This window comes from Natrix helvetica (assembly GCF_964273705.1).
Source record: "Natrix helvetica genome assembly, chromosome: 2".
Lineage (NCBI taxonomy): Eukaryota > Metazoa > Chordata > Lepidosauria > Squamata > Natricidae > Natrix > Natrix helvetica.
The window spans coordinates 179,761,616-179,833,704 of NC_138552.1; the positions used below are offsets into that span (position 1 = coordinate 179,761,616).

Here is a 72,089-nt window from a genome sequence, read left to right on the forward strand (position 1 = left end):
TAGATGCTCTCTGTAGAAGGGAAAGAAAAGATGGTTCCCATTTCTTTTTCTTTCTTGAGAAAGAAAGAAAAAAATGCTTTGATTGTGGGTTTTACCAAGTAGATTGATAGATCTTTACAGAAATGGCTTGTTCATACTGTATTATTATGAAAAAGCAAAAAGTTGTGATTTGAAGTTGAGAACAATAATCTAAACTCATCTGTGTAGGGGAGCATTAGACTTATTTTACTGCAACAGAAAGTCAGAATCAATGCTTCTTTTTCTTTCTTTTTCTTATCCTTCCTCATTTCTCTTCCCCCTCTTCCTCCCCACTGTTTTTCTATTTACTTTTGTATTTTGTATCTTATAATATTTTATAATTCAATAAAAATGTTTTAAAAAGAGAGAGAGGAAAGTCTGGGGTAAGATTCTTATTTTAATACAGAAGATTCTTAATATGAATATAAAAATTAAATCAGAGACTTTTCTTTTAAGTTTAATGGACAAACAACTTGGGGGGGGGGAATCTGGAACCTTATTGTTACATATGTTGACAGCAACAAGAATATGCACATAAATGAAAATTCTCACAATGGGTTGAATGGCTGGAAAAACGGAAAGAACTAGCAGAGATAGCTAAATTAATGGCACTAATCAAAGAAAAAAAAAATACATCCAACTTTGTTTCTACTTGCAAACTGCTTCTGGATTTTGTCCTTGAGATGGGGAAAAAATTAAACTTTGACTTTGAGTTTTCCTGATTAGATAAGTTTGTTGGCTAGTACATATTAAGCATGTAAAAGTAAAAAAACTGTGGCTGTCATGTTATGTTATTCTGCTGTGTTAAAAGGAATCAGAAGTCAATATTCCCCCTCCTTTTTTCCCCTTTCTATTTATTTATTGTTATTATTATTTATTTATTTATTATTTATTTATTTCTTAGCGCTTATAGACCGCCCCCTCTCCCAAAAGGGACTCAGGGCGGTGTACAGTCCGTATCGGAAATACATCAAATTAAAATTATTAAATAGATAGATACCTATATACGTATATAAGAGGAGGGTAAAAAGATATACAAAACTGTACAGCTAAGTAAATAATTTAGAATATACAAAATTTAAAACCCCAATATCCTGTAAAATTAATTTTAAAAGAAACAATCCCTCTAAAAACCAGCAAAAATATGTATGCCAGGAGGTAGACGTTGTAATTATGCCAGGCCAGCCAGTCGAAACAGGTGTGTCTTCAATTTCTGTCGGAAGGAGCGGAGGTTAGTGGTGGTTCTAATGTCGGGGGGGGAGGTCATTCCAGAGGGTTGGGCCCATCACAGAGAAGGCCCTACTCCTTGGTGTCGCCCGTTGGCATTGCCTAGTGGACGGCACCAGGAGAAGCCCGTCCCTGTGAGAGCGAATTGGCCGCAGGGATGTGTGTGGGAGGATGCGATCCCGCAGGTAGCTAGGCCCTATGCCATGAGCGCTTTAAAGATGGTGATCAGAACCTTGAAACACACCCGAAAGACCACAGGCAGCCAGTGCAGCTCGCGCAGGAGCGGTGTTACGTGGGAGTACCTGGTACTCCCCATGACTACCCGCGCGGCTGCGTTCTGGACTAGCTGCAGTCTTCGGGCACATCCCAAGGGAAGCCCCATGTAGAGAGCGTTACAGTAGTCCAGGCGAGACGTGCGTGAGTGACCATGCGTAGGGCATCCCAGTCCAGAAGGGGGCGCAATTGGCGCACCAGGCGAACCTGGTGGAATGCCCCCCTTGCCACGGCTGCCACATGGTCATCCATTGACAGCCGGGCATCTAGGAGGACGCCCAAATTGCACGCCCGTTCCACAGGGGGCAGTTGTTCGCCCCCTATGGCCAGTGATGGAGTCAGCTGGCTGAACCGAGGTGCCGGTAGCCACAGCCATTCAGTCTTGGAGTGGTTGAGTTTGAGTCTGTTGTCCCCCATCCAGACCCCGACGGCTTCCAAACACCGGGACATCACTTCGACAGCCTCGTTGGGGTGGCTTGGGGTTGAGATGTACAGCTGAGTATCGTCAGCGTACAGATGGTACTCAACCCCAAAACCACGGATGATCTCGCCCAGCGGCTTCACATATGCATTGAACAAAAGGGGCGAGAGGACCGACCCCTGCGGCACCCCACAAGAGAGTGGCCTCAGGGTCGACCTCTGCCCCCCAGTCAACACACATTGCATCCGGCCGGAGAGGTAGGAGCCGAACCACCATAAAACGGTGCCTCCGACTCCCATCCCCTCCAGCCGGCGCAATAGGATACCATGGTCGATGGTATCAAAAGCCGCTGAGAGGTCTAATAGGACCAGGATAGAGGAACAACCTCTATCTCTGGCCCTCCAGAGATCATCGACCAACGCGACCAAGGCTGTCTCTGTGCTGTGCCTGGGTCGGAAGCCGGACTGGCGTGGGTCTAGATATACGGATTCATCAAGGCGACGTGGAAATTGCTGCGCCACCACATTCTCAACAACCTTCGCTAAGAAGGGGAGGTTGGAGACTGGATGATAATTAGCTAGCTCCGTTGGGTCAAGTGAAGGCCTCTTGAGTAAGGGCCTCACCACCGCCTCTTTCAAGGCAGTTGGTAAGGATCCCTCACCCAATGAGGCATTCACCAGGCCCAGAAGCCAGCCTCGCATCACCTCCCAGGATGCCAGTACCAACCAGGAGGGACACGGGTCCATTGAACATGTGGTGGGTCGCAGCCGTCCACGCAACCCGTCTAAATCCTCGGGGGCAACAGAGTCAAACTCCTCCCAGAGTGGTCTCACAAGACTCACTGTTGACGGCTCGTCCGGTCCACTGGGGGGGGGGCCATCCGCTCCGGATCTGAGCGACTTTTCCTGCAGATATTCCCCAAACTCCTCTGCTCTTCCCTGCAAGGGTGCCCCCCGCGTCTCTTGCGACAAGAGGGAGCGGGTCACCCTAAACAGGGCGGCAGGGCGGTTATCCACAGACGCAATAAGAGCGGCACAATGTCTACGTTTGGCCGTTCTCAATGCCACAAGGTAGGTCCGTAAATAGGCTACATTGTTTTCTTTCTCTTTTCCTTACCCTATTTTCCCACAATTTTCATTTGTATTTGTATTGCAGACTTTGATATATTTAATAAAATTAAAAAAAAATTAAAGAGAGAGAAAGAAAAAAGTCTGTGCCATATTGAAGCTTCCCTCCCCCCCCCCCAATTTTTTTTGAAGCAGAGCATTCTCTCTCTTCTATTTGAGTGGTTTCCTAGGGAACTTGAGCTACCAAGCAGTGGGAGAAAGCTGCATGTATTTAATTAAACTGCATTTTCCAAGAACATGGTGTGGACCCAAACTCTCTCACACTCGCAAGCATGCCCATTGCAACGCTGGGGTTCAATGAGCACTTCCAATACTGTCAGCACAGAAGGAGTGACCCTACTGGAGAAGCAGAATAAACGGTGTCCCTGGTACTTCATAATTAAAACAAATTCACACAGCAGCCCCTTGCTGTCAGAACAATGCTGCTTCAAGGCAGCCTCTTACAATTTATTTACTCGCTTTTTGTATGTTAGTGTTGCAAAGGTTTGGTTGCATCTGTCAAGCAAAATCTGTGGGCCCCTTAGCAAGAAGTTGATGAATTGACAGTTTGTTGTTCGTGCTATGCTGCCTTATCATGGACATCCCTGCTTGTTTATTTAAACCAATCTTTATCCCAGCTGTCAAAGGCACTGGAGGCAGCTGACAACAAGTCGTAAACAATTAAAAAAAAACAAGATCCACTGAAATCAAACAGAAACGTATAGCTTTGTTGAAGAACAGCTATATTTGTTCAGCTTTTTACTTCAATTTCCCCCTCTTTTCCCTTCTTTTTTTTTTCTATGGAAGGGATTTCAGATTACAGGATAGCCTTAAACTGAGAGCAGCCCAGTAATTGAAAAAGGAAAGCCGCCATCTGGTTTTGCTTCCAATGTTATCTGAGTTGCAGATAATTGGATGCAAAGGTCCCAGATGTTGCAATTAACAGTTGCAGAGAAGTATGAATTTCAGCAGATACAGTTTAGGGTTTCTTTGTCTTGCTGGACACAGTATACTTATTTGAATTTCTTCTTTTCCCCAGCTTTTGAAGATTAGTTCTTTTCTTCTCCAATAAGACATTAAGAGGATGTGTCATCTTTCTCTCCAGTCCAGTATTTAAGACTATTCGCATTAATACTTAGAGGTTTTAAACATGGCAACTCTTCAAATAACACTGAAAATATACCAACATCAACATTCATGTAGTGTATTTTCAGATGCCCAGAAATTATTTCTAATTAAAGGAGGGCTGAGTCTAGTGGTCTGTTATATATTTTGCATTTTTAATTATAACTTCAGGAGGGTAAAGGGAGATGAACAGAAGACATGTGTTGGGTTAAGCTACTTAAAATCCAAGGCACTGTAATATTTCCCTCTTAAATGCCTAAGGCTTGATGGAGGCCTTTCTGAACCAATTCTTATGACACGCTGGCATAGTATTGATTTAAAATTGATTTCTATTTATTTGAACCATCCATACGAGATGGCTTTTCAGTTTCACACTGCCCAGGAATGGTGCATTACAATGAAACCCACTGTAAAAATGCTAGCAAATACTCACTGGATTCATATGCTATGTTAAGTAATGGATGCTTCTTAACTAAGTCTCAGTAATTGGTTGGGGGGGGGGGGTTGCAGGTGACCCAAGACATTGAGTCACGTTCAGACAAGTCACATTATACGAATGAAGGTATACATGTCCCAGGAATATAGGTGTCCCATTTTGTAGCTACTAAGATTGTTGGACAGGCAGGCACAAAAACAGCCTGGGAAATGATTGAAGCCTGGAAATGGTCCCTCATCAGTTAACAGAAGTGCTGATTTACCACCAGCTTATCAAGGAGGAGAGGGATTGGCAGCACAAACTGTCAGGCCAGCAGCTGGTTCCTTTTGGGATCTTTGGCATGCCACACTAATATTCTATTTTACTATGCTGCTTCATTAGTGGGGAATTGGGAGGGGGAATAGTAAGGAACAGAATGTGATGTTGCCAAAATAAAATTCCTTTCTAGAATCCAAGGTCATCCTTTGTTTCTACACCTCTGCACCTGACCGGAACTGGATGGGTGAAACTGCCAGTATGGCAGTGGAAGATTGGACCATGTGATGGACTTGTGGGTGTGGGGGAAAGATCATGAACTTTCAACTGGGTGGGGAAACCCCAGGAAGCTCAGATTATGGTTTCCACAGATGTGCCAACATGACTCTCTTAATAAATTGGAACTTAGAGCAATACTTTGCCTTGGACTCTGATTTAACTTTGGATGTTATTTGGAATGCTGACACAAACAACAGTCAATGACTTAAAATGAACATATAAAAAGCTTCATACAACAGGCATCATTAAAAAAAAACCACATAGAGAACATCCCAAAGCACACACTCTGCTAGAGAGTCTGAAAGCTCAGAAGACAAAACCTCTGGTCCCAGTGACCGATCCAGATTGTATCCTGTCACATTATAATTAAACATTCTGGTAATCCAGCCACCATTTGCTAATTGAGGAATAAGTTTATATAAAAATTAGGGTAAGCCTCCATAGAACATCTGAGAAATGATAACCTGTATTATCATTAAACATCCTTGCCAAATGAGAGTCAGTGGGCCATGAATGAATGGTTCTTGTCTTCTCACTTCAATAAAGCTTCCCTGATTTGATACCTTTAACTTTCCAGAGCCCTGTGGGAAGAAAACAAAAAAAAATAAAAATAGCCCAAAGAATCTTTTCTTCTTGGCAATCAGAAATGTGCTACCTTTAGATTTAGCATTGCGTTTGAGTTGTATGCTGGAGGCCACACTCAAAAAGTAGCACATAAGGAGACGACAAAAATAAATTTTTCATTTTTTAAAAAAATTGAATTCAGTTAAATATATTTTAAATACACAGTTGCTTTCCAGGCATGTATTTCAGAATTTTACTCTTCTGAAAACATTAAAAATTGATAACAATATTGAGATTGTGTGCTGATGGTACCCAAGCTTTCAGCTGAGCAATGAACTTTGCTTTAGTAGGGTGGAGGGAGTTGTGTGTGTGTGTCTTCAAGTCAGTAAAGGACTTCCTGACAACTGCCTGAACTAGACCCTACAGTTTTTTGGCAAGATTTTTCAGTTTGGCATTGCCTAATTCCTAGGGCTGAAAGAAAATGACTGGCCCAAGGTTGCTAAGTGGTTTTGTGCCTCAGGCAAGACTGAAATTCACAGTGTCTCTAGTGTGGTGCCTTAACCATGACAACAAATTGACTCTGATTTAGATCCTAGAAGGACTTTAATGGCTAATTTATTGGCTATTAATTTTTTCCTTTTCACATACTGATGATTGTTCTTGGATTTTGGTTGTTCTTGGATCTGTCCAAAAAAGTTTAGCGAGACGTACTTAGGGTATAGTACATAATAATATTTAAATGAGCTTCCAAATACAAAAAAATATGCACCATAGTAACTCAGTATTTTAAAGAACCTGTCCATATAGGAAACTACAGGTCCATAAAAGTATATTCTGTAGACTCATTCTAATTATTTTTCTGATTGTTGTAAAACATTTGCTTCCTAGCGTGCTTTGGAAATTTTATTGCTGTACCCAGAGAATTATTTAAAGAACATAAAGGGACAAAATGACCACTGATTGTTCTGAAGAAAAGTAATCTTAATATGGCAGATTGCTTACATGCTATCATCCATAACTAAATGAACAAAGCAAAAGAGGGGGAGGGATAATGAAAGCTTCTTTTTATCTTTTCCTTCTGAGGGTTCTAGAGAAGTCTTTTGGATTGTTTTTTTTTCCAGACTTAACCATCTGCGTGTACTGAGCTTCTTCATTATTTCATTCTCAGTGCTTTTACTCAGCTAGATTTTTTTATCTTGGTTTTCATTTTTATTTCAACAATATGCCCGGATTCTCATGAGATAAAATAATTTAATTTCAGTTTAACCAACATACAAGTTCTAAAGCCTTATGGTTGGGCATTAGATTGCTGCCATAATTAGAACCACACAAGGCAGATGACACATACTGTATATAGCATCTATATAAGGAGAGTTACATAGACAAGAAGACCTTCATGGTAAATCAGGAAATAGATTGCATAAATACGCAGATGGAACCAAGCTCTGTATTATTTATACCTCATCCCCTAATCATAAAATGAACTCAGGTTCTGAAAGTCACAGCTAGAAAGCTTGCATAATTGAGAGAGAGCACATCTTTCTCCTTCTTTCCTGGCCATTTTTTTTCCGAAGCACAATTGAGAGCATTTTCACAAACTGCTTCACTGTTTGGTTTGGTGGCAGCAGTGCTTCAGATAGAAAATCCATACAGAGAGTGATAAGGACAGCTGAGAAGATTATAGGAAATTCGCTTCCTGCTATTCAGGATACTGCTTATAAGCGATATATCAAAGGTGTCAAACTCACTGCATCATGTTGCTGGCACTTGACATATTACAACTTTTTTTCCCTTCATGGAGCTGGGATGGGTGTGGCCTGCGCATGACACATCCGGCCTGTGGGCCACCAGTTTGACGCCCCCGCTCCATTTGCTTAGAGCTCAAAGCATTGTTACAATCCGTTTCTGTTGCTCGCCTCTGGGAGGAGGTTTCATAGTATTTCTAGCGGGACTATCAGATTCTGTAACAGCTTTGTTCCCTATGCCATCTGTCTGCTAAACTTGCAAGATTCGTTTTTCTCACCATGTACATGTATAGATCCAAACTAAATTGTGTCGTTACTCCATGTCATGAAATATATGTGGGCATATGGGTATCTGCAAAATTTTGTATTTATTTATTTTTTCATGTTTATGTAGTATATATTGGAGGTGGTAGCCCTTTGAGAGCTGTATGCCACAAAATTACATTTTAATGTATGCCGATTAGTTTACATTTAAAGTGACAATTAAGTATTCTAAGTATTCTATTCTAAGTGCAATACTATTGACTGGACTATAACAAAAGCATTGGTGGAGTCTGATGGCTGTTCAAGACATGGGCAGTATCCTTATTAGAAATTTCATGGGCTAATTGCTGTAAAAAATAGAGACAATGATCCAACGACTAAGGAAACAGAAGGACCACACTGAATCAAATTAACATTCATCTTGCCCAGCCTTTTATTCCCATTCAGATGCTTTGGGAAAGTCACAAACAGGACACAAACAGTCTGATACTTTCCTGTTTCTGTTCGTCAGCAATTGGATTCAAACCAAATTTGATATAGGAGATAGTAGCTTCCAGGAAAGCTAATCATGGTGCAATTGTACTATGTGAATCTAACCCCCCCCCCAAGCTAGTAGACCAGGGATGTGCGGTCAGGGGAGGCAGGGGAGGCAGAGCCTCACTGCTCTCATCATGAAAATTTAAAAAAAGGGAAAAGGCGCTGAGGAGCTTTCTGCACATGTGGTCCGGGAATGGGACCACGTGTGCAGGAGGCTCCTCTAGCCTCAGCCTCCCTCCTGCACATGTGGTTCCATTCCCCGGCTTCCTGAGTCAACATGAAGGGGACTGCGGAGCGTGAGCTGCTGTCCCGCGGAGCGCGCTCCGTGGTCCCCTTCATGTTGACTCAGGAGTCAGGAAGGAGGGGAATGGGACCACGTGTGCAGGAGGCTGAGGCAGCTTCAGCCTCCTGCACACATGGTCCCATTCCCCGCCTTCCTGAGTCAACATGAAGAGACCACGGCTCGCGCTGATGATGTCACCAGCCTCACCAGCCATAAACCTCACCGCACGTCACTGTAGTAGACATATTTTGTAGCATGCTCTATAATTTGATTACCTGCTGTGGGAATAGATACTTCCTTTTATTTGAAAAACCATATTTTCCTGGTCACCAGAGCGGAAAGGCAGGCAATGCTACAGGTCCCCTGTACTAAGGAGGTCCACCTAGCAGCATCAAGAAGGACTTCCTCTGTCATGGCTCCTTCCTGGTGGAACACTATTTCTCTACGGAGATAAGTTTCCCGCCCCATCCTGCTTTGACACTCTTTCACAAGGATTTATAGACCTGTTTTGCCAACAGGCCCCCAGAGTGGGATGAAGGCCATCAAATGGCTTATTTGATTGTTGTTGCCAGGAATTGAGGGGGGTGGGTGGGCTTAGTGCTTTTTATTGTTTTTATATTGGGTTTTTATCTTTGTAAACTGCCTGGAGTTGTTGAGAGAGAGTCGGGCAGCCACATATTTTTCTTAAATAAATACATATACATAAATCTGTCTTAAATTACACGCTATTCAGTTTCCCTGAATGATCACTATTACGAGACTGATAGGAGTGAATCTTTGTAGCTCAGGGCTGAACTGTGGTTGTTCTTGGTACTCTCTGAGCTTGGCCATTTTCTTTCTCACATTTCATTACCAAACTAGGTAACTCAATAATGAAATGTATGCAAAAAAAATGACCAAGCTCAAAGACCCCACATTTTAGGACAGAAAAATAAAATGTCACCAAGTCTAAATGTGAAGAAATAGTAGGATCTGATTCTAGATGACATTAGAACAGGCAGAGAATAAAATGGCTGATGGGTTACTGTTTTTAAAGCTCTGCCCACACTATCTAAGATAGTGTAGGAAGTTATCACCCAGCCCTCTCCCAGAAAAAATGAAATATCCTAGGAAATATTGAAAAGGCAGAATATTTCTCTGGATGTGAAAAGAAACATGTTTCAAAAAGACAAGGTAACTCTCCCTGCAGCTTCCTGCCCCCACCTTTTGTCCATGAGCCATTAAAGCCCGAGCTAGTCCACTTTACATAATAAAAGACTTCTCCCCTTCAGCTCCAGGGGGATGGGAATTAAGGCATGGTAATATAAGCCTTTACTCAACTGACCACATGGCATCTGAACTCAACCAAACCTGGATTCAAAACTCAGCCTAAAGGGTTGCCCTTGCATGGGCCCATGTGAGTCTGAAACCAATCAGAATACATTTCTTACACAGGAACAGGAAACAGATAGGTGGGGCCGAACAGATTATAAAAAGCCCTGCAAGCCCTTCTTCGACCCTTCTTCTTCCCTTTTCTTCTTCATCACCCAACACCTGGAAGCATGTGGTCACCTTTTTCCCCAGGACCTCCAGCCATGCTGTCCTGTCCTCCATTAAAACATTAAACCATCTTTGTAAGCAGCCTCCATGCCTCCAGTGTATTTTTCCCCACTTGGGGGCGAACCCAGAAGGACATTTTCTTCCAACAATAGTTTGCTATTTGCTTTGCTTCCCTATTTACTCTCCAACACTAAAACAGTTCAAGGTTAGAAAGCAGAATGGTGGATATATCCCCTGCCCCATCTCTCTTGAGATGCTTGGTTTTGGGGGAGGGCTTCATCTTGTCAGTAAGAATTCTAAGAGGACTATGTAAACCTAGCATCCCATGTGGGATCAACATTTTCATGTTTGCTCTAGCCTTTCAAGATAGTAGTTTGAATAGCTTGGAACTGCACTGAAATATCTCAAAGAACGGATGTACATATTCCCACTAAATAGATAATAGGGATATAAAAACAAAACATTGTATTTATTTGCAAGAAAAGTAAACAGAAGAACTGTTCAAATAAAAGTTAAATCTATGATTTTGTCTTTGGTAGGGGAAAGCTGCTGTTCACACTGCAGCATTTTCTATCCATATATTTGTCTGGTGAAGCAATTTACCCTTCTTTTCTAGGTAGACATGTTTGCTGAAATTATGGGCCTGATTTTTTTAGGAAATGCTTTTAAGATTGAGACATAAAATTCAGACCAGAATCCTAACTACTTGCTTGTATTATTATACAATACAATACAATACAATACTAGAGTTGGAAGGGACCTTGGAGGTCTTCTAGTCCAACCCCCTGCCTAGGCAGGAAGCCCTATACCGTTTCAGACAGATGGCTATCCAACATCTTCTTAAAGACTTCCAGTGTTGGGGCATTCACAACTTCTGGAAGCAAGCTGTTCCACTGATTAACTGTTCTAACTGTCAGGAAATTTCTCCTCAGTTCTAAGTTGCTTCTCTCCTTGATTAGTTTCCACCCATTGCTTCTTGTTCTACCCTCAGGTGCCTTGGAGAATAGTTTGACTCCCTCTTCTTGTGGCAACCCCTGAGATATTAGAACACTGCTATCATGTCTCCCCTAGTCCTTCTTTCTCTTAAGCTAAACATACCCAGTTCCTGCAACCGTTCTTCATATGTTTTAGTCTCCAGTACCCTAATCATCTTTGTTGCTCTTCTCTGCACTCTTTCTAGAGTCTCCACATCTTTTTTACATTGTGGCGACCAGAACTGAATGCAGTATTCCAAGTGTGGCCTTACCAAGGCATTATAAAGTGGTATTAACACTTCACGTGATCTTGATTCTATCCCTCTATTTATGCAGCCTAGAACTGTGTTGGCTTTTTTGGCAGCTGCTGCACACTGCTGGCTCACATTTAAATGGTTGTCCACTAGGACTCCAAGATCCCTTTCACAGTTACTATTACTGAGCAAGGTATCATCTATACTGTACCTGTGCATTCCGTTTTTGTTGCCTAAATGTAGAACCTTACTCTTTTCACCATTGAATTTCATTTTAATAGATAGTGCCCAATGTTCAAGTTTGTCAAGATACTTCTGTATCGTAAGCCTATCTTCTGGAGTGTTGGGTATTCCTGCCAGCTTGGTGTCATCTGCAAATTTGATGAGTTCCCCATTTATTCCCTCATCCAAATGATTGATGAAGATGTTGAAGAGTACTGGGCCTAAAACAGAGCCTTGGGGTACTCCACTGCATACTTCCCTCCATGTAGATGCAGTTCCATTGAGGACTACATGTTGAGTGCGGTTGGTCAGCCAGTTACGAATCCATCTGGTAGTGATGCTGTCTAACCCACATTCTTCTACTTTATCTAGTAGTAGGTTATGGTCTACCTTATCAAAAGCCTTACTGAAGTCCAAGTAAACTATATCAATGGCATTCCTCTGGTCCACTAATTTTGTCACATTATCAAAGAATGCAATAAGATTAGTCTGGCATGATCTGTTTTTGACAAATCCATGTTGGCTTTTGGCTATTACTTTGTTTGCTTCTAGGTGTTTGCAAATTCGTTGCTTGATTATTTTTTCCAGAATCTTTCCTGGTATTGAGGTCAGGCTGATAGGTCTGTAGTTTCCTGGATCTATTTTTTTCCCTTTTTTGAAGATGGGAACCACATCAGCTCTTTTCCAGTCGTCTGGTAGTTCCTCGGTGTTCCAGGATCTCTGAAAGATATAGTTCAGTGGTTCTGAGATCTCGTCTGCTAGTTCCTTCAGAACCTGGGGTGTAATCCATCCGGTCCTGGTGATTTGAACTCATCTAGGGTAGACAGATGCTCACTTACCATTTTCTTCCCTATTTCAATTTGTGTTCCTAATCTGATTTTTGTGGTGCTGCTTTTGATAAGTTGGACTGTTTTATCCCTTTGTGTAAAGACACCATTGATTTTGTGATAAAGGCTCTTTCATTGTCATGAGAGTAGAATGTTAGAACTGTTAGTCAGAGGTGGGTTGCTCCCGGTTTTACTACCGGTTCGCTTCGCGCATGCGAAACTGAGGAAAGAGACACCAGCTTTTCATTGCAAGGGAATTTACTGTTGTGACTGTGGAGGTAAGTCAGTAAAAATTGTTATTATTTGGAGAATGTGTTGAACTCAGTAGCTAAAACAAATATAGAAACAGTTTCTCTTTCTACAAAGTAATGCACTTCAATAAAACACAAGGGTTTGTTATGAGAGAACACAAACAAAAGGCTCTTGGGATCAGTCCAATATCTGAACTGTTTAGCTAAATCCATGTGCCACTGCAATTTAAATAACACTCTACTAGCGCATTGGGGTCCAGTGACTTGGCTTTATAGAGGTTTAGAAAGGTTTTCACATGGAGACTATAAAAACCAGGCTCATACCACCCCATATCATGTAAATATGTCCAGTAAGAAAAAAAAACATACTCCTTCAAACATCCAACAATTCCACTAATCCCTCTATCAAAGATACTTTATAATTGTTCTTGTTTAATCGCTAGATTACTATAGCTCAGTTCAGACATTATGATGAATTATAACATTGTTTGCTTTTGACATTATGTAAAGTATAAAATCCAGCCACTGGGTTGAAAAAATATAGAATATAGCTTGGTATTATATGAATCAGACTACTATATTTGTTCAATATATGATTCAGAACCTAAGCCAGGAGTAGTTTTCATATGGCCAAAAATAGTCCGCAATAAAGACTACTTGAAGTAATACATTATTTTGTTTCTCTTCAGTCTTGACTACCACAAACAGCTTAAGAGACAAATATATAATATTAAAACAACAGCAAAGACCATTGTGATTGAAATTTGTGACTGAAAATTAATTGTGCATAAATCGCAAGACCTGCGTTTAGCTCTCATCCCTTGCATAGAACAAGAAATGTTTGTTTGTTTTTTCAGTCAAGTTTCCACCTCACCGCACAGCAGCTGCATCCTTCAGATCTTGCTTTTCTTCCAGCTGCCTCATCGCGAAGACGCCGCGGCGCCTCCCCTCTTGCCTCCTGGTGCCTAGGGCGATGCGGGGAGCCCTTCCCGGCCGCCACCGACACAGGGGGTCCCCCGCTATGCCGCCCCCTCGGCAGGAGCCCCTCCAGGGCGTCCTGTGCCCCCCGGATCAAAGGGGACCCCACCAGGAGTGCGTGGGGCGAGCAGAGCCTGCCCGTCGCGATCCACAGCCGGAACCTTCTCCCAAAGGACTCAGGGCGGCGTACAACATTAAAAAACACATAGCATAAAAGTTAAAAGGAAATTAGATAAATATCCAAAAAAACAAACCCAATTAATATGACAATAACATTTTAAAAATTAGATAAAATTAACAGGCCAGGCCGGCTTGCTGGAAAAGCCAACTTTTTAGGGTGCGTCGGAAGGACCGGAGCTCAGGGATTATGCGAAGCTCCGGGGGCAGCTCATTCCAGACCATATCCAAATAACTTTGTTCATGCATAGACAGAATTACATTGTTCTTCGTGTTGAAGAATTATAATAGCAATGGCAAATATATCTATAATGTTCAAAAACAGGTGTTTATAGATAAGGGAAAGTAAGGGTCTATCATCTATCTAAATGGATAGTCACTGGCATACCTATTGGCAGCTTATCATGGTTGCAGACTTATTTTGAGCTGGAGATACGATGTTCAGTGATACTGTAGGTAGCAACTTTAATAGACAGCGCTAGTAAAAATAATGGTTTTCTTCAAGCACCAGCTTTTTCACTGCAAGGCAACTTAGTGTTGTGACTGTGGAGATAACTCAATGTAAGCATCAGCAATAAGTTGTCTTTGAAAATATCCTCAGACAAATATCCTCAGGCTCCCTTGGATAAGAAACAGAGATGAGCATCGTCTCCTAAAGTCTGAAATAGCAAAAGTACTTAGACTTATATATTGCTTCATGGTGCTTTACAGACCTCTTTAAGCAGTTTATAGAATCAGCATATTACCTCAAAAATCTGGATCCTTATTTTACCGACCTTGGAAGGATGAAAGGATGAGTCAACCTTGAGCCAGTCAGAATCAAACTCCTGGCAGTGAAATGCAGAATTAGCCTGCAATACTGCATTCTAACCACTATGCCACCATGCCACCACAGACAGGGGACGCCCTTACTTTTAATTTTAGGGACAGATTTTTTTTAAAAAATTGTATTTTTTCCAATACCAGATGAGATAATGGAGTATATAATTCCTAAAATAGCCCACCATCTCTGTATCAGTCGATGACATAGCCTTAAGACATGAAAAGGATGCTTTAGCTCTTTGATACATGGCAACAGGGAATCCTTTTGCACTAAGATGATACCTTTGAGATGTAAATGAGAGTAAGTTTAAGAAAGAAATAAGGATGGAAGGCATTTCCTCCTTTTTTTTATTTCATGCATATAGACGCAAAGTACATGATACAGGTATTTTTATTTTACCAGTTTGATTACAAAGGACGCAAAAAATATTTGAGGAAAAGCAAAGTTTTAGAAGTAGATGCAAGCAGCAGCAACACAAAAAACAGACTCCTCATGAGAATTAAATATACTTAAATATAAACCCCATTTTGCCTGTTCTGAAATGAAAAATGCTCCTAGCCATTAATACCTCATAATACCTCATATGTAGGCAGCTGAAGAATTCATAAATAACTGGGATTTAGGGTGTTTGGGGGGGGGGGGGTCTGCTGGATACGTTCTGCCAGTTTGAACTACATGAACAATAGAGTGTACAAGATTTTCTGCAGAACATCTTGACCTTGTCATTTTATTCCTAAATTGTCATTTCAATCCTATGCTGTCTTTAAGCTAGGCAGTCTTCATTTTTAACCATTCCTAATCAGCAGAGATATTTCTGTACTAGTACTGCTGAGATCCAGTGGTTCATCAGTGCTCCAAGATCTTCAGGAGATCTTTCTAGAGACATTTAATTTCTCTTAACAATTTTTTTTCTTATGGTTGGCTGATTTCATAAACAATACAAAGATGCTGAATTACAAATGGATGTTTTGAAGCAGCTACTCATTTACTCAGGATACAGTCAAGTCCCCACTAATGTCATTCTAGTTTGGGATTTAATAGGATGGGGAATAGGGGGGGACGGGGGACGGAGGTTATCTTCTCTAATATAGCACAAGCTTACCAATTACTTCTGATGAGCATGTCTCAGTGTTGCTAAGCAACCAGTACAGGTTTCTTGCATCAAAATGCCTGTCTGGTATCAGGTTGATGGTAGAATTGACTCATTTAAAATTATTAACACAATCTGCATGAAGCATTGTTCCATGTTTTTAAAAGATCATGTATAGTTTTGCAGTCCTAACATCAGATATGGGTGGTTGATAGTAATCAATCAATCAATGAATCAATCAGAATGGAGCTGGAAGGGACCTTGGAGGTCTTCTAGTCCAACCCCCTGCTCAAGCTTGACCATTACCATCCTATACTATTTCAGATATTTCAAATAATCTCCATTTCAGATAACTTCCAGTGAGGAAGCATCTACAACTTTTGAAGGCACACTGTTCTACTGGTTAATTGTCCTCACTGTTAGGAAGTTACTTTAATTCCAGGTCGCTTCTCTCCTTGATTAGTTTCCATCCATTGTTTTTTGTCTTACCTTCTGGCACTTCGAAAAATAAGTTGACCCCCTCTTCTTTGTGGCAGCCCTTCAAATACTGCTATCATGTCACCCCTCGTCTTTCTTTTCCCTAAACTGACCATATCCAATTCTTGTAACTTTCTTCATATGTTTTTGTATCCAGGCCCTTGATCATCGTAGTTGCTCCTTTTTTTTCTTAGTTTGCACTTCCCCCCCCCCCCAAAGTCTCAATAACTTTTTTGTAACATGGTGACCAAAACTGGATGCATAGTCCAGATGTAATCTTATTAAGGCTTTATAAAGTGGTACTAATACTTCACGTACTTTTGATTCTATGCCTCTGTTTTTACAACCCAGGATTGGATTAGCTTTTTTTGCCAGCTGTCAAGCACTGCTGACTCATATTCAAGTGAGTCAGGGCCCATTGTTCAAGTCTTTTAAGATTTCTTTGGTTCCTGAGCTTGTCTCCTGGGGTGTTGGCTATTCCTGCCAGCTTAGTGTCATCTGCAAATTTGATTACTTCCCCTTCTATTCCCTCACCCAAGTCATTTATGAAGATATTGAAGAGTACTGGACCTAAGACAGAACCTTGTGGGCACCCCACTGCTTACTTCCTTATATGTAGATATAGTGCCATTAAGGACTATTCATTGAGTGTGGTTTATCAGCCAATTACAAATCCATCTGGTATGATGCTGTCTATCCCACATTTTTCTAGTTTACCAAGAAGTAGGTTGTGGTCTACTTTTTTGAATGCTTTGCTGAAGTCTACGTATACTACATGTCCCCAGCATTTTGCTGGTCTACTAATTTAGTCACTCTGTCAAAGAATGAAATAAGATTGGTTTGACATGATCTGTTTTTAACAAACCTGACTACTAGTTATAACTTTATTTGCTTCTAAATGTTCACAGATCTGTTTTTTGATTATCTTTTCCAGGATCTTCCCAGGTATTGATGTTAGGCTGATTGGTCTATAGTTTCCTGGATCTTGTTTCTTTTTTCCTTTTTTGAAGATGGGAACCACATCAGTTCTTTTCCAATCCTCTGGTAGTTCCCCAGTGCTCCAGGATTTTTTAAAGATATGGTACAGTGATTCTGAGATGACATCGTCCAGCTCATTCAGAATTCTGAAATGTAATCCATCAGATGTTCTCTTACTATTTTCTTCATTATTTTAAATTTTATTTCTATTCTGTCTTTTATAGATATGTATTCGGTAGGTTGGGCTGTGGTTTCTTTTTGCATGACGACTGATGCAAAGAATGAGTTAAGCAACTCTGCTTTCTCTATGTTACTTCTTTGCCATCTTCTCTCTTTAATGGACCGACTGTTTCCTTGACCTTTTTCTTGTTATTTATATGTTGAAAGAACCTTTTTATTATCTTTGACTTTTGTTGCAAGTTATTCATTCTGAGTCTTTGCTTTCCTGACTTCATCTTTGCAGATTTGGGCTATCTGCTGATATCCTGCCTTAATTATGTGTCCTTCTTTCCATTTTTTGTACTTATCCTCTTTGTCTTTCAGTTTATCAGAGAGATAAACTTTATGCAGCCATGCTAGTTTCTTCTTGGATTTCTTGTTTTCTTTTTCAGTGGTATTGTGCTAGTTTGGGCTTTTATGATAATACTTTTCAGAGTTTTCCACACTTTAGGGTTTTTATCCATGGAATATTTCCTAGGCTCTGTCTGAGTTTGTTAAAATCAGCTCTGTTAAAGTTTAAGACACTAGTTGGATTATATTCTATTATAAGCTGTTCAGCCTGTTTTGTGACAGGCTGGCAAATTGCTCCTGCTGAGTTGATGGATGGATGCGGGTTGCTAACCTCACCTCTATTCTAGCTGTATAATATATAAATCCAACCTACTCTACATCAGTACAATTGTTTCACCAGTATAGTACAACTGTTCCACACCAGTACAACCTTGTTTTTTGAAAGTAACACATTAGACAATAGGATATGCAAACTATTTTTCCATTTGTTGATGGACATGCCAAGAAATAGTCAACTCTTAACAGGTTGGAATGAGCTTGTAAAATGTTGTTAACTTTGTAGTGATTAAAATGTTAACTATATAAGAACACAGATTACTAAAATGCATTTTATTTGTCCTATGGTTTATACACTATTGTTTTCTTGTAGCCAGAGACAAGTTACACTAACTTTTTGTTAACCTTCTATAACAGCATGAGAGCCATATTTCCAAGCCTTATACAGTGTGACAGTTGTATGTTTTCCAAAGATACGGCATCCCACAGCATCAAAAATAACAGTATGTAATCCTTATTATAGCACACATCTTCCCCAACATTATACTGTTGCCCTGACTACTTGACATCCTCCAAGGCTTTACAAGTTGACATAACCAAATAAAGAAGCTGTTGGATGGAGGTGGTGGGTGCATGAATAAAGAAGGCACACCCACCTCTTCCCTCAAACCCATGTGTTTTTTTAGTTTATTTTAATTTTTGTAATTTTAATCTGTTTTTATATTTATGATGGTCAGATATTTGTTTTTATCTTACTATAAGCCACTCAGAGTTGCCTTGAAGCGTGAGAGGGGCTGCACATAAATTTGATAACAATAATAATAAATAGATTTTTGATGCTCAGTCCTTGTAATACGTTAAAGTCTTAAAGTTTGTAAAGTGTGATACAGCCTTTGCTTAACTCTAAAGGTTCTGGCATTTGGGGGGATTAAGTGTCTCAGCATGGCTGCTTTTTTTTTCCTGATTGCTGCTGAGCTGCAAAATCTGCTTTTAAGCAGTGCTTCTACTGAACATTCCAGTTGAAATATCAAGTCACGCTCCTAGCAGGAATCATACCAAGATATGCTGCTCACTGTATCTTGTGGTCCTGCCTGCCTTTTTGCTGCCTGTCATGGTTGTAATTGGCCAAACATTGCTTCCTTGTCTGCTAGTTGTTTTCTCCTCATCTCCTACTGTTAGATCAGGTAATGGAAAGGCACATTCAGGCTAAAGGCAACAACAGCTCTTTATTGTAACAGAACAAGTATGTACAATCCAGCGAAGGTTGAGTCTGACAGCAGCCCTTTTATAGGGAGCTGTCAGACCCTTTGACCAATGAGATTAAACCTCTGTTCCCACCAGAACAGAGGACCTTGGTGGAAAACATTATAACTGTAGCTAGTATCTAACACCCCTCCCCTCTTAGATGGAATCATCCTGCTGGTAACATAGACACGCAGGTAGGCGGGTATTTTGGTAGCTCTGCCAGACCTGCGCAGTTCAGTCAGAGGGTGTTCTTTGGACAGGTCAGATGAACCTGTTTGCTCTGCAGCTTTGCGTGGTGGAAGCTCCTGGAACCTTTCACAGGCCGTGGCTGGAGCTTCTAGAGCCAGTTCACTCAGAGCTCACTGCAGGCCTGCAACACAAGTACCTAAGTATCCCAATGTCTTCGGGTTTGAGTTGGCTGTGGAAGGAGTGACTTCGTGCTCCTTTTGGGTAGGGCTTTGGCTAACTCGTGCAGAAGTTAACCTCTGGCTGCTTAAGAGTGGAGTTGGAGAGGGGGCCACGGAGTTGGTCAACATGCCTTCTCCAATTCTGACCGTCCTCAAGCTCTATGAGATAAGAACGAGGCCCAGTGATGCCTATCACTGTGGCAGGAATCCACAGAGTTCCCCCGACGTAGTTGTGGGCGTAAATTGAATCTCCTATGCTAAAATTCTGAATTTTGCTTGTGGAGTCTGGGGGCAATGCGGCAGAATAGTTTGGGTGTAGCCGGTCTAAGTGGGCCCTTAGACGGTGACCCATGAAAAGCTCAGAGGGGCTTTTCCCTGTCTTGGCACTTGGCATGATGTGTTGAATTAGAAGATAATGGTCAACCCGTGTTTGACAATCTCCTGGGCCCATCGTAGATAGGGCCTCTTTTGCAAATCTCACTATTCTCTCCACCTGACCATTGGAGGCTGGATGGAATGGCGCGACCAGGGCATGTCTGATTCCCTGTGCTGCTAGGTAGGTCTCGAATTGTATGGCCATGAATTGGGGCCATTGTCAGAGACCAGGACATCGGGCAGGCCATGTGTGGAGAAAAGTTTACCGCTTCTGCTGTAGTGGAGGTCATCAGGACTACCTCTAGCCATTTCGAGTAGGTGTCCACAACTACTAGGAATGTCTAGCCATGAACTTGGCCAGCAAAATCAATGTGCACTCTAAACCACGGTGCTTGAGGTCGCTCCCACTCCTTAGCGGGCACCTCTGGGGGAGCTAGTCTGGACTCCTGGCATGGTGTGCAGGTAGCCATCCATTCTTTGATCTCCCTGTCCATGTTAGGCCACCACATGTAACTCCTAGCCAAAGACTTCATCCTGACAATTCCAGGATGCCCTATGTGTAAAGCCTCTAATACTGCAACTTGCAGTTTGGGTGGAACAACAACCCAGTCCCCCCACAGCAAACAACCATTAATAACAGACAATTCATCTCTCTTACAATAGTACATTTTGAAATCAGACTCAACAGGCCCCTTGGGCCACCCCCACCACACCAATTCAAAATTTGTTTGATGGTGGAGTCTTTTGCAGAGTGGCGGGAAACGTCACTAGATGAGAGAGGACCAGTCTCTAAGCAGTCAATAAGAAGGGCTGGTGTCTCGGGGGTAGGATCTGCAAGAAGTTCTGGCAGCGGCCAGCAACTCAAAGCGTCGGCAGCCCCAAAGTGGAGCCTGGTCAGTGGACAAGATGATAGGTGTAGGCCGCTAGGAAAATAGTCCATCTGGTCACCCGTGGTGATAATGACACAGGAGTAGGTCGGTCCCCAGCCAGCAAGCCCAGTAGCGGTTTGTGCTTCGTAATTAGTTCGAAATCATTGCCACAGAGGTACTCATGGAACCTTTTTACACCGGCCACTGCAGCCAAAGCTTCACAGTCCAGCTGGCTGTAGTTCCGCTCGGCAGCAGACAAGGTCCTTGAGTAATAGGCTATGGGAGCCTCAGTTCCATTGGGCATGCGGTGGCTGAGGACGGCTCCAATGCCAAACGGGGAAGCGTCACAAGTCAACACCAGTGGCAGAGTCTGGTTGCACTGCACCAGGAACGTGTCTGCTGACAGTCTTTTTACCGCGGCAAATGCGGTTGCCTCGGCTCTGCCCCAGGACCACTTCGCGTTCTTCACCAGGAGATGATGTAAGGGCTCAGCAATGGTGGCTTTCTGTTTAAGAAAGACGCTGTAGAAATTAAGGAGCCCGAGGAACGCCTGCAGCTCGGTTTGATTGCGAGATGTAGGGGCGTCCTGGATTGCTTTAATTTTTTTAGTGGTCGGGTGAATCCCAGAGCCATTGATTAGGTACCCTAAGAATTCAAGCCTTGGTACGGTAATTTGGCATTTTTTCTTTTTTGAGATGGAGGCCTTTGCCTCTAATTCTGGTCAAAACAGTTTGTAAACGTTTGAAAAGTTGCACCTCATTTGCAGCCGATACCAAGATGTCGTCAAAATAGGGGATGACTCCTAGAATCCCTTGCAAAAGCCATTCCATGACACTTTGGAACAGTCCACGGGCAATGCTAACTCCAAATTGCAAGCGGTTACATTTGAATGCACCCCTGTGCGTCACAATGGTTTGGGCCTCTGCCATAGCGCCATCTACAGGCAATTGTTGGTATGCCTGCGCCATGTCCAATTTATCAAATACTTTGCTGGGGTTTAAAGAATGTAATAAATGCTGTACAATGGGTACAGGGTAAGCGCTTTGTTGTAATGCTTTATTGATTGTGCATTTGTATCCGCGCAGATGCGGACAGAGCCATCAGATTTGACAGGTGTCACTATAGGGGTCTCCCAGCGTGCGTGATCAACTGGCTCTAGGATTCCCTGGCCTACAAGCTTGTCAATGATCAATTTTGGGGCTGAGAGCAAAAGGTACTCTCCTGGGTTTTAGCCTTATAGGGCTATGTTGGGGTCCAAATTAAAAGAGATTGGAGTCCCCACATACTTACCCAGACCAGTGATGAAGGCGTCCTAGAACTCCTTCAAAATTGCTTCAGCGCTCTCGTCTTTCAAGGCCCAGGGCTTCGAACCAGTCAAGTTCCAGGAGGCTCTGCAGGTTGTTGCTGACCACCATCACTGGGAGCTGGCCGCTGTAGTTTTTGAATTGCACCTGGAAGGTGCCCTGGCCCACGATGGGGACTCGGTTCCCCTGGTAATCATGAATGTGGATGTCAGGGACGCGTAGATGCTGCTTCTTCAGGCTAGGGATAGCCCGCTTGAGTGTAGACCATGGCATGATGGTCAGTGATGATCTCGTGTCGATCTCCATTTCACATAGAGAGCCCTCAATGAGGACTGTGACCTTCAGCTTTTTTGGTCGCCTAGTGCGGACTTGGCCAATTGAGGTGTGGTAGGTGACTCGGGTGTCGCCCTCTAAGCGCCATGGTGGCGGCTGCCATGCCCCTTGGTTGGGCCTCTGCTGGCGGTTAGGTCGGCTTCTGGGCTGCCAGGTCGTCGTGGGGTGCTCGCTTCTGCAAACCTTGGTGATGTGCCCCTTTAGTTCGCAGTGCTGGCAGATAGTATCACGGAAACAGCAAGATGATCTGGCATGGTCTCCTCCGCAGCTTGCACAAGGTGGGAAACATGGTTTGAATTTGTGCATCGGCTTGGCGCGGCTACTGCGCATGCGGCAACTGTCATCTTCATCTTCTGAGCTCTCAGCCTCTGCAGCCTCGCGATGTACATGTGCGCTCTTTCGCACGTCTTGTGGAGTGCTTTGGGGCTGCAGGGTTTCTGTAGACTTAACGGCCGATTCGGAGGTTAGATTTGGCAAGTAACCTCTGTAAATTAATGTCCCGCACACCGCATATGATGCCGTCTAGTATAAGTTCGTCTAGGTCTCGGAACTCAAAGTATGCTGTGGCCTTCTGTAGCGCCGCAACGTACTTGTTGATTTATTCATCTTCCTTCTGATTACAAATATTAAATTCGTGCTGGTGGACGTGTTTAGACAGTTTGGGAGCGTAGTGTGTCCTCAGTGTCTGTTGGAGCACTGACCAAGCGACCGATTGTAGTGGCATTGGCTCAGATAAGTCTTTGACCGTTTGGAACACTTCCCGTCCACAGTAACCCAGGAATATGTTCTTCTTAAGGCCTTCAGAAAGGCCCATGAGGTCGTTGGCTTTGAGGAAGCAGTCGAACCTCAGCATATACGATTCCCAGTGTTCGGTGACTGGGTCATACAGAATTGATTGGGCCTGCATGGTCATTTTGTGTTCTGAGGGCATTGCTGCTTCAATTGCTGCTTGAAGACATGCTGAGCTGGATTTACTTGCTGGATTGCTATGCTCTTTTTTGGTTCACCTAGTTGCCTTCCAATCCCACCCTGGTCGCCAGTGTTAGATTGGGTAATGGAAAGGCACACTCAGGCTAAAGGCAACAACAGCTCTTTATTGTAACAGAACAAGTATGTACGATCCAGCGAAGGTTGAGTCTGATAGCAGCCCTTTTATAGGGAGCTATAAAAGTAAGTAAGTCTAACTCTTCTATCACTGGAGCCAAAGGTCTGACAAATATTATTTTCGTCTGTCTCAGAATCAATATCATTCCAATGAGACTCTTTTAATATTAATAAATAGTTATATTTAAATAATGGAAAGTAAGGTCCCTATTTTACTCTGTCAAGATAAAGCCAAAGTGATGAGTAAGCAGAGCATCACAGAGCATCACTTCACCATGAAGTGCATGAAACTATAAGACTATCATATTCTATAAGAGCAAATCAAAGTAAGTGTCCTGCAGACTGTCTAAGTTAATTTATGTATCCAAGATATTGACATACATTTTCCTGAGACCACTTTGACACTCTCACATCAGCAGGCTTTGAGGGCAAAATTTAAAGAGGACAAATCAATCAAATGCATTATCTTAAGACACAAAATTTATAGCAAAAATGGAAAGCTTTATACAAGGTGATTATTGATGTTACTTACAGAAGGACAGGCTGTTCGGGTGACTTTGTGATGTCTGAAACAAACACAAGAGTGATTTATTCAATTGCTAAATTCTTTAATCTAGCAATATGAACTTCTAGCAGCACAGTATTTATTAAAGGCATGAACTAAAACAGTGATTCCTAAACTAGGGCTAATTACCCACAAGGGGGTAATTTAGACCTGCCCTGGGGATAATGGAGCAATTTGTAATTGCTTGTTTGTGTGTTGAGGATCCAGTGTGGGACTGCAACTGCCAGGATTCTTGTATAAAAGAACAGAATCTGGGTTGGTTGGTTTGTTGACAAGATTATGATTATCAAGTTCTGGAAAAGAGGTCACTGGGTTAAATAGTTTAAGAATCCCTGGACTAAAGTAATCAACAAATATTGCCTATTGTGGAGTTATTGGTCATTAGCTGTTATGTTTTGTGGATAACTATATTTATAGAAATTCTGTACTTTGATCATAATAAATATCAATTCAGTTGTTCAATTCAACTTGAGTCACACAGTTTGAGAAGGATTTTTTTTTCAGGGTTATTTTGAATAGCCCTTATTACAGTCTTTAACATCACCATGCTTTCTGATACTCCTGTTATGTAGTTTATTTTTAATTTTTACCTGCAAGTGATGCGACTTCCTTTAGGATGATATTTTATGTCTAAAACTTAGTCCATGTGCAGTGATAGCCAGAGTTGAGATATAAAGGCAAACTAAGAATACTGAAATACGGATTGATTAAGCAGTTGTTTATTTGCATTTCCTAAACGGAAATCATGCTTTGGCAGGTTTATAATTAAATGGATTTTTAAATGCCCTTAAAAAATAATTACTTGGTATGTATTAGCAACCACACTGAATTTGGCAGTGACAAACCTATTTGCATTGGACGCCCACACAGAGTGGCATATTAATTCCTGGCCTTCAAGTTTGCCATGCTTTTGGATCAGCCTGTTCTCTGGGGAAAACAGTTGTCCTAATTTATTGGGGTGGATTTCATCTTTGCAAATACGAATATTTGAAACCCTAAATAAAATTCCACTAACAAATGTGCTAACTTAGTTTCTGGTTATGAATTTATATCAGAGGTTATACACTTTTTTTCAATATATTACCAGATTTCACAGTGTGGATATAATAGAAGAGTATCATCATCATCATCATCAATCATCATCATAGCCATTGTCTATCCACTGCAGAATGAAGACCTCTTCCGCATGTTTCCAGCAAATTCAATCCTGAGCTTTCTTTTGCCAATTTGGCTCTCAATACTTGCTGACGTCATCAATCCATCTTGTTTTAGATCTCTTTCATGGATGCTTTTTTTATCAAATGCTTTTTTATCATTCTATGACTGCCTTGGTCCATCTGCCATCAGTTCTTCTTGCTATGTGACCCATCCATTTCCATTTCAATCATGTTATTGTCTTGATGATATGGTATACTTTTGTTTGTTCTTTAATCCATGTGCAGATCTTTCTAATTTGTCTTGTAATGATGAGCATGTATCTTTCTGGCATAAAAACCAGTGGTGAAATTCATTTTTTTTTACTACTGGTTCTGTGGGTGTGGCTTGGTGAGCGTGGCAAGCAGAAGGATACTGCAAAATCCCATTCCCTCCTCATTCCAGGGGAAGGATACTGCAAAATCCCCATTGCCTTCCCACTCTGGAGCCAGCCAGAGGTAGTATTTGCCGGTTCTCCGAACTACTCAAAATTTCTGCTACTGGTTCTCCAGAATCTATCAGAACCTGCTGAATTTCAGCCCTGATAAAAATTTATAAAATGGCTGTACATTTTAAGTGATAGACAATAGAAGCCTCTTGCCCTTTTTTATGTTTGCATGAAATATGTTTTAGTAGACTGGCAATAAGTTGTGGAAAATGTTGTTATAAAACAATGAAGAGTCAATAATATATAGAAAAATGAATAGCCAGAGCTGCACAGAGAACATAGAAAATATTGTACAAATGAATTAATCATCCCCAATTGTTGTAATGTAAGTACATCAAAAATACTGTGTGGGCTGTTTTACAAATCAATAAATGTAATTGAATATTTTTTAATATTTAAGTTGCTTTCTTCAGTGGCATATTAGCAATTGCAAATCAAGTTCCTCCTGGTGACTTTGAAGAAATGATAAAAACCTGCCCACCGAATAACTAATGCCAGAAACCATGATCTCTTCAAATTATCCTTCTTCCTTCATGAAAGTGTGGATTCCACATGAAATGAGAAAAAGCACCAGCTTGTGATAAATATTCATACACATACATCCTTTCCTTCAGAAATGCTTAGAGTCTAATTGATGCAGATCTTCAACATATCTATATCACTCCATACAATCAAGCTTCATCTTCCCACATTAGTGCACCAGTTTTCTCAAGCAAAAACCTTAGAGGTAATGAAAGCACGGGGGAAATGAGACACTTCTGAAAATTCAGATTAACTTTTGGGGTTTCAACTAGACATAGTCTTGGAAATGAGTCCCCAAAAACAGAATGCTTAGTTGTTCTTCCTCACAAGGAATATATTTTCTGATGCTAAGAATCCTGTCTTAATTGTAGATATTTGAATACTGGAAACAGACTAGAACCTGAGCAGGAATTTTCATGTATTGTTTTGCACAGGAGACAAATACAGTACCCAATTAGGTATAAATAATTTCACAGGTTGACAAAATGAATGTCCTGCTTTTTTATGTGTAGTTGATTTTGTGCCTTTATGATAGGCGTCCATATCCTACATTTGTCTACACAGCACATGCGGACAGTCCACCACCCTTTGTTGAATAGATTTATATGAATAGTATATGACTTAAATTTTAAAAAAACAAAAACTATGGAGCACTCTGGGTATCAATACACGCACAGATATCTCTTTTAGTGCCCTCTATTAGTAAATCTACTTTCATGAGATGTCCCCCTTAGATTTTCAATAAAACTCAGGTCTATGGATTGTGTGTAGACTATTCCAGAATCTTTATCTTTGTGTGTATGTGTATGTGCACTTCATGATTAACTTCAAGGTATGTGTTGGATCTTGTTAAAAGAGTCACATCTTTTCAACTTGTTTCTTCAGTGACTGTGGGACATACGTTGAAGTTTATTTGAATCCATCCCTGCATTTGCCCAATATTTCCTGTCACCACACAACCACAAAATATAAGGTGGTTAATGACTGACAAGTACTCTTTTCTCCACACACACTGCACTTCTCTTTCTCCAAATGTTTCTTTTGTGGCTGTAACTGAATAAGCAAAGGCAAGAGACGAAGATTCAATAAAAATCCTTATCGTGTCCATATCAGCATACTTTTATGTTGCTTTGTGATTTCAGCTAATCAGATTGTTGCATCCTGATCTCAGATAGGTTGGCCTGATACGAATGTCAATTAGTGCCTGTTTTGATCATGGTGTGTTATATTGATAAAAGGTCATGCATTCATTCATCTTTCCTGTTCTCCATTGGAATCAGCTGGATATAAATAATTCTTCACTTAGATTTGTCAGCATTGCTTCTACCTTATTTAGCACAGCACTAGGTACAAATAGCTGATATGAGAGCATTTCGGGCGCACAGCGTTGTACAGCATGGGTTATATTTAGTTCCCTTATGTACAATGTCTGATTGCGGAAGGTTCATTCATACGGCCACCAGAGTGTGGGAACAAGTCTCTGTGTGACTGGTTTGCTGATTCCATCAGGAAAAAGAAAAACCATGATTGGTCATAATTTGGAATGTGAAATTCACAATAACGCTGAGTGAATGTTACATTTGGGCCTATCTTTTGTTGATTTGTTACCTCTAGATTAAATGCTTAACTATACTCCTTTGGCAGATTACTATTTGATGGATGAAGTTTCTTGGATGAGATGCAAAATATCTTCTTTCTCAGGGAAAGAAATAGCCCAGTTCAGGGGTGGGATTGATAAAGTTTAGCAGCCGGTTCTCTGCCCAGTTGCTGGGTAGGTATGTCAATGGGAGGCGTGGCCTCCTCATGGTGGTGGTGGTGGGCATTTTCACCCTCCCCAGGCTCTGGAGGCTTTCTCCCAAATTTCCAGAATTTCCGGTATGCCCATTTTTTGCCTTCCCAGAGCCTCCATGCGGGCCCTGTACTTACCTGGCATGATAAAAGGGACATGTGGAGATTCCTGGGATGGGCAGGGTGGAAGCGGCCAGCTGGTCCTTGCAACAACCAGTTCAGTGAACCGGATGTAAAATTAGTCCAAACCTGCTGAATTCCACCCCTGGTCCAGTTGCCTTTTGAAAATCACCTTTGAGACTATTTGGTGGATAGTGCATACATATGAAAGAGAGTGATTATTCATTTTGTGATTTAGTATGTACTATTCTATAAATCATCATGTGTGATTTACCTGACTTTAGCACTGCAGTTATGTGCAATCACCAAGCTTATAAGCCATGGTTTGTGGCTTAATGCATGATGTGAATCTATCCCAGGGGTGTCAAACTCAAGGCCCGCGGGCCAGATTCAGCTCGCTGGGCGCTTAGATCTGGCCCATGGGGCCACCCTGGAAACAGTGAAGGACTGGCCTGTGATGTCTCTGCTAGTGAAAACAGAGCTCAGAAGGGCTGCACATGGCCCTCCCGAGCTCCATTTTCAGCTGCGACGACCTCCTGCAACCCTCTGCCAGCAAAAATGCAGCTTGGGAGGGTTGCACGCAGCCCTCTTGAGCTCCATTTTTTTTCTGGCAGAGTGCTTGGGCCACCACAGGTGTCCCTGACACAAGTGACATTGAGCTGGCCACGCCCACCCTGGCCACGCCCACCCAGCCCCAGAATTCAAACACAAGCCTGATGTGGCCCTCAATGAAATTGAGTTTTGACACCCTTGATCTATTCTGTAAACACATTTTGCCTTGGCTTTGCTTTTTCTGAAACATCATCATAAACTCAAAATTCCTTGTCCAGAGCAAGATGAAAGGAAAGGGAAATAGTAAAGCAATATGCCCTAAGGTGGGGTTTCTCTGCACCACTACATTCCTGTCAAATTTGAGAGAATGGCCTTGGGAGAAGGGATGCAGCCAAAAGACTAGTCAGATAAAAAGCAACTTAGCAGGCAGCAGGAATGTGGGTGGGGAAGCAATGCAGAAAGAACCCTCTCTAGTTTCTTGGGCTGTAAAGGGGATGGGAGGAGAAATGTGTTTTCAGACCAGCGGGATTCTGCTAATATAACTTTACAGTAAAGCAGAATTAGGCCACCTGACTATGTCTCCTGTCTGGTCCACTTCGCAAAGCTGACAGTCAATTAGCTGGTCTGCAGTTGCTTAGCAGCCCTGCTGTTATAGCCAGATGTTTCTCATTCCCAGAAGGTCGTGAACCATTTGGGAATCTGCTTGCTACTTGCTCCCAAATACAACACCTGCTTACCTCTCTCTTAGGATATTCAGTGGATGAAAAGTAGTTCATGTTGCACCTACTAGCTCTCATTGTGCAAGCATAACCTCTTTTGTACGAGATAAAGAGCTACTACTGTAAGCATTCCATGATGTTTCACTTTAAATAAATATATATTGCTTAAAGGGACACTAAGATGCTGCTTGTTGTCACAAAGGTTGGCAGTTCGATGGTTCAAATCCCTAGCACCAATAACGGAGTGAGCTCCCGTTACTTGTCCCAGCTTCTGCCAACCTAGCAGTTTGAAAGCATGTAAAAATGCAAGTAGAAAAATAGGGACCATCTTGGTGGGAAGGTAACAGCGTTCTGTGCGCCTTCGGCATTTAGTCATGTGGGCCACATGAGCACGGTGACGTCTTCAGGCAGCACTGGCTCTTCGCACAGCGCTGGCTCTGTGAAACAGAGATGAGCACCACCCCCTAGAGTCAAGAACGATTAGCACACTGGGGAAACTTTACCTTTACCTATATTGCTTATGCCATGTAAGGTGTTTAGGGTGGGGCAGTTTTAGGCAGAAATCAGGTAACAATCACATATGATTTTTAGAACTCTAGTTGAATATGAAACAGAGTTCCATCCACAAGATCATCTTATCTTGGCAGAACACACACACACACACATACACCACCTCCAGTCCTTACTGACATTATACCTAATTTTTCCTCTTTTACTTGGAGGGTCAGCTGACAAGATAATAGTCTGATAGAAAATTTCTCAGTATTTCAAACATTTCATAAACCTTTATTTAATATTATTTGCTTTTATTATTTTATCTTACCTTATTTCAACCTGCAGTTAAATAGTTTTTGTTTTAAGCAAAGGTAGTAAGGTTTCTAGCTACTTGAATAAGGCTGCTATTAACCAATGAGATTGGACTGGAGTGGAAAATAGGGGAAAAAGGAAGAAGAGTCAGCATGCACACTTTGGGTCTCAGACCACATATCTAATGAGCAAGCAGCCAACTCATTAATATAAGGCCCCTTTATTCCTCAGATAGAAACAATTCTCTGGAGCAGGATTTACTAGCAGAGTGAAAGCCAACAATTCACAGAACTTTATTCTCCCTCCAGGGCATTCAGTTATCCCAGTGCCCTTTAGTTCAGACTGTTGTTTCAGCAGCTACATTCCTTGTGCCGAATGAAGTTGATGTATACCTTAAAAAGGGAGGATGCAATCGATTTAATAACTCAGCAAAGCTTGCCGGTAGTGCCAACAGGGTTTTTGTTTGTTTGTTTGTTTTAGTTTTTGAGCTGTTGAATGTAATCAAGCACACAAAGTGGACACTCTAAAAAAGTCGTTGGTAAAATACACTAGAAGTCTATTAAATGGATTGAATGGATTTGAAGCCTTTTTTTACGTGGAATGAAGATGTTGCTGCTATCATCAAAGCTTTGCTCTACCACCATATTCCATTTTTTCTGTGATTGCTCACGGTTGTTTTATTATATAGCTGCTGCTTCATTCCTTTACTGGAAGTCTCCTAAATCAACTTGTTTTATATGGCATGTTAAACCGACACCAATTTCCCTTCACTCTGCACTGAGTAACTGCCAGACTGGCTTTGCATTAAACTTAGCACTTAGAACTTATCTATTGGTTCACAGTGCTTTTACACAGTGCTCGCTAAATGGTTTACAGAGTCAGCATATTGCCCCCAACAATCTGGATCCTCATTTTACCAACCTCAGAAGGATAGAAGGCTGTGTCAACCTTGAGGCTGGTGAGAATCGAACTGCTGGCAGTCGGCACAATTAACCTGCAATATTGCAGTCCACCCATTGTACCACCACAGCTCAAATCCACATTGGCTGCCATATACATAGGATGATTTCATGGTGGCATGCAGTTTGTTTGTTTTTAATAGACCAAAATTCTATTGATGTCCTCTCCCATGCATAATACCAGCTTGAGGTTCACACATCATTCTAAAAGATTATGATTTCTTCCTTCCTCAGATCAAGTTTTTACAATGGCAAAAATCATCTCCTTTATGGGTATCATATCAAGGTCACACTAAGGTAAATGGTACTAACTTGTCCCCTCCATCCACCTGAGGAGAGACTGATCATTGTATCAGTCAACTTGTAGTAGCTTTCGTTTATTCAAACACTACAGGGTATATTTTGGCCCGAGAATTGTTGCCTAAATCAAATTGCACTGTTGAAATTACAACTCCCAATAATCAAGAGTGTGCACCTCCAATTATTTAATGCTTATCTGGCCACAGCAAGGCATTATTGGATGTGTGGTTCAAGGGTCTCTAAAATACCACGTAGAAAATGTAGGGACAGTTGCTCCCTTGTATATAACAATATTTTTTCCTGCTGTTTTTATATGTACCTCTTATAAACACCACTTTACACATAGAACAAACCCTTAGTCAAATAAATTCTTTAATGCAACCTATTAGCAGAATAAGAGGCTTTCTACATCTGCTGATGCTCTACGTACATATATGATGCGGAAGGCATTGGTCCCACTAGCCTCAATAATGGCCTAGCCTCAGATTACCTCATGGCTTGCAAATTGGTTAACTCTGCCTACTGAGGGTGAAAACAGATGCTGTTGTTTTTCACCAATGAAATATTTTTCACCCTCCAGCATCCAATTCAAAAAGAAGCAGACATTGGTTATTCTCAGAGTTGGGTTCAGTTATTTTTACCTGAACTTTCTTGATGATCTCAGCTACAGAAAAAAAGGTTATTTTCTTTATATTTGTTCCTGTACAAAGAGTTTTGATCTTTCTGCATGTTTTATTTATTGCTCATCCTATTTAGGTTAGTCTCTTCTCTTCCTCATAGCTAGTCTGTACTTGTAGTAGAAGATAAAGCAGCAGACTCTCCTGGCATTATCCAACTCTTCCTCCATATGAAGTTGAGGGTACAAATATAAACAGAATATGGAGGGATGGAATAAAAAGAAAACATTAGTTATACTTGCTTTAAAGCTAACTTTGTGTGTAACCACAGTGCTATACGTTCTTTAATTTTTCTATTAATTTTATCACTATTTATATAGTTGTGCTAATGTACTGCCAAGAACTCCAAATACCTACAAAATGTGTAGATTCAAGGATGTGTATGGATTGTCTCCTTATGTCTGCTCTTTCCTCAGTACAGGGAAGTAAGGTAACAATTAGGGTCTTTGCACGTCTCATACATCAAAGCATTTGATATATTGATGTCACATTTCAAATAATGTTACTGGAGACATGTTTTCACACTTTGAATGATATCTATTCCTTCTTGAAATCATGCATTCTTATCCCTTATAAAGTGATTTTCCTGTATCCTTTGTATTTGAGATCTCTATATAATGTGTGTATCCTTGAACTGTCTTTGATCAATGTTTTATAGATCTATGTAACTCCGAGACTCTAGATCAGGGGTGTCAAAATCGTGTCAAGTTGTCATCACATGACATATTGGGCCTTTCCCCCCCCTTTTCTAAAATGGGGTGGTCATGTGACAAATCCGGCCATGGGCCAGGAGTTTGACAGCCTGCTCTAGATCTTGGCTTCTAGCTGCAAGAGACCAGTGATTCACTGTAACTTATTAGCTCTAGTTAGAAGAAAAAAATTGGGGCAGATCTTCCCCAGTTGTTGATTATTTTGAGTTTTCCACCATGTTCTTTCACATTCTTTCATCATTTCTGTTTTGTTCCATTGCCTTTCATCTAGCATCCAAACATTTCATTTTGCTCTGAAATCTATTTCCAGTTTGGTCAGAGAATATGTGCACATTATTTCCCATGATTTGTCGCTGGCCTTTCCAACTGAAGAATTGTTTTTAAAAATCTACCTGTTGCACAGGGATTGTCCAATGGCAGTTTTAAAAGAAAGTCTTGTTTTTAAATTGTCTCACTGTGGGTCTTGGCTGTTCTGCATGTCACAGGAGAAAAAAAAAGATTACAAAAATGGTTAACTGTTAAAAGTAGAGAACATTCTCGAATGTTTAATTGCATTGGAGAGGGATAATATATATTTCTTTTAGCTTTAATTAAGATATAGGTAGTATAGCCTTTGCCCTCCAGAGATAACAGAATCTGTTGCTTAGCAATGGAAGCCTTTGTGGAAATTAGCATGAACTTCAAATGCACAAAACATCTCATATTAGGAATGGGTTTCAAAATAATGAATTCCTCCGAGAATGCTTATTAGGATCAGTGTAGAATCGACCTTCTAGGAGCAATACCAATCAGACATCCTTAGATTCTCTTTACCAATAAATTTATTGTAATGCTTTCCATGCATGATGTGGTATGCCCGATTCATATAAAGGAAACATGAAATGATTCGTATAAATTAACAAGATAATTTTAAAAAGGACTTATAAATACAGGTAGTCCTCAACTTATGGCCACAATTGAGCCCATAATTTATGTTATTAGGTGAGAAAGTAAGCGAGTCCTGCCCCATTTTACATCTTTTCTTGCCGCATTTTTTAAGTGAATCACTGCGGTTGTTAAATTAAGTCATCCAGATCTTAAGTGAATCTGGTTTTCCCATTGGCTTTGCTTGTCAGAAGGTCGCAGGTGGTGATTACATAACCCTGGGACACATCAACAGTCCTAAATATAAACCAGTTGCCAAGCATCTGAATTTTGATCACATGACCATGGGATGCTGCAACAGTTATAAGTGTGAAAAATGATCCTAAGTATTTTTTTTACAGTGCCGTTGTAGCTTTGAATAAGTGAAGTGTTGTAAGTGGAGGAATACCCGTAGAAGTATGTGATGCCCTGGATATTGATGAACATCTTTGAGCCACTCTCTGCTAGTGTATTAAGAAACATGGTGGGGACTGGCAGTTCAGCATTATCTGGAAAACCCTATAGGTCAGTGGCTCTCAATCTTTTTTTCACCAGGGCCCCCATTTAAGTACCCTTTGTGGCCATGAATCATTGTTACCAATCAGTAATTTTAATGAGAGGTGAAAATAATGAATAAGGACAGGAGAACAATCAGATTAATTACAATTAATTTTAATTAAACTTAAATGCAAATGATGACATATTTGATTTTTGTTGTGGCCTCTCCCACCGCTTCTTGGAATGCAGCCTTTGCGTACCACGTCACTCAAAGACCACTTGATTGAGCCTTCAATCAAGAAAAAGTTGCATGCCCTCTTTTCAACAAAAGTGCCCAACTGAACAACCTGGGCAACTCCACATTGTCAGTCTAGTGTAAACATAGTGTAGACATTTCATTAATTATTTGCACAGAAATTCACATTAGAAATGAAAACTGGAATGAGTCATTCACTGTTCTTTTAAATATCTTGCTGCCTTTATCAGAAATTCTGGATGCACTCGCATTCTTCCACCCATCTGACATAACATGATCTTATCTGAAGCTTTTAATTGCTATTTTTGAACGACTCCAAAAAGAATTCTCAAGTCTGAGGATTTGTTTTCATAATATGAAGAGACTTTAAAATGGTGCTTCAACCAATATACCAAAACTAATTTTAGAACATTTTAATTGATAGTTCCAATAGCAAGCTTAGCTAGTTAATAATAGCCATTTTCCTACAAACTGTTACAGAAAAAGTTCATCTTAATAATTGTTTACTGTAATTATTCCCATGGAAATATATATATACATTACATACAGGTCAAGTTTAACTTTAAAATTTAAAAACTGAGGTCTGTTTTTAAGAAAAGAAACATTTCATCAATGGCTAATAATATCTCTAGAAAGAAATAAAGAGTTAAGGAAGTCATCACTTTTTCTTTTGCAACCACAATACATTGTGGTGCTTTGTTTTTATATGGCAAAAATAAATGAATACATTTTTTACAATGATAAGGTTGCACAATGGCATGAGAGAAAGAGAACTAAACTGATAGCAACTTATATAAAGCTCATTAAAAACAATCTTATAAAAATACCACACCGAAGAAAAGGGAGAGGGAGACACTACTCTGTTATTCAGTATACAAACATAAATGCTTCCATAAAATAAAAACATCCCTTCAAAGAGTATAAAACATCTCATGAAACTCCTTTTAGCAACAGATTTTTATATCAAATGTGACTGTTTGACAAATCTGCTTAAATAACTACAAATATAAAATATATCTTACTTCAGCACCCTGCCTTTCCTTTCCGAGTCTGAGCAAAAATATATATTTTAAAAGGAGGAACAAAAGAATGTTTTTACCTAGAATGTTTTAATAAATCATTTGAGATATATTTGAAGGTATCATTGCCTTCCGAAAGCTTTGTCCATATGTGTTTTCTTTAACCATGGGTGTAATCTCAGTAGAAGAACATATGGGCACATGAAGAGGCTGATTACCAGCTGAACTGAAGGATTTTCAAGTTTAGGAGGATATAAAAATCAATATCAAACGAAAAGGCACTGTTCTAAAACAACAGTATATTAAAAGAGCCAATGGTGTTAAGAGTGTAAGCTGAAATGATTTAAAATGTAAACATTATAGATGATTAAACTTCCTTCTCTGTTAAGTGTTTCTTGACAACAGTACTTCTTAGATTCTTATATTTGGCCATTCCGATGACAAAACGGAAAGAACAAAGACCAGAAGCAACAGAGGAAACAGATGATGAGGTATTGTGAGAAATTTGGAAATTTTGCCTCGGCTCTTCTGATTTTTGACATGTTAATAGGAGCAAACATTTCCTCCTTGTCAAGCTATTAAAAATGAAAGCTGAATTTTCTCAATAAGCATATTTGCATCAGATATAAATCCAGAGGTGTAAGCAACACAACTGATTGATCATCCAAAGAATCCAGTAGTGGCTTACTATTCACAAGACCTGCACCGTGGGCACACTTACTTTACACACTTACACACTGCAGTGGGATTTATTTTCAAGTTAACATTGTCCTTTTAGGTCTACACAGCTGTTTAAAGTCCAAGGAGATATCGTGTATTTTTAGGAATAGGATCAACGTTTCTTTGTCATCCAGACTGCTTTAGCTCAATTGATCAATTAGTAATGAATTGTAGTAAGCAAAGTAACAATTTGGTTAACTATTATAACCAATGTTTTTCATTTCGCTATAAGATAAGAGAAGTAACCATTTATAGTAGAAATATACTGTGAGTTGCCATTTAAGGTTAAGAATCTTTCCATAGATTAAGGAATAAGCTGTTTCAAACTTCTCTGGGTATGAAAATTTTATTGATCTACTAAAAGTAGCACTTCTAAAATGCACCTTATAATGGAAGGGATGGCCAATTGACATGATACAGTAGCCAAACAGATTAAATTGGGATCTGTTTTCTATAGTAGCCAAACAGATGAAATTGGGATCTGTTTTCTATAGAGCTGGAATAATCAGGATTATTCCAGCTCTATAGAAAACAGATCCCAATTTCTATATACTTGAAATATTAATAGCAAATATTTTTTTCTTTGTCTCTTCCAGTTTTAATTTCCAGAAAAGCAAGAATGCCCAGAGTTCTAAATATAATTTTATCTGAAGTTGTTCCTGATTGTGTCTATCAGTGCGTAATCTCATCTTGCAACTATTTCCCTTGCGTGCTTTATTTACCTGAAGAGGGTCCACAGTTGTAAGGCCAATTGGACCATGCCATCTGACCTCTTTAGTCCTACCAATGTTAAATTGGTGTCAAACTTGTATCGTCATGGTGTCGTCGCCACGTGTCGTATCGGGACTTTTTTCCGCTTTGCTAAACTGGGCATGGGCGTGGACAGCACATGACGCATCTGGGCCGCAGGCCGCGAATTTGATCATGGGTTATATTATGGGTATGAGAGGAGAGGGAATATTACAAATGTGAAGAGTAAGGCCCATGGTGTGTTCCCACCCCCACTCCTTCTACCCTGGGAATTTTGGCATGTGTTTCAGGTATTCAAGAAATGCTTTCCTTGGGAAGACAAAACAATGTTCCTGGTTGCTGACAGCAATAGTGTTTCCTCAAGCTGGATAAGAAACTAGATTATCTTTTAGACATGAAATAAATCTAGTGTGCTATAAAGGTAAGTTCTGAATTAACAAATCTGCTTCTAAAAAAAATCTTTAAAAAAAAAACACTTCATCAAAATAATTGTATACTATGTATGGCAGTAATGGTTTCCTCTTACCTTTGCTACTGGTTTGGAAGTGGGAGCTTGCACATGGCACTTCTGCACATGTGCAGAACCTTTTGTGCATGTGCAGTGTCCGTAATGGCGTTTGGGTGGGTGGGCGGAGGCTCCCGCGACTGCCGCTATCGGTTTACCTGAATGGAGGTGAACCAGCTGAATACCACCTCTGATGTACAGGTCCAATGTACAAATTGAAATATATATTTGAACATTAACTAAATTTTGAGTGTATCTTCTAATTGAATTTTAATTCAACAGAGTTCACAGTAAGAGTTTAATATTCAAAGGGAATTCATATTTCCATGATATGCTTACATATAATTAATGACTATATGCTTTTTTAATGAAGGATCTGTTATTTTTTCATGGGGCTAAAATCATGACATTGAATATGAATAACCATATACATCCCATTGAAATAATAATGAAAGACAAATCTCATGTGTTTTTAAGTAACTGGAATTTAGTTTAATTCCTTTTGACTTTAGTAGGATTTAAAGCACTTTAAATTGTAATTTAATGGATTGTAATAAGTGTTACTTAAGTGAATCTAAATGAATTTACACTACATACTTCTGACATTCAAGTAAACTCAAAAAGGACTATCAAATAGTTCTGAAAACAAAGTATGTTATAGCATCATTCCGAAACACTGCAAAACTGGTGGAAGATTTAAAAACCTTGCAGAAAGAAATAAAAATGTAAAAGGTCACTGAATCTTCCTTCACCCCCACTCACTCCCCTCCACCCAGTTCTGTTTAAAGTGCATGAACGTGTGTGCTTTCCTCCCCTTAATGTCACTGCAACTCTTGCAAATAATTAATTAAATCCAAACATTTTGGCTCATCTATGCAGCAACATCATTTGAAAAAAAAAAACCTATTAAGTATTCATCTAAATGTACCATAAAATAGCAGCATTAACAACATCTACAATGAAATGAAATGGTTAGCAGTGCTTAAGATCACCTGACGTACATCCAAAATGAGTTTTCCTTTCTACCACAGAACTGGGGAGGCAGTAGCATACAATCCATAAATAGCTGCATATGCATGGAAGGAATAACTGTGCAAACGGTACAGGGATTCTTTGAAGCTTACGTTTTGCAGCTCTGTCTGTGGAAGAGAAAAATGGCCTTTCAACTGGTCTCTTTCAGCAGCAAAAGCCATTGCAATAGAAAGCTCTGCCCTGTACACACAATTCCTCCCCCATGGATACAGAACAACTTTAGTAGGTGGTCAACAACGTAATATAGGTATATCCTGGTAGGAAAGCTCAACAAATATCTCCTCCTTAAAGCTGAATGTGAATTCCAAAAATTATAAATCTGACAGCTAAAGAAGCCATTTAAAAAAAAAAAACAAATCCCACTAAAACAGGCATGTATCAGAAAAAGAGCAAATGTCCATTTGTGCAAGGCTTACACTACTGACCGGTGCTCCCCGCACACATAAACAGCACTAGGTCGGATACGTCTTCTAGCTTGACCAGGTAGCTGTGGCAAAAACTTGAAGTACTTGGGCACCAAGTCTAAACACGCATCGTGAAATTTCTTGATTCTCCAGTAGTAGATGAGTGGGTTCAGAGCAGACTTGAGGTAGCAGAGCCAAAGGAGCCAGGTGCTTATCTCAAAAAAGTTGTGCTTGTGATAAAAGTGGCTGTTAAATGTGGCAATAAGGCTGTAGGTGGTGAAGGGGGCCCAGCAAATGATGAAGACAATGAACAAAATCAATATGGTGGTGAAGGCACGAGTTTTAAAGCTCATATCAATGTTCATTTGAAAAGGTCTCTGGAGGCTCATGAGACCAAGTTTACTAGCTTGACTGAGGCATATGCTATCTGGGTGGCTGTGGATACGAACCGCATTGTGCCGTACGGTATTGAGAATGCCCATAAAAGAATATAACATTACGAGGAATGGAATGAAAAAGGAGACCAAAACCACCACTATTACATAGGCGCGGTAACCTGGGTTTGTTGTGTAGCCAAATACACACTGAGGTGCTTTAGAAGGTATCTGTAGGCTGGGGTTCCCCACAGAGAGGGGAAAAGCCACAACAAAGGCTACGAGCCACGAAGCAGCGATGAGGACTTTTGCGCGGTAAGGGTTCAGCTTGTCCTGCCTTTGAACTATTATGAGGAACCTGTCAATGCTGATGATGAGTAGTATGGCAACTCCTTCGATGACAAACAGCCAGAAGAACATGGCAGAGACTCTGCAGAAGACATCCCCGAAAATCCACTGGGTAGTGATGATGGTTATCAGAGCAAAAGGCATGTTCAGCACAGCAAGCAGCATGTCTGCAAAAGCCAAACTAGCTAGAAGAATGTTAATGGCAGATCGCATCGCAGTCTTCTGATAAACCATAAGGCAGACGACCAGGTTACCCACAAAAGAAACAAGGAAAATAAATATCATGGCAGCAGAAAGAACGATCTGGAGTGGTAGACTCAAGCTTGTGAAGCCTTGTAACAGGAGGGCAGGTGTACTATTGATTGTCAAAGGAGCTATCTCAGTAGTAACCATGGCACCCAAATGGTATTTCAGTAGCTGAGCTGTGCCCTTATGGACCAAGATCAACGGAGTGGTAATATTGGCATGGGCATGTTCATAGACAATAAAAGTTGCGTTTAATGACACAGGATGAGCTGATGTCAGCGTTGCGGGAAAAACCATCACTTCAGCAGAGGGAGAAAGCAACTTCAAGGCATTTTAATAAATAAGATGGTGTCATGATGCAGGGCCCTTGGCAAAATTATAGTGACATATCCAGAAGAAGGAAGGTTGACTGGTACCCTTCATGGCAGTGTTTTGGTCTGAAAAATCAAATAGGAATCAAAATGTTAAAACAAAATATCATACTACTGAATGTACCAATACTGCTGTGGACAAAAACTATGCTCCTCAACATTTCCTGCGTTATCCAGCACTATCAAATATTTAAATTGGATGTACAGGTACGCTTTAACGTATGGCCCCAATGGAGCCCAAAATTTCTCTTGCTAAGTGAGACATTTGTTAAGTGAGTTTTTACCCATTTTGCTATCTTTCTTGCCACAGTTGTTAAATGAATCCATGTGGTTGTTAAGTAACACGGATGTTAAGTAAATCTGGCTTCCCCATTGACTTTTCTTGTCAGAAGGTCCCCAAAGGGGATCACATGATCCCAGGACACAGCAACTGTCACACATCTGAGTCATTTGACAAACATCTGAATTTTGATCACGTGACCGTAGGGATGCTGCAACTGTCGTTAAGTGTGGAAAACGGTCATAAGTCACTTTCTCCAGTGCTATTGTAACTTTGAACAGTCACCAAATGAACTGTGGTAAGGTGAGGAGTACCTGTATATAATTTTAAAGAAAAACTGGATTATATAGCAGCTTGCCACCATACTTTTCTCTAAATGTCTCTAGGCATTAGAAACTAATGACCATCAAACCTTTTTCTTATCAGTCTCCGCCAGCCTGTGGGAAGCAACTATGGCCGAATCTGGGTGGGGCATTCAAAGGGCTGAGGAAGAAGGTGATGAAGAGAAGGCCCTTTATGTGAAAGATAACAGCATATGCATGTTTGTGTGTTGCATTTGTCAATGGATATGTATATAAATATGTGTTGTTATTGTTATTGTTTTTGGCAGGGAGATGAATTTAGGCTGTGATCCAGAGACAGGCTCATGTGATGAGGATAGGTCTAAAAGGAATACTGTGCATTCTGTGAACTCAAACTTATTCCTATTAATTTATTTTCTTTATTTTTGTCCGTTCCCAGTCCATTGTATTCATGTAGCTCTCATAACATATGATTTTTTTGTGTATCTTAACCTGCCTTAATCTGATCAGGTACAAAATTCACAAAATCATTTTATTGATTTAAAACATTTTGATAGCTGCCCATCTTAACTCTATGCAGCTTCTAGTTATACTGCTAGAGTCAAACCTCTTTTTCATGTACATGTCTAAGAGGACAACTGCAAGTCTGCCTGCCTGCTTCCCTGTCTGTCTAACTGTGTTTCATATATTTGAATAGACGCATTTCAGAAAAAAGCATCATCACTCATTATACAAAAAATAGAGAAGATCAGATCTAAACTTCATTGGTTTGTTTACAGAGCAGGAGTGTCGAATTCGATTTCATTGAGAGCCACATCAGGGTTGTGTTTCATCTCAGGGGGCTGGGGGGGGGGGCATGGCCAGGATGGGTGTGGCCAGGTCAATGTCATTTATCGAGGCTCCGTTTTTGGCCTCGTGCAACCCTCTGCCAGCAAAATCAGAATTCGGGGAGGCCGCATGCGGAAGCCCGAATCCCGGGCTTCATTTTTGGCTGTGATGGCTTCCTTCAACCCTCTGCCAGTGAAAATGGAGCTCAGGGATGACGCGCACAGCGCTCTTCAGCTCCATTTTTGCTGGCAGAGGCACTGTGTGCCGGTCTTTCACTGTTTCCAGGGTGGGGCAGATCTAAGTACCCCATGAGCCAGATTCGGCCTGCGGACCTTGAATTTGACACCCCTGAACTAGAGGATGCAATGGAAGAAAGTACTTCTGCTTTCATGAGAACAAGCATATGGGTCATACACACAATATGTGCATACAGTCTTAGAGAATAAGGAATTATATGATACAGTACCCATAATTCTTAGAGCATCAGTGCAGGAAACCACATGATACAGCTGACTTTCCAAATGCATACAAAGAAATCAGCAGGGCAGGTTACAGATGATGCTGGATGTAGGAGCTGGATTGAAATTCACCTGGACGAAAGAGGAAGAATCTCTTGGATTGCAGGAAGCTTGGGAGGGTAGAGTGAGAATATTGGAGAAATAAAGCAGTTGTTGAGGATCAAGATTATGATAGAACTTTTACATATTATATTATACATTATTTCAGATAATCAAGTTGTGAGGTGGTTGTCAGCATTGGTCCCCCTTTTAGCTTCATTTGTCTGCTATTCCCTGCTTTTTAGAAGTGGACCCACATGTTAAAAACTATTCAATACCCATCCAGAAAGGAAATCAATTAGTACAACAGAATTTTGGTAGCATTCTTAAGGCTACCTAATATAGGTAAAGATAAAGGTTCCCTTCTCACATATGTGCTAGTTGTTCTCGACTCTAGGGGTTGGTGCTCCTCTCCGTTTCAAAGCCGAAGAGCCAGCGCTGTCCAAAGATGTCTCCATGGTCATATGGCTGGCATGACTATTTTTCTACTTGCATTTTTACATGCTTTAGGATTGCTATGTTGGCAAAATCTGGGACAAGTAATGGGAGCTCACTCCGTTACGCGGCGCTAGGGATTTGAACCACCAAACTGGCAACCTTTCTGATCGACAAGCTCAGCGTCTTACTCACTGAGCCACCACGTCCCACTCTACCTAATATAAATAATACTAAAATAAAAGTAGACATGTATACATTCTGCATATGTATGTATGTATGTATGTATGTATGTATGTATGTATGTATGTATGTATCTTATGCCACAGTAAGCCACACAGAAAGTACACAGGACTGTCAAATAAAAACTATATAAATTATTCTGAATATGTTTGGGGGAAAGATACTCATTCCACATGTTTATTAAGATTAGCAATACTTGTTCTTTCTTACAATTAAGTATACTTACATTTACAAATATAATGGAATATAAATGGTAGCAGAAGAGCACCCAATATATATAAATAATCAAATACTAAATAATTATCTTGATAGTCAATATTATTTCATTCACAATCTGAATAATTTTATCTTTCATTTTCTTATGGAACTATTATGTTCAAGTACATATAGAAATATATAGAACTATTATTGATCACTCCGATCAAAGGCTATCCATTTCATTATATAAAGAATATTTTTCATGCCATATTCTCTTACAGTTCAAAATTCAGTTTTAGTAACATCCATTGCAGTTAAAATCACTCTGCTGTAAGTATTGCTTCTCCTCGTATGCATTTTTTCTCAGTTCTCAATTTTACAGCTCAGTTTATTTGAATATTAATGCTAATATAACATGAGCTAAAGTTAATAATTAACAGCATATATGACCCCAGCAAAGAAACATTATGAAATTTGACTGAGATGAAAGGAATTGTTTTAGATGTATTTCAGCCAAGGTTTGCTTTAGACCAAGTTCCAAAACCAGTGGTGAAAAAATACATATTACCACAATTTTCATTACATTTTCATTTCATTCATGGTGGAATAAATCAGCATAGAAATTTCTGGCAAGAAGCCCACAAAAGGCATAGGATGAAATAATTCAGCAAGCAGTGACAAAAGTACATAGTAACAGCAATTGTCCACAGGGGACTACTGTCGGAGTAACAAAGATTTCAGGTAAAGAATTGCAAGTATAAAAATAAATAAAGTCCACATGTTCATATCAGAGGTGGTATGCAGCTAGTTCTGACAGGTTCTGGAGAACCGGTAGCTGAAATTTTGAGTAGTTCAGAGAACTGGAAAATAGGCTGGCCCCGGCCCTGCTGCCTCCCAGCTGATATTCTTTTGTTGCCCTGAACAGGAGACTGGAACTGGAAAGCAGTTTAGTGGGCTGGGGAGGGAATGGGGATTTTGAAGTATCCTCCCCCTGCCACACCCACAAAGCCACGCCCACAGAACGGTAGTAAAAAAAAATGAATCCCACCACTGGTTCATATGCTTTAATTCTAACATATGAGCTAGGACACTGATGACGAACATATGCATATCCAAGTGGACACATCAAAAGTGCCAACAACCGACAATTATTATCAAAAGCATGCCCTTTGTGGAGGCCATGCGAGAATGGGGTATGCTCTTGTGTAGCCTCCAGAGCCTTTGAAAATCATGTGGAGAATGGGGCGTGGCTTTAAGCAGTTTTTGGAGGCTGCAGGAATCGCGGAAAGGCATTCTCAGAAACTGCTTCAAGAAATAAGGCCTCTTGGTGCCTTATAAACCTGGTGCAGCCTTAGGTAGGTCTCTTTCCAAGAACATGGTTTGAAGGTACACATTGGACCAGAGGGCAATTGCACTGTTCGCCAAGGCTTGTGGCCTTTTTGTAAAGCAGGGATAATGCCGAATTCGAGTCAAGGCGTGGGCTTCTTCTACTTCAGGTTCAGCCTCAGCACTGACAGAGAATAAGGGTAAATAGAGAATTATTTTTCTTTGTTCAGAGATGTATGACATGCCAACAGAGTTAAGTTAGGTACTCTCCACATTTTTGACACACCAAGCCTGAACGGTTCATCGTCAATGATCTAGGATAACTCAGTCAAAAGTATATGGAGTAAACAGAGACATAGAATGCACTGCTAAGATTATTCTTCATTAGCGATTAATTTAAGATCCATTTTAAAGAAGTGCTCTGTCAGTTGAACTAAACAAGATGGCATAGGAATTAATTAAATATTATCAGGAGGAAAATATCAAGAAATCTGTTTTCTCTTGCAAAATTAAGAACAGCATCTGTGTAATTAGATGGACAAACACATTAAGTTGCTTCATGGAGTTCATGCATTAGCAATATGTGTGACAATATATGACTATGCCAGTGAGGTAAGTTGAAACATTCTCCTGATTGCCAAGAGAGAGGGGGCCAGAGTATTAATCAATTCCAGGAAAAAAACCCACACAACTGTCTCCATCTGTATTAAATGGCTGCATTATGCACAGAGATACTTAGCTGCAGCAATTCTGTATGGCCAATAAGCAAGATGGGTCACCAGAACAACTGCTTTTGGGAGGATTGTTTGCTATGTATGTTTTTTTTAAACCTAAAACTAAACATACCCTTAAGCACCGAAGACTCATTTCAGCAAATATGTTGTCTCCTCTGCTAACTTGAATATTTATATGTACCATAATGTGCTAGGGATCTTGCTGGCTAAAAGCAAAAATATGCCAGCAAAATTGTCATACTAACTAATATGAAATAGCAAAGGAATAGAAAAGGTGATGAAGAAGGCATTATTTTTCTCTTATCTTTTCTATTTACAATATACCTGGTATACAATTTATATATACATATACATGAATACAAAATATGAATGGAAACCTTTGAGGAATGATTTGAAGGAATGATTTGATTCAAAACATATTAGATTGAATCAATCTTATTAGTTTAATCATGCACTTTATACCCTTGTGTTTTGCAGGGATTCAAGGGTGATTCAGATATTCAATCATTGTTTTGGTTTTGCAAATTTTAATCCTGTTGCAGCTTTCCCTCCATAGAGAGATGAGCAGCAATTAAATATGTGGCGAACATAGTTAGATCCTGGCATGAGTAGTAGGATAATCGATTTGGTCAGCAAGCTCTTGAGTTTTACTGGTTCTATTTCAGAGAAAATATGATAAAGTCGCATATAAAATCAGCCAATTAAACTTCACTGACTTACTTGAATTTTAACTGAATCTTAAAGGTTTCATATATCTCTAATAAATCCATAACTATGTTCAATATTTCTACATAGAAAAACAAGAAGCTAATCAATTGAAAAGGACTCTCTTAAAAATTTTTAAAGCTACATTCATAAACTCTGTTCAAAATATGTGGGGGGGGGGGATTAATTGTAAGGTTTTTTGAAATTCTTTATTGTTGTATTATTATTAAGCGAATGCTTTATCCCACATTTTTAAATGCTACAGATCAATTGCATGATATATTTTAAATTTTTGGTGTTTTGTAATAATCTAACAGCTCATAGTAGGAACTGAATTAATTTTTGTACTGTTCCAGCCATTATCAAAAACCACACAAACAAGCAAAAAGCCCCATCCACGGGATGCAGGCAGTATATGAAACCACATGCCTCCTGATCCACAGAAAAACCTTTCTCCGTGGAACCAGGCCCTGGTGCCCAAAATGTTGGGGGCCATTGCTTTACAGCACTCCTTGAGCGGTTATCAATGTCAGCAATTGCCCCCCAATAATCTGGGTCCTCATTTTACCGACCTTGGAATGATGGAAGACTGAGTCAATCTTGAGCCCATCAGGATCAAAGTCCAGGCTGTGGTCCGAATTAGCCAGCAATATTGCATTCTAACCACTATGCTATGAAATCTAATGAAAAGGCCAGACTATTGGGTCAGACTAAAAGGCCCTCCTTACCATTCTTAAAGAAAGTTTCAAAAACTATTGTAGAATTTTAAATTCAGAGGTATACTTAATTAATCTATCTATAGAGGATCAAATCACAAAAAGACAGTAATAAGCACAGGATATAATATTGACCCTGTTTAATTCTCATTGTTAATCCATGAGTAATTAAGAGAAAAGAAACTAGAAATATGTAAAACTAGAAACTTTTTTCTAATTTATTGCCCATTATAAGGAATGTTAAAAATAGAAGTGATAGTTTTAAAGGAGAAAAAAAATTACTTTTTCTTGTTATTACCAGACTGTTCGTTTGTTTGTTTCCAAAAACAAATGACATGGAAAAAATTGTAAAAATACAGAGGACAAAACTTCCAGAGAAACATTTATTTTAAAACAATGATTGCAAAATGTTCATATGGTACTGTATTTACCCTTTATACCTCTTGTAGCAAGAAGACTAGAATCAATTGCTGAACTTCCCTGTACATAAACGATAAACATTATAGTTACTATTACTGACTTTTTATCTAGAGATCTTGCCTAAACCTTAAAAAATGTAAATCTATTTTATTATATTGTTGGTAGGTTTTTTTTGTCTAAAACTTTAGTTATGCCAAGTTGCCAAATTGGCAAATCTATTAAGTCCTAAGTCTCTTACAAAAAATAAGAATGATTTACATACTAAACATGAGGAGTGTGTAAGAATTCTGACATTACATCTTGATAATACCGTTTCCTGGAAAATAAGGCCTCCCTGGATAGTAAGCCTAATTGGTCTTTCAAGTGCATGCACTAAAATAAGCCCTCCCCAAAAAATAAGCCCTCCCCCAAAATATTGCAACACAGCAGCAGCCATGAGGTGACTATACTCGCCACCTCCTGCTAGCAGCAAAAGTGAAGTTCTAAGAAAATCAATGTTGGAGGGGAATGGACACCATACTAGGTAATAATATGTACAAAGGAATCTGGGTGTCTTGAAGGATTACGGACTAAATATGAGCTTGTAATAGGAAGTTGCTGCAAAAAAAAAGCAAATGCAATTCTAGGTTGCATCAACAGAAGTGCACTATTAAGATCAAGATAAGTCATTGTCCCTCTCTATTCTGCATTGGTAAAATAAGACCTAGAATATTGTATCCATATTTGAGCACTGCATGTTAGAAAGGACATTGGTAAACTGGAACAGGTTTACCTGAACATTTGAAGGCGCCGAGTATGTTGAGCCCGAAGAAGAAAGCATAATATTTGGGTTAGGTATCATTTGTCAGGATTGCTGTAATAGTGGATTTTGGCATTCCTTCATATCTCTTTCATGTTATAGTTCTGAATTTTGCATAATTATACAATTGTAAAAAGTAAAAAATGCTTACAAACTCAGCTATTTTCCAATTTTGATTTATCTGTCTACATGGATTTAAAATACCAGCTCCAAGCAGCATGATATTCTGTGGACAGTCTCCTAACACTTCTTTTCCAAGTCTGTTTCCTTAGCAACACTTTAATCCATCTGGCTGCGGGCTTTTAAATTTTACTACTACCTTCCTATCTATATTAGAAGTCAACTAAAAATAATATATACTAAAATAATTAATTGTGCTAATAAAATAAATAGGGAGATCATTTCTCCATAATCTGAGAGTTCATAGCCGGTCTGACTAACGCTTTAGGATGATTTGAGATGTTACACATATATCCCTGCCAAACACATAACACTATAAGGTACACATTGTAATCAACAAAAGTGAATTCCTTGCTCTTTATGAAATAAAAGCTTAGAGGAATATGACTTTATAGAGCAAAACTGATTGTGAATCCACAAACCTGCATTAGCAGGTTTGATGTGACAGCTTTCTAAGCATAAAAAGATCATTTTCAAAGTCAGCTCCACATAAATTATTATAGCTAGAACAGAAATAACTATTCATCTCACTGCAAAGGGTTGTCTTTCAACAACTTCCTCTTCACAGCTTTTTAAAAGAAAAACCTCTCAGTTTCAAAAGCACTCGCTAAGCCGCTCTTTACAATAGTTTCTATTTTACAGTTCTCTGGTTCCTAGTTTATAGAGTTCTTCTATGAACCTCATCCTATTTTTATTGCCCATTTATTTGCTCCAACTTCTTTGTCACATTCCTTCTTTATGTTGTCTGTAAATCTGTTCTGCATGTTCAAAGCAGATGCTACTGCATATCAAAATATTGTCTAGCCAACCTTAAATCCAGTTCCTGAATTAATTTCAGTAACAGCTTTGGGGGGTCTTAGCTAATTTTTAACTTTTCCTTTCTCTAGTTCACCTATATTTTTGACTTAAATTTGTCCCATCCAACTAAGATTTTAAACTTTTTACCAGCAGAAATTTCAGCACTTAAAATCATAGTCAGGGAGATGAAGCAATCAAGTATCTTCATCTTTTCATTTTTTGGTTCAACTGCTATGCGCCAAAGCTATTATATTATTTTATAGTGTCCATAACTTGCACTTAAATCACCTGCACTTCATATTTTCCTATCAGTAATCTACTTTCTGAATTTAGGCTTGAATTTTGTTTGATAAATTGTCCTTTTGAAATATATAACATTCATATGAATGGAACTTAAGAGTAATGGATCCATAATATTGTACATGTTAGAATACCAAATAATCACACATCAAAACAGCCTTCTCAGCTATTGTACCCTCTAACATTATTGAAGATTAATTGAAATATTAATAGTTAGAAACATCTACATTATCTTTGAATGGAAGTCAGAAAGTTAGAGAGGATCATACAGTCTGACTTTTTAAAGTGCTATACAAGGAAATGCTTTATTCTGTGACACTATTTTTACCTTTTACTGTACAGTCTGCTAGACTCTGTCTTTACAAATTTTTTCTTTCTTCTCCATGATGTTAATGATATTGCACAAGGAATATAAGCTCTGAAAAAAGAAATTTCTATTCTTATGTACTTTTGGTTATACAAACATGAGATGCCAATATAAAAATATTTTCCCCGGAAATGAGATTTCAAGCACTTAACTGCAATTACCGTGTTTCCCCGAAATTACGACATGTCCTGATAATAAAGCCATGCCACATTTTTCTGGTGGGCAAAAATATAAGCCCTCTCCCGCAAATAAGCCCCCTGGACAACCCCCCACCTCCAGCCAGGCAGAGCGCCGCTCACCAACCTAGTGGTATCCCAAAAATGCCAAGCTGCGGGAACCGGGGGGAGGCAAAGGTGATCATGTTGGTTAGCGCCTTCAGAATACCGCTAGGTTGGTGTGCGGCTCTGTGCCCAGCTGAAGAGGGGGTTTGCCGGGCGGCTGCTCTCTTGCGAGCGGGCTCCCAAAGAGCCAGGCACAGCCTTGTGGGCGAATGGCTGTGTTGCACTGTCGTAGCAGCGCAGCACAGCAGCCATGAAGTGACCACACTCATGAGCAGCCACTCGGCAAACCCCTTTTCCAGCCGGGCACAGCGCCATTCACTGATCTAGGAATATCGCCAAGCCGCGTGGACCTGTTCGCCGCCGCCTGGCTCCAGCGGCTGGGCACCTTCCAAATGGCAGTGAATGGCGCTCTGCACGGCTGGAGGGGGGGTTGCATGAGCGGCTGTCCCATTCTCGCTCACGCACCTGCCAGCCTCACAATGCCGTGGCCCAGCTCTCTCTGCAGAGCCAGAGCATTTCCGCCGCCGCCACATGGCTTTTTCTGCGGCTTCCAAACCAAGTCATCTGGCAGTGTGGGCATACGCTCTATGGTTGTATACTCTGTCAGCAGCTGGCCCACAACCATAGAGCGTACGCCCAGAGCGGCCACTGCCGGAAGACTTGGGTTGGAAGCTGCAGAAAAAGCCATGCGGCGGCAGCAGCAGAGGTCCCCTGGCTCTGCGGAGAGAGCTGGGCCAGGGCATCGTGTGCCTGGCAGGCGCATGAGCAAGAGCGGAACAGCCGCTCGCACAACCCCCCCTCCAACAGTGCAGAGTGCCATTCACTGCCATTTCGAAGGCGCCAAACCATGGGAGCTGGGCAGCGGCGAACAGGCGCTCACGCGGTTTGGCAATAGCCCTAAGTCAGTGAATGGTGCTGTGCCTGGCTGGAAAGGGGTTTGCCAGATGGCTGCTCAGGAGTGTGGTCGCTTCATGGCTGCTGTTCACAGGCTCTTTGGGAGCCCACTTGCAAGAGAGCAGCCACCCGGCAACCCCAAAACAATAAACCCTCACCCCATAATAAGGCCCAAGCCATATTTTGTGTGTAAAAAGAAAATAAGACCCTGTCTCAATTTCGGGGAAACACGGTAATGCCAACCAGCTGGTCTTCGGGTGTCTGTCACACATGTGTGAGGGCGGGGTGCATGCAGGAGATGCACGGGCACATGCGTGGGGAACAGGGTGTATGCATGGCCATGGGGCGCATGCACAGAGGGACTCGCATTACATTTTGGGGGTTCGCCTTTGTTGGTGCAGCTGGCCACAACTTCACCCCGAGACACTGGCTTGCCACTGCTGCCTCTTTGCCAGCACGAAAGGCCTGCTGCCGCAGCCTCTTTGCAGGTGCTCTCTGCTCTTTGGTGGTGGCCACATTTCCAGGCCAGAAATGGGGCACAGCAGCAAAGAGCCTGCGGTGGCAAGCCGTTCATGCTGGCAGAAGCTGCAGCAGCAGGCTGTTCACATCAGCAAAGAGGCTGAAGCTGCAGGCCATTCGTGCCAGCAAAGAGGCTGAAGCTGCAGGCTGGTTGCACCACCAAAAAGGAGTGGTAGGCCAGTGTTTTGGGTGGAGTCATGCCCAGCTGCACCAACAAAAGCTGGAAGTAGCCGCCCATCGTGTTTTGCTTTCCAGAATGGTGCAGGAAGCTTTCCAGGCCCAAAATGGGGCGAAATGCCCCATTTTGGACCTGGAAAACCTCCAGCACCAACCTAGAAGCTAAAACAGGATGCGATGGGAGGGCGGGGTGCATGCCCAGGAGACGCAAGTGTATATGTGGGGCAGGGCACCTGCATGGGGGGCATGCATTGCATTTTGAGGATTTGTGCATGTGCTTTGGGTACTCGGCACTGAAAAGGTTAACCATCACTGGGTTAAATATCTCTTTTAAAAAAGAAAGCCTACTGTCACAGAATGTCTGACAGTATTATACTATACCAGGCTTTTTTGATTGGTGTCCTTCAGATGTATTGGTGCAGCGGTTACAATCAAGGATGGGTTAGGGAATTTACATGATTTTCTGATCTAGGGATGGTCAAAACCTGGACATATTGTGGCTGTGAATATTATCTGTAATACTTATTTTGTGTCTCCAAATCATACCTCAAAATTTCCAAATGCAACTAATCTTGAGATTTAATACACGTACTATACTTTGCATTCTACCTCTCAGAAAGCAAATAAGAAAAAAGAAAAGAACATGCATATCAAAACTTTCAATCTGAACCCAAAAGCAGGTCACATTTTAACATGCTACAGAAATCTATTTTTATTAAAAAGAAACGCCAAAAAAGCTGGTAATCTCTGAGCAATGAAGAACAAGCCTCTTGGAGGCTGTGTCTTTTCTTTTATTATTCACTTTTTAATTCATTTTGTGATTTATTTTAGTGGGTGTTTAAAAACACTATCAAAAAGACATACAGAAAAATATATTTACAAGCAATATAAAATAAATTTTCAAGGGAACAATACCATATATTAAGATCTTGTAGCATTAATTTAAAATGTTAAAACTATTATTAAAATAAAGTCAATACTCAATAATTAACCCAAGAACCAATATGAAAATGAACTATTAAGAAAATGTTCTATCAAATCTAAAAATTCCATTCTTACATAATGATTCAATTAGAAACCAAGTTTTTTTGACACTGATATATACTCCCAGTTTAATTTGTAACTCTTCTAAGAGAAAATGATATGTGATTTCCAATAAAAAGGATAAAATGTCCTGACAGCCATTATCATATGCAGAGCTTATTCAATATATATTTGTAGGAAGGAAGGTTTACTAATGCTTAGCAAAAACCTAGCTGACAGGAAAGAAAAATCAACCTTTACCTTTTGTTTCATTCTATAATAAATCATCTTCCAGAATTGTCTTTAGAACACTACCATCAGATATGAATGATCAGACCTAATTATTGGATTTCTAAGACTTTTTAGAATTTTGACAATCATTACTTAGAAAATACATTCACATTAAAACATATCAGTTTTCTCTAGATATAACAATCCTGGTGGATTTAACAGTTGTCTCCCACTAAGATATGCACTGTTGTGTATTATTGTCCTGTTTAAATTCTGCATCCATTTAATCATACAGTCTTTAACTTCAAACTTTCAGTAACAATTTTTAAATAAGATACATGTTCTGAGTTTTGTGTTGTATGTTTTTCAAATCCAGTCAGGTATCTAACTATTCCATTCTACTTTTATAATTTATTTTGGATTATACTGTTTATTTTAAGATGTTAAAAACATAAGGTAATTCTTATAATTCTGAAGTAAGAATCTCAAATGTTTCATCTTCATTTTATTATGAATTAGGTCCAGTAGCCCATATGGATTATTTTAATATTTTGGAAAGAAGTGGAATTCACTTTCATGAAAATAGCTATATAATACCAAGGCAAGTTATGCTCACTTTGAGTTGATTTTTCTGTGTTTTTAATTTCTACTTATGGTTGAATTATTTCTATTTGGTTGTGCATTTCTGTTTCTATCAAGACAAATATATTTATGTAAACTGTCTGGGAATACTGCTGTCTCACCCAAAATAACCCTCTGTAATGTGATTTAATCCAATCCATGTTATAGGCTGATAGTACAGTTCAAATTTAATTCTCTCTACACTATTCTTTTAAGTCTTATAAAATATTAATGTTAGTTCTTAAGTTCAAAAATGGCATGGGGGGGGGGGGCAAAAAGGTGCCCATTTTCGCAAAAATGGTGCATGCAGTGTGTTTGGGAGGCCTGCAGAGTGCTCCTGAGGGCTGTGGAGGGCTCAGACTTGTTTTTCACCTCCCAAACCCCCCATGTTTTTGCCCTACTCAACCCCTAGGAGCACTTTGCAGGCCTCCCAAACGTTCTGCGCTCCCCATTTTTGCGAAAACCAAGCCTGTTTTTTTTGCAAAAACTGGATGCACAGGACAGGGTTTCTGGAGGCCAAAAATGGCTGTATTCAGTGTGTAAGACACACCAACATTTCCATCCGCTTTTAGGGGGGGGAAAGTGTGTGTTATACTCCGAAAAGTATGGTAGTTATTTGTCTCTAACACTTATGTAATACCATGCCTTCAAATCTTATCAGGATCATTTGAAACAGAAAATTGAATCTAGTAATACATTCATTTTACTGTTGCTTTTTTTTCCTAACCAGGAATTTTCACCATTTTAAAATATCTTCCATATTTTTCCAAGTCTATGAATAATTTTTCTGAATTGCTCTTTATTGGTTTGCATAAATTCACAGATACAAATAGTCCTCAACTTACAACAGTTTGTTTAGTGACCATTCAAAGTTACGGTGGCACTAAAAAAGTGACTTATGACTATTTTTCACACTTATGTCTGTTGAGGTATACCCATAGTCACATTATCAAAATTCAGATGCTTGGCAACAGATTCATATTTATGACAGTTGCAGTGTCCCAAGGTCATGTGATCATCCTTTCTGACCTTCTGATGAGCAAAATCACAGAGGAAGCCATATTCACTTATTGCTGTGTGCGGTCAATTATTGATTCTAAAGAAACCTTTGGATGAATAAGGGTTAGTTAAATCATTAGTTTCTATTTTTGATTTGCTGGTATGATTCCTTACACTTTATTTTATTGTCATAACTTTCTTCTGAAAGGCTATAATGCCAAGAGAAATAAGGAAGGAGATATCTCCTTTGTGCAAATGCATTTTTGTAAAAAAAAAAAAAAAAAGGAAAGAAAAAAAGTCAATTGACCATTATTTTAGATTCTTATTCTTTATAAATACTCAGGTAAGAAATTCTAATTTCAGTTTCATCTTCCTCAGAATTGTGAATATAAAAGGTCATCCAACATTTCAAAGTTTAAGTCTTTGAGATAGACAAGGGCAAGAAACAGTCACAGCAGGAATTCCAATACTGTTTACTGTTGTAGGGTAGAATTTCAGAATCTTGAAGGCCTGTCACAATTTCTCTCTATTCCATCCTGTCCCAAACAATCAAAGCATGGGAAGTTATTTGGGGTTTCTCTGTCATGCTCTTAGGTCTAAATCACGGGTGTCAAACTCGATTGCGTCACATGACGTATTACGATGTACCGCAACTTTGCTTTTGTGGAACCAGGATGGGTGTGGCCTTCGGGTGGTGCATCTAGCCCATGGTCCACCAATTTGACAGGCCTGGTTTAAATAATCTCTTCTCAAACTAATCCATTACATCATGATTCCTTCCTTCCTTCCCAATTCCCAAGGCCAGATCTACTTTCCTTCACAAAAGACTTTCTCCAGACTGTATCCAGAAAAATAATTGTACTTTTCTTATTTATATTATTAACAGCATTCAGAATACATTTGATATTATCCTTTGCATATTAGAAAGGTCAAGTAATGAATAAAATTCAGCAGTGCCTGATAAATCCTTCCTCATGGCAAGAAACTTTTATTTCTTTTATTTACAAAGAAGGAAACAATCTAATTTGCCCAGAGTATATAGAAGCATGCATCTGGCATTGTTTGAACTCATTCATTACTTGTGCTAAAGTGTAAACATAATTTCTTGGAAGGTAGATATTTTTAAAGATAAATAAATTTGAGATACAGTTCATATTTCAGCAGATTTTGTCCTCCTTCCAAGGAAGAAAAGTGAAGCAGATTTAAATGCTATATAGCCTCTGGTCATATAAAGTATTAAGCCATGATATGTTTTCTCCAACATAATGTAACAAATGGGCCAACCACTGTGGTTTGTAAGCCATGATTTTTTATAATGTTATATTAACCAATATACTCTGGCTTATTCAAAGAATCAGGTTAGAACAAACTTGTGTGGAACAGATATAATTTATCCCAACAAGAATATCACAGCAATAAAATATAAACAACAATATGAAGTCACTTCAGAAGGTGTAAAATATTCGTCAGCCTTACCCAAACTGGTGCTCATTCTGAAGGGCATGAGATTAAAACTGATCAAAATAATACTCTTCTAAATAAATCCTTTTCTAAATATATAGATTCCAAAAAAAGAATATAAATATTTCACTTTTTATTTCATTTGAAAAAATTCCAGCTCCTTTTAAAAGAGCTATTCTTGCTAAAACCCAATGTTTCTAATAAGATCCATATCTCTTGCTAGCTGTTTCATGATGGATTTTTTTTAAAGGATGGTAGCTTAAGATAAATTGTCTGAACTATCTTATATTTCCAAAACCTTTGAAATGTCATTCCTGTGCCTTATTCCTCCATCAACTTAATCCATTAGTTACTTACTTTTAACTAATGTGTGATTCCACCATGAACAAAATCTACTTATTTATTTAAACAAGTGTATATGCTTTTTTAAAAGCTCATATTTAGGATCTAATTTGTCACAGGTGAGTTGAACTAGGTTCTGCCATCTGTTATCTAAGAAAAGCTAGGCAAGCTGGATTGGCTAGTATTTCTCTGAGAAAAAGGAAATCTCAAGGCTGCAGACCAGACTGAAGAATTTTAAAAAACTAAAAAAAAAGAAGAAGAAAACCATTTCTAACGAGAAAACTAAATGATTGTGTTTAGTATCTCACTCACTTCTTTAGAGGAGCAAACTTAACAACCCTCTGCCATCCTAAATAAACATATCCAAGCTCATATTCTTTAAACTTTAAATATGTTCTGATAAAGCTAGCAAAACATGTTATATGCCAGAAACAGGTGCTGGACACACAGATATTTATATATTCGCATAGCAATCTAGAGATGTATTCTTAATCTATCTCCTTCATAAATGTCCCATTGACCTGACTTCCAAACAAGTATGTATAGACACTGGCTAACACTATGAACTTCCAGTCCTGCATGATTCAGCTGAACTAGTTCAGAAGAAAGAGAAGACAAGAAAAGTGTGATAAGGAACAATCAAGAGATGATGAAAATTTAATTTGGGTTATTACTTTATTCTTTCTTGCTGGCAAGACAACAGGCAGCCCTTTCTACTCTAAACTTTTGCCAATCTGACACTCTTCAAGTATAAAAAGGTAAAGGTTCCCCTCACACATATGTGCTAGTTGTTCCCGACTCTAGGGGGCAGTGCTCATCTCCATTTCAAAGCTGAAGAGCCAGCACTGCCCGAAGATGTCTCCGGGGTCACGTGGCCGGCATGACTAAACACCGAAGACATACAGAACGCTGTTACCTTCCCACCAAAGGTGGTCCGTATTTTTCTACATGCTTTCAACTGCTAGGTTGGCAGAAGCTGGGACAAGTAACGGGAGCTCACTCTGTTACATGGCGCTAAGGATACGAACTGCCGACCTTTCTGATCAACAAGCTCAGCGTCTTATTCCCTGCATTCCTAAGATACTATAAGGGATGGTGTAAGTCAGCATTTCTCAACCTCGGCCACTGGAAGGTGTGCAAACTTCAACTCCCAGAATTCCCCAGTCATGAATGCTGGTTGGGGAATTCTGGAATTGAAGTCTGCACATCTACAAGTGACTGAGGGTTGAGAAACTCTGGTGTAAATAATAATCACACATCTTGAGAACATTAAGCTAAGAAAGGCTGCTATATATGATCCCAAGATTCTGGGTGATTTCTTTTTTCTGTATGAACACCATTAAGAAAATAGTGTTTGGTTATTCAGATAGTGTAGCTATAATTCCTATTAGTAAGGAATATGCCAACAAGGAGGAAAGGGTTCAGAATAGCTAGCTGTACTGGGAAGAAAGGAGAAAGCAAAATAGGATGAATAGAAGGCAAATAATTGAAAGGGAAGGGAGAAAACAAGCTTGGTGCTCTGCTCAGCCAAAGAAAGAACAAAAGCTGGTGAGATAGCATTGAAGATTGGATTCTGCAATCAAGCAGGAAAGGGATAATGAAGCAGGATAATAAATAAATAAACAAATAAATATTGACTTTTATTTTATTGTATGTATAAGGTGCTATGCAAACAACTGCATACAACAAATCTTATTCCACCTAGTGCTGACACTAATTTTAACCCATCCTACAAAAAAAAGCCTCTGGATCCAGTTGATTTTTTTCAAACTGTTCAAAGTATCATTTTCAGATAGAATACCTACATTAGGTAAAGCCGCTTGCTAAATATAGTGCATATCTTTTAGATAGATATATCTTCTATATACTGTATATAAAAATCTCTGTGTGTGGAAAGGGTTAATGAAACAATTGTTGGCTCTGGTTGCATCCCTATACTTTTACCAAGACTTCTGGAACATAGGATTCTTGAAAGAAATTAAGATATAAATTTTTATAACTTTTAAAATGTGATCAAGCCTGCCATTTTTTTTCAGAGATGGGAGATTTCTGTATAGCCACCAAAACTCCTTGAAATTTGAAAGCTTTTTTTAAAAAAAACTAATTGTACAATTTTTTTAACCAGACACATTAATACCATTTCATTCCTCAATTATCAGTTCACCTGCACCAAAATAATAAACACGTTTTTACAAGTCATAGTGATGCGTTCTATTTAAATGCCTTTTAACTTTAACACTTTAGAAAAAGCACAGGTGCACCCGTGCGTGCGCGCACTTTATTCATTACCTATGATAACCAAACGATCACTGGAGTTTAATACAGCCTAATTAATTACAGGCAGGGTAGGTTCCCCAATAGCCATGGCTTAGTTGTGGAAGCCAGCCGCAAACTTGGGACACATCAAATCACACCGTTTAAACTTCACGGAGGTTTAGCCACAGGTACGTAGCCCTTGGCAGACCGAAGGACGCCAGGAGCTTCGAGCCTCACCCAAACCACGCCATTTAGAAATCAGGTTGGGAATTTAGGAATCCGGATCGCTACAACGGCGCTGCCCGCTTTTAAAGCAACTCAAGCCTAGGCACCGCAATCACACGATCGCCTACCTCGCATTCCATATCTGATCCAGTCCTCCTTCGTTCATTACCTTTTCCGAAACCACCCGAGGGCTTTAAAATCTCAACTTTCTTTGAGTGCGCGCGCGTGGGTCTTTTTACAGTCTTCAGGAGTAACTCATCTACACTGTCGTCGTCCCCTCCCCAAAAGCCAGCAGGAGAGATCTGAACCTCAACTCCGGACAAAAGTAGCCCGAAGTGCTCGCAGGGAAGTCAGTCCACCACAATCCCCACTCAGATTGACTGCCCAGAGCCAGCTTTTGCTAGAGATCCCCTTTCCTCCCAAAGCTCCTCTTGGCTCGCCTGTTCGTCCCGCCGCTCCTGCCTAGACCCACCGTGCCTTCTCCTTTTTTCCCCTTCAGCCCGGCCCCGCCCGAGGTTTAAACCTCACCAAATTGAAGGCGCCGCAGCCCAAATGAGGTCGGACCCGAGGCGTTTTTCTCCTCGAACTTTCCTGGCGTCGGGAGGCAGGAGCGGCGGCGGCGGCAGGTAGCTCTCTTGTGCCCCGAACTGGAGAGAACAAAAGCTTCCAAGCCAGGGGGGGAAAGAGGGGACGAGCAAGGCAGCGAGGGTGGACCATTGCCTGCAAGCTGGAGGGTCTCCCCGGCTGCAGCACAAGCCCGCCTTTGCCACCCTTTCCTCAGCGGAGCCTCCCCGCTTCGGAGAACGAGGGAAACAATCGCCGCGCGGCAGGGGAAGGCGAAGGAACCCGTCTGCCCGCTTCAACCTCGTCGTTTCGCGAGCCCAACTCGCCGTCGCCAGCTTTCGGGGCGGAGTCCGAGGCCGAAAGAGGTGGAGACTCCGGGCTCCGGCCCCCAAACGTGCGCGCCAGCAAAGGCGAGCGCTCTCCCAGGGTGCATCTTTTGGACGACCGCGCGGTAGCGGCGCCGGCACAGCTACGGAAGGAAGGGTCTTTGGGAAGGCAGGGGGCGGGTGGTTGGGTATGGGGTTCCTGCTAGTGGAGGTCCAGGCTTCGCTCCCGGCACTCCCCGCTTCCTCTTCTCTTTCCCTCCCTCCTCCGGCTCCGAACCCGGTGGCGAGGAATGTGGGTGAGAGCAACCCGGGCTCGTGCGTGCGCAACTGAATGGGAAGCGGGGGCGTTGCAGCTGTCGCCGCCGCCGCCGCCTTCAGCCCTCTGGAAAGAGAAAAAAATCCAGTTGGCTTGGCCCGGCGTCTATCTGATCGGAGAGAGCAACCTTGCTCCTCTTTGGGGGCGAGTGACTGTAGCCCGCAAACGGATCGGAAAATTGGCAGAGCGGGGGGAAAAGGAAGCGAAGTGGAGGAGAGGCATCATACCACCACCCCAGTCAAGCTTTGTGTGCGTGATCGGGTGGGGGTGGGGTGGGGGGCTGAGAAGCCGCAAGAAAACGCCACACACCGGTGTAACAGGTGTAACGTGTAAAGACACTGGCCCTTATTTTTCCCGCGTGAATAGGTAGGAGAGGAGGGCCTATACTTACTTCTTTGAAGCACTGGGGAGACTTTTGGAATTCGGAAAAAGGCCTGTGGTTGTCTAAGTGCACCGTTCCCCCAAGAAGCAGCTCTTCGGATCAAATAGGAATAGAAGTGAGGAGGGATGATCGCACTTTATCTCTAGATCTGGTTTTAGGCCAACCCTGTCACTGTCTTTCTTACTGAAGTATTAAAAAGCTGCAGTGGGACAGAGATACAGAATTGTGTGTGACGAAATAAAACATTGATTGATAGCTATTCGAGGTGTGTTCTTTTTTTTTTAAGGATTAAAACCCTGAAGGAAGCATAATAGGAGCATTTAACCAGAAACAGTGGCACCATACCAACTTTTTTTCATGGACAGTGAAACTATATATACAAACTAGTACCAAAGCAAATATAGCTGTTGAATACTAAATTTATAGCATAAGAAACTGCACTACCTTGTTTGAATGTGCAGAGTTTTGCAGCAAGAATAATATAAATGCCTGGAATGTGGAAATTTCAGACAATTTTGTAAGCCACCCACAGTCATGTGCAAAAGGGGCAGCTACATAAATATGATAAATAAACAGTTTTATATTTCTGGGATCCAAAAAAAAGGCCTGATAGGAAACCACCTCTTTGCTGTAGTTTGCAAGCATGCATATATTTCTATGAGAGATAAAAGTGAGGAAGGAGGGGAGAGAGTTATAATTTGGGACTTTAAAATAACCTCCTAACTCTTCCCATACTTTTAACCACTTGAATGTATTTTGTTAAGTATGAAGATTTATAGAAGCACTCAGCTGAGTTGTGTATGTGGGAGACCACCCTGAACTCCTTCAGAGAGAGGATACTAAATGCTCCCAATCAAAAGGATTGTGCAAGTAGTCGGACAAAAGAAATAGAAAACATAAGGGAGAGTATTGAATTCCATGAGTGGTACAGAATGCTTGCTCACAAAAAATTAGATATCTCGAAGTATTCTAATTTGAATCTTAGAGCAGAAGATCCCAAATTCAATTCCTTTCACTTTAAAAAGCAAATTATAGATGACCTGAAAAACCTTCCTATCTGTAAACATTAGGACATGGAGATTGTCAAAGTGAACAAATAGTGTAAACATAATTTTTTTTCTAATTAGATGGTGGAAAACACCTTAATTACAGTTGACAGAACAGTCCCTTGGAATCAATACGTTCCAGAGTTCTCATTCAAGGCATAAATGGTCAGGCTTGGTTAATCCTATCTAAAACACATGTGAAATCCTAGGCTCTGAACAAGGCTATAATACAATACTGGGGATGATGAAAGGAAATGGAGGAGAATTCGCAGCAGTAGGTGGATGGATTGGACCAGGTTAGTTATACATGAAGAATATCAAGGTGGTTGCTAAGAGTCTACACCAACTTGATGATACATAGTCAGTCCTGCATGTTAAGAGTATCTGTCAAATAAAGATAAGAGAAAACTAACCAAAACCAATCCTGGGACATGCACAATTTCCCAACCTTACTAATTTAAAATGGGTTGATGTAGCAGAAATCAGTCCTGATGAATTTTTCCCCCAATATTTTTTTCCATTTGACATATTTGCATATGTGTGTCCATATTTATAGGTCTGCAAATACACAATCTGAAACCATAATTGGGCAGGGCTTGTTAAATGTAATCAACACTACTATATCAAATGAGTCATATAAAACAAGAGATCCTTTCAAAAGATTAATTGATAATTCACTTGCATATAAAGACACAAAACACTCTCTTACATGGATTGTCATTTACAAACATCTTTCTCCCTCTCAGAAGAAGGCAGCATAAAAATGGGATATTAGAATAGCTAGCTGTACTGGGAAGAAAGGAGAAAGCAAAATAGGATGAATAGAAGGCAAATAATTGAAAGGGAAGGGAGAAAACAAGCTTGGTGCTGTGCTCAGCCAAAGTAAGAACAAAAGCTGGTGAGATAGCATTCAAGATTGGATTCTGCAATCAAGCAGGAAAGGAATAATGAAGCAGGATAATAAACAAACAAATAAATAAATAAGACATTTTAATGGGTAATAGCAATTTGAAGTGTAGCGTAAATGCAGTCAATGCATTTCATGGAAGCAATGAACATGAATTTAGGCAAACTGGGAGAGAGTGGAGAATAGGGGAGCCTGTTGTGCTATGGTCCATGGAGTCAGGAAGAGTTGGACACAGTGACTGAACAACTCAAAAACAGCAAGAAAATTTTGCCAAATATCATTATAATATTCTAGTAAAGAATATTTTTAAGAGGACATCTTTTCATTGTACTTTACAATGATGTACTGTTGTAAGCTATTTCCTAAGAGTTGAAGTGAGGAGGGCATTGTTTTATGATGGCTCTCTTCAGAGGTGGGTTGCAAATCTCGGCGCTACTGGTTCGCTCGTGCACGTGATGCTTCTGGGCATGTGCAGAAGCATCTGGGCAGGTGGGTGGAGTCTGCCACTGCCACTACCAGTTCATCCAATTTGGACCGAACCAGAAGCAATCCATCTCTGGCTCTCTTCCATCTTGAAGGGGCAGTTCCAGTCAGTGGAGGGAGAAGAGGGGCCAGTTTGAGACAGCTATTTTGTGGAATGTCTCAGACAAATCTTCTCTTTCCACTTCTTTTTAAATCCCATTCGGGAAAATCCCACTCTATCTCTACATGAAGCTACTGGGGGAGGCATTGATTGGAATGGAGTTTGGTATCCTTAATATGCTGATGATGCCGAGCAATACATTTAATTTTCAGGCCAATAAACCATGCTGTGAAAATATTGACTCATTGTCTAGAGGCTGTCAAAGTTTGAATGAAGAGGAATAGACTGTCTGAATCCTTCCAAGTGGCATTTGGTGATGAATCTAATAATTCTAGAAAAATACTACCTTTGACTGGGTTTCACCTTCCTATTCAGAAATAGTTCTCAGTGTAGGAAGTTAAAACCCATCCCTCTCCTAGAAGAATGAACTATCCTAGGAAATATTAAAAAGGCAGATTATTATATTTCCCTGGATGTAAAAAGGGAGAAACATGTTTAAAGACAAAATATCTCCTTGCCCCTTCCTGCCCATCCCCTTTTGTCAATGGGCCATTAAGATGCCCAAGCCAGACTATTCTACATAATAAAGAGTTCTCCCCTTCAGCTCCAGGGTGATGAGATTAAGGCATGATAGTATTAGCCTTACCCAACTCACCACATGGCATCTGAGAACACAACCAAACTTGAGACTCAAAACACAGCCTAGAGAGTTGCCCCTGCATAGCCCCATGGGAGTCTGACAACCAATCAGAATACATTTCTTACACAAGAATAGGAAACAGAGAGATAAGTCTGAACAGATTATAAAAAGCCCAGCAAGCCCCTTCTTCGTCTCTTTCTTCTTCTTCACCCAACATTGAAGCATGTGATCACCTTTTCTGTTTAGGACTCAAGCCAAGTGGTCCTGTCCATCATTAAACCATCTTTCCAAGCAGCCTCCATGTCTCCAGTGTCTTTTTCCCCACTTGGAGCCGAACCCAGAAGGACATTTCTTCCAGCAATTGGCACCCCAGATGGGACTCCAAACTAACCTAGCCAATGGATATGGCCCAGGTAAGCATCCCATGCCGGCACAGACCCATTGAGTCTGTGGGTGGATTTTTCCTGGACCTTAGCCATTTGGAACTAGGTTTTAAAAGGGTTTTGAGTTTGAGCTCAAAGACTGCTTGGAAAGAAGGTGAGTACCTCTAAATTTTAATTCTCTAAAATTTCATTTTAAAGCATGGCAAAGCATGGAAAATGTGTGTATGCCTGCATGTGTGCGCGTGATGATGGGATCCTTCTCCCAATCACAGCTGGATCTTGGTTCCTCTATGTGTTTTACCGAGAGAGCCTGGAAAGTATTGGAGTCAGGCCAGAGCACAGGACCTTCTGTTAGGGAAAGGAGAGTGTGTGTGAAAATGGGATGAAAAGTTGAATGAGAGAAAGTAACTAGCTGGGAAGAAAATTTGTTGTTTTGCTTTTGTCCGGTGAAAGCAAAAAAAGCAAAGGCCCATTTTGCGTAAAGAGTGTAGGAGGTGCTCATACTCACTGCCAACCAAACCCCCTCCTGGGGAATTGTGCAAGGGCAGTAGGTCCTCCCAAGTCTTTTTCCCTGGATTCGAAAACTGACAGCTGAAAGTCCCTGTGAATGAAGGGCGCAAACAAAATGTCCCTGCAAACAAGGGGCGTGAAATTCGAAGAAAGGAAACAAAGTCTCAGCGAACGAGGGGTGCAAAATTCAAAAAGGGAACAAAGTCCTCATAGACCTTTTGCCCAAGAGGAAAAGAACTGGTAACGGCAGGCCCAGCTGAGCCAAAGTGAGCCCCACATCTGAGCGGGATCATGGGGAGCAACAGCTCGAGGGTAGCCTCAGAAACCCCCCTTGGGGAACTGTTAGAATAGGAAAAAAAGTTAAAGAAGTGTGTAGAAAATGAGCTTTGCTGAGGGATGATACAGGAAAACTGATTTGGCTAAATAAAGGTACTTCAAAGAAAAGGGGAAATGTTGGGGTTTCTGTTTTTGTCTTTTTGTCTCTTTCTCTGTCTTCTATACAACCACGTGGTTTGTTTGTTAAGATTTGTGCCTTTCCTAATTTAACAGGTTTGTGCTGGGAATGACTAGGGTGTGTAAACATGAGAGTTCTCTTCCCCCCCCTCTTATTTTCTCCTTGTCCTTGGGTATATGTGTGTCTAAGTCTTTGTGCACCCTTGAGGTAACTGTAAGTATAAAATGTCTCCAATCCAAAAAGACAAAAAATTTAAATTGTTCAATGAAAGAAAAGAGTATACTGGCAGAAATTGCCTTCACTCCATTTGTTGGGCCCAGAAAACTAAATGAAGGGGGGGGGAGCCTTTGCTCTGTGTGTTTGGTCGAACCCAGAAGGACATTTCTTCCAGCATCAGTATACACCTAGCTCCTGATCAAAGACAATTTTACACAGTTGTATCATGAGCACCAATTGTGACAATCCTTGAATTGTTCACAATTCACGTGTTAGTGATTTCCCACTTGAACTACTGTAAAGTTTCTACATGGAGCTGCTTTTTAAGAAGATTTGGAAGCTACAGATGGTATAGATAGAACATGGCAGCTTAAGCAGTGTGAGGTTATCACTCTCAGATGATCAAATAATATAAATACACTTCAGGTCTCCTCTCCACAAGATTGACTCCTGATTCGATGTTAAGGAAGGGCATTTTCAGTAGTCATCTCCACTTTTTGGAAATACTTCACCTCAGAGATTTGACCTGTTTCATCGTTCCTTAGCTTTCAGCATAGGGAGAGAATATGCAATTAAACCTGGTTTTGTGTACACCTATCTATTTCATTTCTTGATTTCGTATCTTCTTTCCTTTGTTATTTTTGCATGTATTTGGTGTCTTTGAGTGTGTTGAGATTATTAGCTGCTCAGAGCCTTCAGAAACAGGCAGCACATATGTGTATGTATGTATGTGTGTGTGCGTGTATACATACCCAAATACACCAAGTCCTGCATACCTATACCCGTGAAAATCTACAAAAACACACACACACATGTATGTATGTGTATGTATGTATATATAATAATATAATATAATATGATATAATATAATATAATATAATATAATATAATAATCAAGGCATTCCAGAGTTATGCTGGAACACACACACACACACACACGGAGGGGGAGGGGGAGCGCCATTTTTATATACTGGTATATAGTGTTTCTTCGACTGGGTTCATTGCCTATTGATAAGAGCAGACTACTTTACCCATGCTCAGAGTCAACGTCTGCAACATTACAGTGGCTATAAAGAAATCATGCAATAAACAACGTATTTCCTGTAGGAAAGGAAATGACTCTGAAGCAATATTTGCCAGTCTGCTTCTTTTATCAGAAATACAGAAATAACAATAACATTGCAGGTTTGCTCTGAAGAGGTATGAGGTAGTGTTCTACCATTCTTCCTAGTTAAACAATTTTGTAAGGTTTTTCCCCCCCTTTATGGTTCAAAAATATATTGATAGTTGCCAAGGAACCAGTAGCAAACACAGTTGTCAAGGGTCCAATAGCAAGCCTGTATTTTCATTGGGAGAACATCTGTTTGTGACTGTTCAGTTCCAAGCAAGAGAAACTGTGTCTCCGTACACATTTCAGGCCCCATTCAGAAGATGGAGAAAGATTTTATTTGGTGTTGTGAATCCTACCATTAAGTAAGAATTACCGTATTTTTCGAACTATAAGCCGCACTTCCCTCCCACCCCCCCAAAATGGGTGGAAATGTGGGTGTGTCTTGTAGACGGAATATGGTCCTGTTTTTGGCCTCCTGAACCCCACCCCCCTCCAGCTTTTGGCAAAAACGGGACACATGAAGCAGTGGTGGAATTCATTTTTTTTTAACTACTGCTTCTGTGGGTGTGGCTTGCTGGGCATGGTATGGTATGGCTTGGAGGGCATGGCAGGAGAAGGATATTGCAAAATCTCCATTCCCACCAGTGGTGGGTTCCAGATCCCATTGCAACCAGTAAGCTGCAATGGGGCCGGGCGTCTACCTTGTAAACACGCGCAATGCACGCATGCGCACCCACCACCCATGACGCCCCAGCTGCTTGGCGGAGTGTCGAGCCAGTTCTGAACGCTCCATGTGCATGCGCAAATGGCCTGGTTGGGTCAAATGCAGGTAAGGAGAGCAGGCGGGCCGGTGGGCCCTCTGGAGCACTGTACCAGAACGGTACCTGGTGCTCCCAGCAGGCATCTGTACAACTGTACCGGGGCATACCGGCTGTAACCCACCACTGATTCCCACTCCACTCCAGCTGAAGGATACTGCAAAATCCCCATTCCCGTCCCACTCTGGGGCCAGCCAGAGGTGGTATTTGCTGGTTCTCCGAACTACTCAAAATTTCCACTATGGGTTCTCCAGAACATGTCAGAACCTGCTGAATACCACCTCTGCCATGGAAGGTTTGGGAGGCCTACAGAGTGCTCCTGGGGGCTGAGGAAGGCAAAAATGGGATGGGGGGGTTGGGAGGCCAAAAACAGACCCATTTACAAAAATGGGACATGCAGAGGGTTTGGGGGACCTACAGAGTGCTCCCGGGGGCTGGGGAGGGCAAAAACCAGATGAGCAGAGGCAAAAACCTTTTTTTTTTCTTGTTTTCCTCTTCGGAATCTAGGTGCATCTTATACTCTGGTGCATCTTATAGTCTGAAAAATATGGTATAGATCTTATATGTTTTGCAGAATGCAGAGAACAGATTAACTCTGCTCTCAAAATATTATCCAGGCTGGGATAATATTCTTATATGTGTAGCCCTGACACATCCTGGAAGCTAGATGAGAAAGGCAGATGTAATGAATTTTAGAGAAGAGAGCAATATATCACATGTCAGCTTTTGAAAACTTTTTGAAAATAAACAAAAGCCTCAGAGGCATCTCCCAAATAATATAACATCCCTTCATGAAATCTGTCATTCACATTTTTCAGAGAGAATTTGGAGAGAAGTAAAAACATTTTACCTAGCCCAAGTTGTTCTAATTTTAAATATTAAAATAATATATAGTCAGGCTCTAGCTTTGTTTCCCATGCCTATGCTCCATTTTTGGCACTATGATTAATGCCACAGATGTGTATGTTTCTCTGTCTGAGTATATAGGTATTCTATTTTTGGAGAAGCTGGCTATTTTTAAATGTAAATAGTACCAACTCCAGGTAATCCATCTACTTTTGTTCTACTGCCAAAGCATAACTTTGCTTCTTGGCTTAAGAATTCAAAGACACTTCTAACCACACACATCTGGAACTCTATGATTTCATACTGGTAGTAAAGGTAAAGGTTCCCCTTGCACATATGTGCTAGTCGGTCCCAACTAGGGGGAGGTGCTCATCTCTGTTTCAAAGCTGAAGAGACAGCACTATCCGAAGATGTCTCCGTGGTCATGTGGTCAGCATGACGCCAAAGGCACACAGAACGCTGTTACCTTCCCACTAAGGTGGTCCCTATTTTTCTACTTGCATTCTACTTGCATGCTTTTGAACCGCTAGGTTGGCAGAAGCTGGGACAAATAACGGGAGCTCACTCCGTTACGCAGCACTAGGGATTCGAACCGCCGACCTTTCTGATTGACAAGCTCAGTGTCTTAGCCACTCAGCCACCACGTACCTTCTAGTATCCTTAGAACAAAAATGAAAGGGCAATATTCTGTTAGTCCTTTACAAATAAGCCTATTTCCCTTCTTTGTTTGTTTTCAGGGAAATGAGTCCCTCAATTACTATTAAGCTCCTAAAGATACCTCAGGCACACAGCATATTCGACCAAACAGCAGTGATATTCTGTCTTCCCTGAAATATTGTTTTTGGATTAGATGTTAAGGGAACCATAAGAGTTTCCCACCTAAGTGTAAGCTTCAAGCCTCAATACGCCCAATATTCTTATTTATTACATTGGATAGACTTCACATGTCTTTGTTAATAGGTTTCTTTGTTTTGTTATATGTTCTTAAAATTATAAAAAGAAATTTTGAGACTATTATCTGTGCCTGACTTTCCATTTTATAAAATCAAAGACAGTTTATTACTAATGGGGGAAAGGGGGGAAAAGAACAAATGGAGAGTGTTATTTTGAACATTTGGGTTTTGGGTGGCTGAAGTGTTCGGGCCCTTTTTTTTAATTTTAAATTGATTGCTGTATTTTCCATTTACATTTTTGCACATGTAGGATAACTAAAACAAGCAGTCTGTTAAAATAAGGAATCCGACAATGTAGCAATTAATTTATTGTACTTTTGGTATCAAATATTGTACGTCTTAGGTGGCCTTGTGATGGCTCAGTGATTAATGATGCTGAGCTTGTCAGCTGGAAAGCTGACAGCCTGGGTTCCAGACCTGAGGGCTGCATGTTGGGGTGAGCTCCCATTACTTGGGAGCATGCAAATGCAAGTAGGTAAATAGGAACCACTTTGGTGGGAAAGTAAAAGCGTTCTATGAGCCAAGTATAGTCATGCTGGCCACATGACCACAGAAATGTCTTCGGACAATGCTGTCTCCCTTGGCTAAGAAAGAGAGATGAGCATTGCCCCTTAGAGTTGGACAAAACTGAACAGGATAAACCTGCATCTTTACTTTTTGTAACAAACACAGATGATGGGAGAAAGAGAACTAAGCAGCACTAAAATAGGACTACCGACTTCTAAGAGGGAGTCATAGAAATACTGCCTTACCAACACACAAATCTCCACTGAAACAAAGGCCACCAATATAAGCTTTCTTTTATTAGAAGGACCAAGGAAGAACAGGTCCTAGTGATGATCTTTTGCTTGACCTGCTTGATCATTTTGTATTTGATAGTACCTTCTTCCTAATCTGCTGTCTTCAAAATGACTGTGTCCACAATTGCCAAATCACCAAGACAACATGACCAAAGACTAGGGATTGTGGTAATTGCAGTCGCAATCCCAAGAACAGCCACAGAATTTTATTCTCTATAACAGGGGTGTCAAATTCAAGGCCTGGAGACCGGAGCCGGCCCGTAGGTTACTTAGATTTGGCCCACGGGGCCTCCCTGGAAACAGCAAAGGACCGGCCCGCAGTGCCTCTGCCAGTGAAAATGGAGCTGGCAGAGGGTTGCAGAAGGCTGTCACAGCTGAAAACGACGCTCAGAAGCCTGTTTTTGCTGGTAGAGCACTTGGGCCTCCACAGGCATCCCTGACACAAGTGAAGTCGAGCAGGCCATGCCCCCCTGCCTCAGCAAGGTCAAACACCACCCTGATGCAGCCCTCAATGAAATAAAGTTTGACACCCCAGTTGTATAATATACAGAATATGCCTGTACAGAGATAATACCCTGTTTCCCTGAAAATAAGACCTCCCCAGATAATAAGCCCAATTGGGCTTTTGAATGCATGTGCTAAAATAAGCCCTCCCCCCCAAAATAAGCCCTCCCCAAAAATGTTGCAACACAGCAGCAGCCATGAGGTGACCACATGCACCACAAAAATAATAAGACCTCCCTGAAAATAAGGCCAAGTGATTATTTCGAGGGTGAAAAGCAAATAAAACCCTGTCTTATTTTCGGGGAAACTTGGTACAGTGCAACATTTTATTTCAAATGCATTTGTTCTTTTGCTATAATATAGCAAATCGGGTAACATTCATTTCTATGAATCAGAAAATTATTATGGAAAACCACAGTCAACCCTGGACAAAGGAAATCACAGAATGGCAGTGCATGTTGGAACAAATCTTCAAATTAGATTAATTTAGCAAGACTGTGAATTAAATAGAATTGCCATGGCAGAATGAAATAAGGTGCCATGGGAATTAGGTTCTTGCTTTCCTTAGGAATGGAAACCTCCAATACAAATCCTTTGAAGTGTCCTCACCAAAAAGGTCTATTAATCAACTACTGACAGCTCAACTTCTTTTCTTAAGAAATTTTTGGCAGTTTCTACTCTCATAAAGTTTAGCACCATAGCAACAGTAGAGAGAGGTGTAAAAAGAGAGGAGGGGTGTGTGAAAAAAAAAAGCCAACCAGGGCAACAGTATACTGATGCAAATGTAGGGCCCAGTCAAGAAAAGAGTGGCAGCATAAAAGCAGAATCTTTCCATTCTAGATCCCGTTAGTCATCCACAATCAAATTCCACATGAGACTTTGACATGCAAATATTAATGACCGAAATTTTACCTATTGGTGGTATGGGGCAATATTTTTGGCTCTATTTACTGTTTCCCTCTCTTTATGTTCTTGGAAGAAGCAAGTGAATAAGTTTAAATTGTTGGCAAGGGCATTCACATTAAGACTTTATTATCTCAATATTTATATATTATATTGAGTTGATTAATTACCTGCCACCAAGTTGCTGTCTACTCTTAGAAACCACTTAGATCAGTGTTTCTCAACCTTGGTGACTTTAAGTCCTGTGGACTTCAACTCCCAGAATCCCCCAGCCAGCATAGCTGGCTGGGGAATTCTGGGAGTTGAAGTCCACAGGACTTAAAGTCACCAAGTTTGAGAAACACTGACTTAGATCTTCTCCAAAACTCTCCTACCTTCAGGTCTTCCAATGGGATATCTATCATCACTACGATATAACTGAGTTCACCCAACTTGCTGGCGGCCATTCTTTTCTTCTCTTTCTTTCCACCTTTCCCAGCATTAAATCCTTTTCCAGAAAGCTAGGCATTCACATGATGTGTCTGAAGTATAGAGGTGTTGCTTTGTTTGATATAAAGGTGTGCACTGCTCTGCTTTGGCAAGTGCTTTGACTTGATGAGACATTAGATTCTAGACATGTCATTTTATCCTCAGTTTCCCCCCCCCCACTATTTCAGCAAACTGCCTACTAAGGTTAGTTTTCAAGGGGCAACATTCAATAATGTCTTCTCAGTACACATTTCATTTGTAATTTTGTGTATATATAATGGAAAGTTTATCCCAGAATCAACTATTCTTTGTTGTTTGATTTCTTCCAAGATTTTCATAAATTCCTGAGACTAATACTCTCAGCTCTAAAAAGGGTCCCTTTAGGGAGTTGGGTTGCTGGTGTTTATGTGATTTGTGCAAACATGCAAAATACCCATGGACGTATGAATGTGTGTGCACCGCACATAACTTGTATGAGGGTGTTGAGGAACAATTTGAAATAACAATGTATGGATTTCATCGTGAATCCTAGTCCTTTTCAGGAAATAATTGTGCAGTTTTGAAATTAACAGTGTATTTATTTAAAAACATTCATGGAGTTATTTTTCCTTCCTTAGCCTGGCAACCAATTCCTGATCCCAGAGCATAACAGCAGCAATCATCTAATGGTAAATTTCTTATTTGTACAATATAGGGACTTTGACTTCCCATCAGGAAGAGCAGAGATGGTGAACAACATTGCTTCACCGTTATTTTCACAAAACAAACTGGTATATCCAGTTTGTCCATCCAGTCTTTCAGAATAGTCT

The 72,089-nt window shown here is 40.5% G+C and overlaps 1 protein-coding gene across 2 annotated transcripts; it reads right to left on the reverse strand.

Moving 5' to 3' along the window:
• Positions 1 to 38,935: 38,935 nt before the first annotated feature.
• GPR63 (G protein-coupled receptor 63) lies at positions 38,936 to 59,786 on the reverse strand. 2 transcript variants are annotated; one of them, XM_081941164.1, is made up of 3 exons: positions 59,079 to 59,786; positions 42,210 to 42,333; positions 38,936 to 40,399 (listed from the first exon to the last, which is right to left on the reverse strand). In XM_081941164.1, the coding sequence occupies exon 3, from the start codon at positions 40,257 to 40,259 to the stop codon at positions 39,003 to 39,005; it is 1,257 nt and encodes a 418-aa protein (XP_081797290.1). In that variant the 5' UTR covers positions 40,260 to 40,399; positions 42,210 to 42,333; positions 59,079 to 59,786; the 3' UTR covers positions 38,936 to 39,002. The 2 variants fall into 2 exon arrangements, with proteins under 2 accessions (XP_081797290.1, XP_081797289.1); XM_081941163.1 differs by having other exon boundaries at positions 42,210 to 42,371.
• Positions 59,787 to 72,089: the final 12,303 nt, after the last annotated feature.

Excerpts from the sequence above, each read along its gene's own strand:
- GPR63 (XM_081941164.1), bottom strand. The coding sequence starts at position 40,259 with ATGGTTTTTCCCGCAACGCTGACATCAGCTCATCCTGTGTCATTAAAC.